This window comes from Dipodomys spectabilis, unplaced genomic scaffold (assembly GCF_019054845.1).
Source record: "Dipodomys spectabilis isolate Male_0828 unplaced genomic scaffold, ASM1905484v1 ptg000187l, whole genome shotgun sequence".
Lineage (NCBI taxonomy): Eukaryota > Metazoa > Chordata > Mammalia > Rodentia > Heteromyidae > Dipodomys > Dipodomys spectabilis.
In genome coordinates, this window is record NW_024870864.1 from 3,243,599 (window position 1) to 3,303,239 (window position 59,641).

Below are 59,641 nucleotides of genomic sequence, written 5' to 3' on the forward strand. Positions count from 1 at the left end.
TATCCTCATGCTGCTGATCACAAATATGGTATATAACATGTGAACACTGTTATATATTACAGACTGTGGTAGACAATTTGCTCCAGGGAAGTTAGAATGAACTTGTGACTTTGAAATTATGTAATCATTTAATCACAATCAAAAAAAAAAAAAAAAAAAAGAACCTCGGGGAAGGGAGGGAGGGAGGGGATGGTAGGGGGAAAACAATGGAGGGGGTAATAATGTTCAAGAGGAAGTGTATTCATTACCTCACTCATGTAACTGTGACCCTCTGTATAGTAGCTTTACAATAAAAAAAAAAAAAAAAAAAAAAAAAAAAAAGAAAAGCATGGCTAGGAAAGGTCCTCTACAGGACCACAAACTGACACAGTGTGGGAGGAAAGTAGGAAAAGGGAGGAGTCAAAACTTTAAAATGTAGGTGGTGGGGAGTCAGTGATAACGGAACCCTGCAGGGAAGAGCTAGTCTACAATGACCCCTAATGTAGGGTCTTAAATGAACTGATACTATACTCTGATTACAAGGCTTCACAAAAGCCTGGCACAGACATATCTCCTCAATTTCTCCCCTCCTACCCGAACTCAGATCTAGGCCCTTCCTTGGCCCCCAACCCAATTGCCTTTAACACTGGGCTCTGGCCATCATCTTCCCATAGCTGGCTGCCTGTCATCTAGGACATATCTAAATATCCAGGCCCTCCCTGTACTGGCCCACCCAACCTTTCATTTATGTCACACTGGGCAGCAGCAGAGCACTAGCCTTTCCCTGCTGACTTGTCCTATCCAGCACCTCTGCCCCAGGCAGCAACTTGAGCCCTGACCTCTGCCTAAAACCTTTCCACCCTGGCTCAGCCCTGGACCCTTTCAAGTATATGCCTCATTTATTGGCTTAGATGCCTGTGCTTCTGGCCCACTCAGCTCTGTATTGGGTTTGGAGTGTTTTCCTCTTGATACTTGTTGGGCAAGAACAGATTCTTGCTTACCATTGGCCCCCAAACACATGGTATCTTCCCAGTCACACTGTTGGTACTCACAATTAAAGGAGGAGCAGAACCTCTTACAATTCACTTGTCTACCTTCAGAATCCTTCTTGCTTGTTCTCATCCTCTTCCTGTGGAGCAGACTCACTCACTGCCCACTAGCTGGCCCCCCTTGCTTGTCCTGATTTCTGAGCTGATGAACCTGCATCAACACTGGCACTAGTGGTGCCTCAGCCATCTGAGCAAGTGCTCAAACAGGGAAAGATAAGATGCACACAGCTCTGTCCAGGAGGAAGGTAGCCTTATTTTCAGTTTTCCCTTGGTGGGTGCCAACAAGGAGATAAGGAGTGGGGAGTTATGCTCCAGGGTGAGCCCTCTCCTGGGGCCTCCCATGCCACATTGCCCTGCCAACCACGGAAGGCCTCATACTCCCGAGTTACAGCCAGTGCCTCGCTGTGTTCCCTCCCATCCCTTCAAAGACCCCAGGGACAGGTGAGCAAACAGCACATAGAGCCATAAGAAAACAGTCACACATTGGCCTTGTCCATAATTATTACTATAATTAATGATTTACAAAAAAAGGTTCTCTTCAGGCAACTGTGTTAAATTATTGTACATTTCTGGGGGAGGGTGGTAGGGCCCTGGCCACAGTGAAGACCCTTTTCTTGAGAGAGGCAAGAAGGAAATGCTTCCCCCCTTGGGTCTGACTCCTGATTAAGTGGCTGTCCTTCAACAAATGAAGATGATTAACCCTTTCCCACCCAGGGCACTAGGGTAAAGAAGAGGAGCAGCAAGTCAATGAAATGCTTCGAAGGGGCGAATGTGACAAACCACGAGCTGTGGCTGGCTGTGGCTGTCCATGGCTCTGATGCTCTGACCCTGGATCACAGCTCCTTGCTGGGGATGTAGGACTGCCCAGTATTCAGCCCTACACAAAGGCGTTTGCCCATCAAGACAAGGGGGGAAAGAGTATGCAAAAGGGTCTGAGTGGCCCTTGAGTCAGGAAGAGGTGGCATGAGACACACTGATGTGTGTCACTGCGCCTGTGGGAGAGCTCCTCCTTCAGCCTGCTCCCCAGACATTCCAGACACTGGCCCCGAGTGGGAACTTGTCAGACAAAATGGGGCATCTAGGTGTCTGGTCTTGGAGCTTGGGGAAGTAGCTCTGAGAGTCAGAGCAAGAAGGACAGGCCTAACAGACCCTGCTGAGGGGAATACCTGATACTGGGCTTCTCAATCCCTATGCTCCAGCTCTAGACTGCCATCCATGCAGTTAAATGTTACTGTGTATGTGTGCGTGCACGCATGTGGGGGGAGGGCTGCAGGAGAGCACTTCTGTACCACCTGCCCACGGGGCTCAGGGCATGCAGAAGCCTAAGCCTAGAATGTGAGCCCAGATCTAAAGGGCAAAGGCTCACATTCCCCTTTCTTCCTGTCCCCTCCAACATGTTCCACCCTCTTTGGGCGTTAGAAGGTTTTGCGATGAATAGCACGGGAACCATCCTCTTCATACTCCTTTTTGGATACCCACATCTTCTTAAAAGTATCCAGCGAGGCCAAGATGGAACCACTGCAAGGATGGAGGCACGGAATCTTTGTGGATCTGTGGGCAGAGCCAACTGCCCTCCCTAGGTACTTGGAGTTACTACCCCCTTACCTGGGAGAGAAATCTACCCACCTCCACCTAGCCTGGGCCAACCCTGGGAGAAGTGTCCAGGGCAAAATGATCTCTTCCCAGAGCCCTCCCCTTGTGCCCCATCTCACCCGATCCACGTAGAGTACAACCGTTCCTGAGGAGCTGAGATCTAAAAGGAGCAAATGGTCATGTAAATGCCCCATCTTCACACAGCAGCTGCCCTCCTACCCAGGGTCAAGGGCAGGCAACAAGGGATGAAGGGGAGGAGAAAAAGCAACTGGACAAGGAGGGGAGGGCTGGGTGGATACAGAAAGTGAGAGGGGTTATGGAGGTGGCTCACCATCCTCCTCAGCACCTCTTGCCTAGGGGCATCTCTAAAACCTTACCTTTATTTTAACGTCCTTAGGGGCAAGCTTCTTTACTTCACTTAATAACCGGTCACCGAAGCCTGTGAATCAGGATGGTAAAATCTGTGGCCTACATCTGGTTTCCTTGCCACTACCTTCCCATACCAAACTCCCAGTGACCCCATTTACTACCATGCATCTTTCTTTTTTCTTTTTGGTCCAGTTGTGGGGCCTGAACTCTAGTCCTGGGCGCTGTCCCTCAGCTCTTCAGCTCAAGGCTAGCACTCTACCACTTGAGCCACAGCGCCACTTCCGGCTTTTTTCATTTTGCTTACGTGGTGCTGAGGAATCGAACCCAGGGCCTCAGGCATGCAAGGCAAGCACTCTACCACTGAGCCACCTTCCCAGCCCATACCACTCATCTTTCAAAAGGGTAAGGGAGAGAGATTCAGCATCCTGGCTATGAGTGGGAAGGTGTGGCTTCTTCAGAGAGGTGATATGAGATGAGATCCCAAAGAACAGGGCTCTGCCATTCCAAAACCCTTCCTAATTCAACACTACCGTAAATATATTACTTAAATTAAGTACAATGATTGTAGGGAAGCGTTCTACCACTCAAACCACACTCTAGTCCCTTTGTGTATAATTTGGTTCTCTTTTTGTGTGCCTGTACTAGGACTTGAACTCAGGGCCTAGCTCCCTTGGATTTCTCAAGGCTGGTACTCTACTACATGAGCCACACCTCCACTTCTGCTTACTGCTGCTTAATTGGAGATAAAGGTCTCATGGATATTTGTGTGTGTGTGTGTGTGTGTGCAGGCTGGTCCTGATTTTTTTTTTTTTTCCAGTCATGGGGCCTGAACTCTAGGCCTGGGCACTGTCCCTCAGCTCTTCAGCTCAAGGCTAGCACTCTACCACTGGAGCCAAGCACCACTTCCAGCTTTTTCTGCTTATGTGGTGCTGAGGAATCGAACCCAGGGCCTCATGCATGCAAGGCAAGCACTTTGCCACTGAGCCACCTTCCCAGCCCCTGGTCCTGATTTTTGAAGTCAGAGCTTGGGCACTGTCTCTGAGCTTTTTTGCTCAAGGCTAGTGCTCTACCACTTGAGCTACAGCTCTACTTCTGGCATTTTGGTGGCTAATCAGAGAAAGGAGTCTCACAGACTTTCCTGCCCAGGCTGGCTCTGAACTGTGATCCTCAGGTCTCAGCCTCCTGAGTAGCTAGGATTATGGGTATGAGCCACCAGTTCCTAGCCCATCTCACAGATTTTTCTCCCTGGGCTAGTTTTGAATTTGGGTCTTCATATCTCATCCTCCTGAATAGCTAGAATTAAGGGAATGAGGCAATCTCTTCTTAACTTGGACTGGTAAGAAAGGAGATGGTGGGAAAGGGGCAAGGAAGGAAGGAAGGAGGGAGGGAAGGAAGAAAGGGAGGAGAGGATGGAGAGGGAAGGGAGGACAGCACAGAAATGGCCATGTTCCTTGGCTAAGGCATGGGCACAGTCTCTGAGGGCTTAGCTGCTCTGGGCCTTGCCCTGGTCCTGCCACCACCCCTACCTTTGAAAAGTGTTGAGCCACCCGAGAGCACAATGTTGGCAAACAGTGTCCGGCGAAGGTCCATGTCCGACTTGTGGATGGCAAAGGCCAGCACTTCATGGAGCCCCTCACTCTCATCACCTATCAGATCTGGCTGGAATAGCAGCTCAGGGGCCCGGAAACGTGCAGGGCCCACCTGTGGAGGACAAGATTGAGGCAGACATGTTCCTCAGAGGAGCCAGGCCTCCCCTTCTTCCAGGCCCAGAATCAGTTGCCACTTACATCCAGTGTGCTGCCATCTGGCAAGGTATACTGCACCTTCTCCGTCTCCAAAGCCTCATCCTTCTGTGGGTTGATGGACAGGTAGCAGGCTCGCTGTGGGGGGCAGGGACACAACCTTCAGAAAGCTGCAGCAGGGACACCTGCAGTCAGGGCTTGACCTTACGCCTTAACTCCATGTCCCTTCCCTACCCCAGGCCATGCCCACACACTCTGCCCCTTGTCACCTCTTTGATGGTCCGGACAACTTCAAACTCAGCAGAGGTGTGAAAGTCGGCCCCTTCCTTGCGTAGCAGTAGCCGAAGATAGCGGGAGACATCACGGCCAGCAATATCCACCCGCATGATGGAGTGTGGCATGGCAAAGCCCTCGTAGATGGGGACAGCATGAGTGACCCCATCCCCCGAGTCTAACACCACTCCTGTCGTGCGTCCTGTGGCGTACCTGTCACCGAGTCAGCATCCCTTCATCTCATCCACCAAGGCCTGGGGACCACCTCACCCTGATGGGAACCCTGGGATAATTACATTATCTACTCTGAGGAAGGGTGTGAGACACTTCTGAGAGGAAATGTCACTGTGAGAACTGAGGGGCTGTTTCTCTAGGGAAATCAAAAGGACAGTCCCAGGGAAGATAGGGAGTCAAGGGCCACTCACAGGCTGAGCACGGCCTGCATGGAGATAAATAGAGCTGGCACGTTGAAGGTCTCAAAGAATACCTCTGCAGCTTTCTCCCGGTTCTTACTGGGGTTGAGTGGGGCCTCTGTTAGAAGAACAGGATGCTACAAGAGACGGGAGAATCATAGGTGTGCATAAAGATGACAAACAAGATCCTAAAGCAATCATTCCCAAGCCACAGCCTGCTATCCTTCCTAAGGGCTATGTTTGGGCTATGGAAAATGAAACTTGGCTGTCCCTGACTGGGTAGGTACACACAGACTCACAAGTGAGAAGGCAGGAGGCCCTATCCATATGCAGACAGGGACTGGGAACCCTGATCACGTTGGAAGCACAGCTGGGAAAATGGGGGCTTGGAGGGAGAGGCTGGCTACCACACCTCCTCAGAGAAGGTCTGCAGCTGATCCTTGGAATAGACATACTGCCAGATCCGCTCCATGTCATTCCAGTCCCGCACCACGCCATGCTCCATGGGGTATCGGATGGCCAGCAGCCCCCGGTGCTCCTGGGGGAAGAGTATGAAGGGCCATATGTAGCTCTAGGTCCCTCGCTGAACAGCTTCTTCCCCCATCCTTAGCCCTCAATAGACCTATCTTTGCCAGAACCTGGGTGTTTCCCTGCTAGGTGCTAGGTCTAGAACTCTGTACATGCTCATCTGATCAACAGCATCTTGGGCTGTGAGTTTAGTTAGCTTCAGCTGGTTGGGGAACAGAGAAAATGGCAATGTGCCCCACCCTACGGTCCCTTATCTTCCTCCTGCCTCAATGCTCAGGCTTCCCCACTCGCTGGCAACACACCTCTTGTTCACACAAAGCTTCATCAGCATGCCCCTCCTGTGGCCACTTGTACCCACCACTGCTCTAGAACACAGCTGAGGCTTTGGCCTCTTTCCTCAGCTGTCCAGTCCATACCTGTTCCCTGCTTGTGCCTCAACCTGACCTGACCCCTCTCACCCCTGTGCACTCTTCCTCATCATGCACCACTTAGCTTCTCTTACCCACAATCATGGCTGCTACTGATCTCTTCTCCTAGTTCCCCACATATGCCCTCTGGCTCAGGGTTTCCCTTCCCAGACATAGAAGCAAGGCTTCCCTACCCAGAGTTCCACATTGTGTTCCTTAAGCTGGGCTGCTTTTCTCCCCCATCATCTCTGACATACATTCTCTAGGAGGATCTCTCCAGATTAAGAGTGCAAGAGGTGGCCCCCACAGTCCCAGTCAGAGCAGCTATAAAATCCAGGTGATTCTTTTTAACAATTTTTTTGGGAATAGAGCCTCACTATGCCTAGAACTTGTCATCTTTCTGCCTCTACCTATTGCGTGCTGGAATGGATTATAGGTGTATACTACCATACTCAGCTGTGATTCTCTTAAATTTGTTTTTTTCCTCTGTAGTTTCTAAATAGCTTCTAAAAGGCAGGTCATGAGAAGGTCTAACTATGTTCCTCAGGAGTGTTACCCAATACTTCACAGACCAGATGCCCCATACTTAGCACTTCACTGCTGGCATATGGAGAAGGAGATAGGGGCACACAGAACAGGTTCCCTGAGCAGCAGTCAGCACTCCTGTGACTGAGGATCCCAAGTCCAGAAAAGGCAAGACTCATTGTGTTACCTCTGCTTTTGGTCCGATGAAGATGTCCCCCTCTAGGGCTCCAGCCATCACCCTCATGTGCTTAGGCCGCCCAACACTGCAAGGACACAGAGGATCAATGAAGTGAGCAAGGTTGGCTGGTACAACTCCAAAGTTCCAGAGGACAGAGGTTCAAGATGGGTCTGTGTGACATAGGCTTACAGCACAGGTCTTGGTAGGACAGGAAGCTCAGGGTCTGATGGCATGAGTTCCCTCCCAGAGAGGGGAGTGTGTGACCCTGGCAGAGGGTCAGCCATCTGAAGCTACAATGACTCAGCCCTTGTTCTTGACTTGAGTAGGCAGGGCTGCTGCCACAGTCTGTACACTAAGGGAGGACAGCCCTAGGAAGCTAGGTGGTAGCTCCCCTGTACAGCACTCTCACTCAGTCCAGTCCATGATGCCCTGTTCCATTACAGGAATTCTGGAACAGATTCTTGAAAACCATGAGATCTCATGAGTTACCATTCCAAAGTATGACTTGTTTCCCATACACCAACAGGAGCCTTCTACCACATCCTTCTATCTGCAGAGTTCTCAAAGGAAAGCTGATATCCTCCAGGGTGTCCATCTGGCTCTGTCACCAGAGGTGACAGGTCTGGGATTAACACTCTGGAGCCAGCTACTCTGGGGCCCAAGGATCCTGTCTGGAGGCCATTAATTCTAAAGTCTCCAGGATATAAGGGAAGAAGCGCCTGAGGGAATTTTCTTAATGAGCCAAAGGGGCCCAAGAACTCTAGACTCCCTGTAGGATGGCACCCCATGCTACCCTGCCACCACCAACACCACACAGGGAAAGACCCTCCTCAACTGACACAAAGTATTTTCTAAACAAGTCCTCAGGAAAACATTTCCAGGGGTTTTGTGGGTGCTTAGAGCATGTGCTTAGCATTAAGGAGGCTCCAGTTTCAATCTCTAGCACCAAAAAAAGGTACAAAAAACAAGAAGCATTCCCACAAAGGAAGGTAGATCCGTGTACTTGATCCTCCACCTTTTCTGCAAGAGTTTAACTCTTCCCCCTGAGAGAACTCCCTTTTGTTCTGGCTGCCATCACCACGCCTCATCCCAAGGGCAATGCTGGATGCCTCTTCTCTTCCCCAGTTTAGGGAAAGACAAAAGTGAGACTCTCCGAAGAAGGGGAAACCCACAGGGCTTGTCCTTTTACAGCTCTCTGGAGAATGTCAATCCCATAAACATGATGCTGGAATTATCCTCAAAGAGGGATGGGACACCCGGCCAATGTTCTCCCAGGAAGCAAACAAAGAGGGGGCTGCTGCAACACTTACTAGTTTGGAAAACAGTATTTAGGAATCTGGTCTCCTGCAAAGCCAGCCTTGATCACCCCTGAACCCTACAAGGAAAAGCAATGTTAAGTTTCTGACATTCATCTCCAGATGAAGAGTACCCTGCAGTGGAGGACTGGGTGCTGCAGAAATATAGGCTGAGGGGCCAGGGTGGGGAAGCCAGAGACCCTGCCCAGAGGACAAAATCATTTACATCAGTGGCTCAAAACTGGGGGTATCCTGATTTTGCATCTCCTGCCCTAGAAACATCTAGTAGTGCTTAGCAACTGAAGTGGAAGATGAGAACAGGATGATAGTGGGTTTGTAAACATCCTACAGTGTGCATAAGCTATCTCTAAGACCCAGAAGGTAAGTAGTACAGAAACAGAATTCTTATGAATAGAAGATAGAATATATCTTGTGGTTCCTGGCTGGAAGAATCAGAGGCACAAGCCACTCCCAAGACAGCTTGAAATAATCCCTCAGAGTAGTTTGATTTTTAAGAGCCTGCTCCTCCCCATTTCCCAGAAGTGGTGAACCACACACTGGGACTGCCAGGGAAGATCACAGTACACAGACAAGGGCACTTTTCTTCAAGTGACTTCCCCAATGACTATGAGGAGAATTTGGTCCCGGGACTGCTCCAGCCTTGAAGCTGAACCTAAAACCCCAAAAAGAAAGTGACATCCAGAAATCTCCCACGGATGTAGGAATTGGCTTCTCAACCTATCTTCCCACCAGTCTCCATCACAGCCCTCCAGGTCTGCAGTGTAGAAATAAACATCTCCAAATTCTAGAGCAGAGTCTGGAAACCCAGAGGGCTTCCAGAGGGCTAAGGCAGCTGCCCTCTGGACTTACAAGCTTGGTTGATTAGTTTATGTGAATTATCTGCCCACCAAGTAGGAAAGCCTGCTGGTCTGACAGCACATCCCCAAGTCCAGGTCCAACCTTCTTGTCAAACATTAGGAGAGCTCACATAAGTACTCAAAAGAGGCAGCCATTTAAAGGATCCCACCAAGGTCACATGGGAAGGACTCAGCATTAGTGAGTCACTGTCAAAAACTCCAAGGCCTGCATGTCAAAGGCTTCAGCTAGGTGCACATCCTGGGACCAACGCCTGGAGCATGGTGCTTATCCTCCCAAATTAGAACTCTGAGGCCAGAAAAGCTCCTGGGACAGCTGAAGCCAGCGAAGCCCCAGTGCTGAACGTGTGGGTCACATGAAGCCAGACATCTTTCTTCTCAGGCTTGTAAACAATTATCCCCAAACTACTTCTTGTTCATGGGAGGAGTGGTGGCTCTAAACTCTGCACTGCCTGGCTGACGGTGGAATTTCTTCTCACACAGAGGGCATTTAAGGAGATGGGGTTAAAACCGAGAAGCCAACCAGGTAGCGATGGGTATGCGGCAGGTAGAGAATAACTGGTATATTTTTTGCCCCTGGGTGCAGCTTCTTGGTAACAGTTGCAAAGACTAACTACCAAGGCAAAACGCCTCCAAAAGATGAGGCCAGCAGCGTGCAAGGGCAAATGCCAGCCCACCCTCGCCAGGTGGTCAGAGCCACAGCCTCAAAGGATAAGCAATGGGATTGAGGTTGAGATCTGGGTGACTTTACTCTCAATCCAGAAAGGTTAAAAGCATCCCTAGGCCTATGGGCCGGCCACCGGGCTGTGTCCAGATCTGACTTTCCTCCGCTCGGGGTGGGGCTGGAGCTGGGGCTGGGAGGCGCCGGCAGGAGGCCAGTCCCAGGGCCACTGCAAAAGGACCACTTAGCCTCCCCCCCGCCCCCCATCTGGTCCTTCTGCTCTGGCCTTGGAAGCTGGCAGGCCTGCGGGGGCGGCGACCCTGCAGTGAGCGAAGGACGAGCCCCAGTCCGGCTGGGGTCCCTCCCCACGCCGCCGCGCGCGTCCCCGGGGACAGGGCGCCCGTCCTCCCCCTGCCTGCTGGGCCTCACGTTGTCGATGACCACGGGCTGATTGGCGATGATGTCGTAGGACTCCATGGCCCGGCCGGGCCGGCCCTGCCCACGAGGCGGGCAGCAGGAGGCACCGGCGGGCGGGCGGGCGGACTGGGACCCCGGCGACTCCCGACCCAGCGCCGCACCCCTTCCCCCAGAGTGCACGGCCTACGCAAGCCCCAAGGGGCTTTCGGGGGCCCCGCGGCCAATCACCACTCTCGCTGGTCCCAACTGACAGCGGGCACCAGACCCCGCTGCAAAGGAAGGGGCGGGGCCTTCAAGGACTGGCCAGCCAATGGAAGCAACCCTGGAGAAGGGACAGTGCGTTGCCAAGGTAGGCTGCGCAGAGACGTAGAATGATGTCATAGCTCAGCTCTTAAAGGGGACTGGGGCTGGAGAAGGCGGGGCTGGGCAGGTCCTAGCTTAGTTGGGCTGTGCATAAGTTCACCTGTCCCTAAAGATGTCTTTTCTATTACCCAGAGACCACACTTCTTTGTGAACACTCTAGCACTGGATATTTTACCAAATGCAGTGTGTGTGTGTGTGTGTGTGTGTGTGTGTGTGTGTGTGTGTGTGTGTGTGTGTGTGTGTGTGTGTTGGTTCTGGGGCTTGAACTGAGGATCTGACACTGGCCCTGACCTTTTTTGCTCAAGGATACACTCTACGACTTGGGCTGGTGATTGAGAACAAGGGTTTCATGGACTTTCCTGCTTGGGCTGGTTTTGTCCCTGTATCCTCAGATCTTAGCCTCCTGAGTATCTATGATTATAGGCATGAGCCAATGTCACCAGGCACCAAATGCATTTTTTTTCTCAGTCAAGGGGCTTGAACTCAGGATCTGGGCGCTGTCCCTGAGCATTTTCTGCTCAAAGCTAACACTCTACCGCTTTGAGCCATAGCACTACTTCCAGTTTTTCTGGTGATCAGAGATAAGAATCTCATGGACTTTCCTGCCAAGATGGCTTTGAACCATGATCCTCAGATCTCAGCTTCCTGAGTTGCTAGGATTATAGGTGTAAGCCACCAGCTACCAACTCCCAACTCTTTCTTTTCTTTTCTTTTTTTAATGCCAGTCCTGGGGTTTGAACTCAGGGCCTGGATGCTATCCCTGAGCTTTTGTGCCCGAGACTAGTGCTCTACTACTTGAGCCACAGCTCTACTTTTTTTTCCGGGAAGGGGGTGTTAATTGGAGATAAATGTCTCACAGGCTTTCCTGTCTTGCTTGGCTCTGAACTTCAATTCTTAGATATCAGTTTCCTGAGTAGCTAGGATTACAGTCATGACTACTGGCTCCCCACTATACATGTTTAACATTTTAAAAGAACACTAAACTGTTTTCCAAAGTGTTATATCATTTTCATTCTAACCAGCAATGTATATGAGAGAGTTCAAATTGTTCCACATGCTAACATTTGCTATTGTTACACTTTAAAAAAAAATTTCTGCCCAAGCTGGCCCAGGATTTCAACCTTCTGAATCTCAGCCTTCTGAGTTATTAGCATTATAAGTGTAAGCCATTGTACCTGGATTTTATATTGTTTTTAACCTCCCTCCTTCCCTCCCTCCCTCCCTCCCTCCCTCCCTCCCTTCCTTCCTTCCTTCCTTCCTTCCTTCCTTCCTTCCTTCCTTCCTTCCTTCCTTCCTTCCTTCCTTCCTTCCTTCCTTCCTTCCTTCCTTCCTCTTTCTTTCTGCCAGTACTGGGGCTTGAACTGAGGGCCTTGTGCTCTTGCCTTTTTCTGTCAAGGCTGGTGCTCTACCACTTAAGCCATACCTTTTTGCTGATTAATTGGGGATAAGAGTCATGGATTTTCCTATGTGGGCTGATGAAACTTGATCCTTAGATCTCAGCCTCTTGAATATATAGAATTACGGGCATGAGCCCCCAGCACCTGGTTTGCAGTGGGTTTTTTTGTTTGTTTTCTGTTTATTCTTTTTGAAAGATTATGAGCTACAAACTCAATTTCTTTAGTAGATAAGGAACTATTCTCTCTCTTCTCTTCCCTCTCCTTTCCCTCTACCTCCTCCCCTGAGTTCACCCAGGGTAGGGATGGTGAAAAGTCCTGTTCAAGCTCTTTCCCTGGACAATGCCTTCAGGAGCCAGAGCTACATGGTGACATCAAGCTGTGATTGTCATGTAGCCTTCAGAATAGCTGGAACTGGTGAGAGTGGTATCACTTCCTGGTTGGCGTTCTTTTCCCCAAGACAGTGGAGGCCTGAGGGAAGACTATAAAAACTATGAAACAAAGGCTCATAATTAGCATTAATGATGCTTTAGTACTATTTATCACTGCTCTTAACCATGCTCAACTTCTGCCCAGTGGCCCAGGGAGACGTGAGTCCTCACCATCTGTTACAGCAGGACAGGCAGGAAGGAGGAAGGCACCAAAGATCCAAGGGAAGTGAGCAGAGAGGCCACCAAATACTACTCTGTTCCTGCCTATAGAACAGACCTGGGCCTCTTTTCCTTCTCCCTCTCTGCTGAATGTGACCTCACAGACATGGGTTCCATAGTATCCTGGAGTTCAGAAGGACCTTCAGAAGCTTGGCTTCTCCCTCTTGCTATACAGGTTGTGACAAAGATGAGTGGAGCTGTGTTCCTCTCCTTTGTTTTCTTCCTGGACTATTGGTTGGGGGCACAGCCCCATCCTCTCCCCACGAATGAAGGTACCATCACAAGTACACTGCCGTGGCAGCTGGAGGAGTGTGAGACTCGTGGGGAACCCCAATGGGGCTGGGTTGGTGGTCCTTCCCACAGGGTGCTGGGTGATAAACACAGGTGTCCTGTCCTATCTTCTCTGCCTTCCTAAATTGACCACTAGCAGGTATTGTTGGAAAGAAGGAATTAACTTGGAAGTTTTCTTAACATTGAAGCTTTCTCAAAATCCAGACCGCCGCAGAAAGACAGCATATATGCATATTGAAACTTCATTACAAAAAGTTTGGAAAGTCAGATGCTGGTGGCTCATGCCTATATCCTGGTTACTCAAGTGGCTGAGATCTAAGAATGGTGGTTCAAAACCAGCCCAGGCAGGCAAATCCTTCAGACTTAATCTCCAGTTAACCAGCAAGAAAACCCCTCCAAACAAAGAAACAAAAACCCAGAAGCAGAGGTGTGGCTCAAGTGGTTAAAAAAAAAGAAGAGAGAGAGCTGGGAAGGTGCCTCAGTGGTAGAGCACTTGCCTTGCATGCATGAGGCCCTGGATTCGATTCCTCAGCACCACATAAGCAAAAAGAAAAAATCCGGAAGTGGTGCTGTGGCTCAAGTGGTAGAGCGCTAGCCTTGAGTTGAAGAGCTGAGGGACAGCGCCCAGGCCCAGAGTTCAAGCCCCACAACCGGACCCTGCCCCCCCCCAAAAAGCCAAAAGAGCCATATCACCAGACCCTGAGTTCTAGCCTTAAACTGTTAAAAAAAATTAAAAATACAAAATTCAACATATGCAAAAGCAAAAAAGATTCATCTAAAGAATTTCCATGTGCCAATCACCCCCCCGCCTCTCTCTCTCTCTCTCTCACACACACACACACACACACACACACACACACACACACACTTAAGTAACAGCTTGCTTTATGGAGATAGAAAATCTACTCATTAATTAACTGGGTGCTGGTGGCTCATGCCTGTAATCCTAGCTAATCAGGAGGATAAGGTCTGAGAATGGTGGTTCAAAACTGGCCCAGGCAGTTTTTTTTTTTTTTTTTTTTTTTTTATTTTTGCTTTTGTGGTGCTGAGGAATCGAACCCAGGGCCTCTGGCATGCAAGGCAAGCGCTCTACCACTGAGCCAACTTCCCAGCCCTGGCCCAGGCAGTTTTGATTAAAAGTCTGAAGGACTTTTAATCTTTAGCAAAAAACAAAAACAAAACCACAAAAGCCAGAAGCAGAAGTATGGCTCAAGTGGAAGAGCCTTGATCAAAAATGTGAAGAGAATGAGACCGTGATACCCTGAGATCCTGAGTTTAAGCTCTAGACTGTCAAAAAATTTATAAATACAAAATTGAACATATGTAAAAGTAAAAAGATTGGTCCAAAGAACTTCCATGTGCCAATCATCCCAATCTTACACACACACACACACACACACACACACACACACAATTTTAAATAAAAGGCTTTAACAAGAGAATATCTACCACCCATTAGCCTGGCACCAGTGGCTCATGCCTGTAATCCTAGCTACTCAGGAGTCTGAGATCTGGGGATCACGGTTCAAAGCCAGCCCAGGCAGGAAAGTCTGTGAGACACTTATCTCCATTTTCTATTCAGAAAATGATGGAAGGGGCACTGTGGCTCAAGTGATAGAACACTAACCTTGAGCACAAAGAAGCTCAGGAACAGCGCCTAGGCCCTGAGTTCAAGCCCCAGGACTGGTAAAAAGAAAAAGAAAAAAGAAAAAGAAAAAGAAAAAAAAATCTACCTATTTATGAGGTTCACCTAAGTCCCTAAGTTTTTTTTTTTTTTTAAATGGGAAGCCCATAAAAAGAAAAACAGCCAACAAACAAACAAAAAAATTCACCTTTCTTAAAAAATTGGAACAGGGGGGCTGGGAAGGTGGCTTAGTGGTAGAGCTCTTGCCTTGCATGCATGAGGCCCTGGGTTTGATTCCTCAGCACCACATAAGCAAAAATAAAAAAGCCGGAAGTGGTGCTGTGGCTCAAGTGGTAGAGCACTAGCCTTGAGCTGAAGAGCTGAGGGGCAGCGCCCAGGCCCAGAGTTCAGGCCCCATGACCGGACCCCTTACCCCGCAAAAAAAATTGGAACAGGGTTGATATGTAGTACAGACTGATCTTCAATTTGCCATCCTCCTTCCTCAACCTCCTAAGTGCTGATGTTACACATGAGCTACTCCCAGCAAACTGCACCCTTCTAAAAATATATAATTCTGAAGTTCTTAGTATATTCACTAAGTTGTGAATCACCACTACTTTAATTTTAGAACATTTTTGTCATTTTAAACAATAACCTCATACTGGTGATTATTTTCCAATTCCCCTTTTCCCAAGCCCTTAGAAGCCCCCAAGCTAATTGCCTGTTCTGTGGATTGCCTAGACCAGATATTCATGTAAGCGGAACCATGTAAAATGTGGTCTGTGAGTAGTATCTTCAATTAATATGCTTTCCAGTAGCCTATATCATTATAGTCTTCTTTTTTGTCAGTTGAAGCGCTTGAACTCAGGGCCTGGGTTCTGTTCTTGAGCTCCTTAGCTCAAGGCTAGTGCTCTACCAGCTCCACTTCTGGTTTTTGAGTGGTTTAATTGGAGATGAGTGTCACTTTTCTGCCTGGGCTGGCTTTGAACTGTGATCCTCAGATCTCAGCCTCCTGTGTAGCTAGGATTGCAGGTGTGAGCCATTGGCATCCAGCACTAAATTCCTTTTTATGTCTGAGTAATATTCCATTGTCTGGTTATGTTACATTTTGTTCATCTGGTTATTCACTGATAGACATTTTAGTATTCTGAACACTGCTGTTATGAACATTGCTTTTTTTTTAAGGTTTTCTTCTTCTATATTTTAGATGCTGCTATAGTTAGAATCACTATTGCTATTCATGAAACTGGCTGATTGACCACATTCTATGAAATTCTCTCAATGGGGAGTTATTAGGTCTATTTTGGGTTTTGACCTCAGGGCCTTATATTCTCATTTGACTTTTTTGCTCAAGACTAAAGCCCTACCACTTGAGTTACAGCTCTACTTCTGGCTTAAAGAAAAGATGAGTTTAATTAGATATAAGGGTTAATTAGAGTTAAATAATAATAACTAATTAGAGGTAAAAGTTTCATGCTTTTCTGCCTTAGCTGGCTTTGAACTGTGATCTTCAGATCCTGAGTTGTTAGGCACGAACCACAAGTGCCTGGCTAGGTTATTGGGCCAATAAAGAAAATAAAAGCTGTAGACACAAATCTTGTGATCGATGAAGCTCCAGCATAGTTTACCAACAATTAAACAGTATCACTTGACATGGAGTTAGGCTGTATAGTAAAAACATTGAAAGAGGGCCAGTAAGTGTTACAAAGCTCACAGGGTACAGCATCTTAAATGGTGAGTCAGTCACTTAGAGTGATAGAAGAGAATAAAATGGCTATTCTTGTCAGGATACCTGAAATTCCAAGGTGCTCTTTGCTGTTTCCTCATGAGTGTATGGTGTTACTTACAGTTGCCTTATATGCCTTGAGATGTATATGCCTTAAGATTCACAAATGAACTGGGTGCTGGTGGCCCATAACTATAATCCCAGCTACTCAGGAGGCTGAGGTCTTAAGATCATGACTTGAAGCCAGCCCAGGCAGGAAGGCCCATGAGACTCTTATATCCAATTAAGTACTAAAGCAGTTGGAAGTAGGGCTGGGAAGGTGGCTCAGTGGTAGAGCACTTGCCTTGCATGCATGAGGCCCTGGGTTTGATTCCTCAGCACCACATAAGCAGGAAAAGCCGGAAGTGGTGCGGTGGCTCATGTGGTAGAGCGCTAGCCTTGAGCTGAAGAGCTGAGGGACAGCACCCAGGCCCAGAGTTCAGGCCCCACGACCGACCAAAAAAAAAAAAAAGAAGTTGGAAGTAGAGCTGTAGCCCAAGTGTCAGAGCACTAGCCTTGAGATTGCTGTGTGCAGTACACACCCAGCTCCTCAGTGTCTTCTTGGGCATTCCCGACACTGAGAATATGTGGGTGCTGTAACCCTGCGAGTGGTTTGAAAGTAGACAGGTTTCTCCTTCCCAAAAGGATAAAAAGCTGGTCATGACCTTGAATTGAGAAAACATGAAGCTGGGCACCAGTGGCTCACATCTGTAATTTTAACTACTCGGAGGATGAGATCTGAGTGGAGTTTCAAAGCTAGCCTGGGCAGAACAGTCCTCAAGATTCCATCTCCATTTCACTAACAAAATGGAGGCATGACTCAAGAGGTAGAGTGTCATCTAAAAATCTGTAGCTAGGATCATAGGCTTGAGCCATCACACCCAGCAGCAAGTAAGCATGCAGAGAGAGAGAGAGAGAGAGAGAGAGAGAGAGAGGGAGGGAGGGAGGGAGGGAGAAGGAATGTGTGAGGTCCAGAGTTCATTTCCAGAACTGCTTTGTAAAAACCAACCAATAAAACAAATAAAAGTAACCAAGAAGAGGTGGAGATGTGGCTCAAGTGTCAGAGCACCAACCTTGCATGAAAAACCTAAGCAAAAGCATGAGGCCTTCAGTTTAAATCTGAGAATCAGTGCATACATGTGTGTGTGTGTGTGTGCGCGCGCGTGCGTGCAAGCGCGCACGCGTAACACGTCCCAAGAAAAGGAAAAAAAGAAAGAAAAGAAAACATGAGCCATCATACCCTCAGCCAAACAAAGTCCAAAGTCTGGGGATGTAGCCCTTGGATTGAAGTAGAGCACATAATTAAACATCCATGGCATCCTGGATTCATTGCCTAGCACCAAACAAGTAAATAAGTAAATGTCTGTGATCATAGCTCAAAATCTCCACAGGTTGCTGCAAGCCACTTCCATTAACAACTTTACTTCTTCATTTATTAAAGACATCAGGTATTTCTTGTGTTTAGCCAAAAAGGCTGAGACAACCTTGGCCCATCTGAGCATCGTCCAAACACAGACCCACAGTGTGTGTGAGGGTAGAGTGTGTGATAGCATTTTCCTTCTTCAAATGAGAAGGCAACATATTTTCAAAGTGATCAAAGTTATGCCTTACTGGCATCATTCTTTTTCTTTTTTTAGTATTGGGGTTTGAACTCAGGGCTTTGTACTTGCTAGTCAGACACTCTGAACCTGAGCCATGCCCCTTAACCCTTTTTTGTTGTTTTAATTATTGTTCATACAGGCTTGTATGTTTGCCTGGACCAGCCTAGACCAAGATTCTTCCATCTATGGTCTCCTGGGTAACTGGGACTGCAGGTGCATATTACTTTATATGAGATGGAGTCTAGCTAACTTTTTGCCCAGGCTGGCTTCTAACCTTGAACTTCCTGATCTCTACCTCTTGCATAGCTAGGATTACAGGCTTGAGCCACTGCACCTAATAACATCATTCATTTATTCATTCTTTCTTTTTTTGTATTGGTCCTAGTGGGGCTTGAACTCTGGGTCTTACACTTTTGCTCTGTTTTTTTTTTTTTTTTTTTTGCTCATGGCTGGTGCTCTCCACTTGAGCCACACCTCTACCTCTGGCTTTTTGGTGGTTGATTGTAGATAAGAGTCTCATGGACTTTCTTGCCTGGGCTGGCTTCAAACCATGATCCTCAAATCTCAGCCTCCTGAATAGCTAAAATTATGGGAGTGAGCTGTCAGCATCTGGCTGAAAAGTCTCCCCCTCTCCCGCTTTTTGCCAGTACTGGTGCTTGACTCTGGGCCTGGGCACTATCCCTGAGCTGCTTTTGCTCAAGGTTAGTGCTCTACCACTTGAGCCATACAGAGCACCACTTCCAGCCTTGTCTATGATTAATTGACAATAAGAGTCTCACAGACTTCCTGACCAGGCTTGCTTCAAATCAAGATCCTAAGATCTCACCCTCCTGAGTAGCTAGGATTACAGGTGTGAACCACTGGCACCCGGTGAAAAATTTTCTTTTAAAACCCCAAAATGTTCCAGGTACAGCACAAACAGGTAATCCTAGCTACTCAGGAGCTAAAGTTCCCCATGAGCTGGCTATCTGTATGATAGCCTCCTTTCAAAATACAACACAAGGGCAGGGGGTCTTTTCGTGCCATGGTGGGTGATTAGCATGTTCCAGGCCCTTAGTCCAATCCTCAGCACCCCTAAAAATATACCAAGAGACTATTGAGTTACAGAGAACATAGCAGACTTCTTTAATATGTGGTTTCACTGTCTGCGATTTTTATTACCCTATGGTCAGCAGTAGTCTGAAAATATTAAATGTAGAATTCCAGAAATAAACAATTTGTGACTTTTAAATTTACATATTGTTGTGCACGGCTGGATGAAATTCGGTGACATCTTGCTCCGTTCTGCCTCGGATGTGATCATCCTTCTGTCTAGTATACTCACATTATATATGTCACCTGCCAGTAAGTCACACACAGTAGCCATTTTGGGTGTCAGGTCATTAGTCATGGTATCTTAGGGCATATGTAGCCCTTATTCTTCTAAGAATAGTACCAAAGCACCAGTGAGCTGGCAATTCAAGTATGCCAAAGCAAGACAGGAAGTACTTCCTTTAAGTGAAAAGCTGAAAGTTCCTGTCAATAAGGAAAGAATCATATGATAAGGTTGTATGGTCTATGGTTAAAAAGAAATTCAATTTTTTAACATAAATGTGTATACATATTTATATATTTAATGTTTTGGACAGATCTGGAGTTTTAACTCAAGCATGATGCTTACCACTTGAGCCATGCCGCTAGTCTACATTATTATTACTTGATACTGGGATTGAACCCTGAGCTTTGAGTATGTCAAGCATGTACTCTACAACACTCAGCTCCAGAGGGATTTTGGGTGTGTGTACATGCATGCACATGTGCAGGCAAGCATGTGTATGCAAGCCTGTACACAGGCCTGGGTGCTGTCCCTTAGCTTTTTAGCTTGATTGGCAATCTATCACTTAAGCCACAGCTCCACTTTGGGCTTTTTATTGCTGTTAATTGGAGACAAGAATCTGGTGGCTCATGCCTGTAATCCTAGCTACTCAGGAGGCTGAGATCTGAGGATCACAGTTCAAAGCCAGAATGAACAGGAAAGGCCATGAGACTCTTATCTCCAAAGAACAACTCAGAAAACCAGAAGTGGCGCTGTGGCTCAAGCAGTAGAGCGTTCACCTTGAGCTGAAGAGCTGAAGGACAGTGCCCAGGCCCAGAGTTCAAGCCCCATGACCAACAAAAAGAAAAAAAAGAATAAAGCCTGGGATGGCTTTAAACAATGATCCTTAGATCTCAGTTTTCTGAATAGCTAGGATCACAGGTGTGAGCCATGGTGCCTGGTCCCAGAGTGATTTTTTTTTTCTGCATAATTGTGAAGAAGTGAAAAGAAACTAGTGCTGGGCCTTTAATTTTTTTTCCTTTTTTCTAGTACTGAGATTGTAATTCAAGGCCTTGAACTCCCTCAGCTTGCTTACTTGGGTGGCACTCTACTACTTGCACAATGGCTACAGACTGGCTTTTTGATGGTTACTTTGGAAATGGAATCTAGCAGACTTTTCTTCCCAGGCTGGCCTTGAACCTCAGCTCTTTAGTCTTAGCCTTCTGAGTAGCATTACAGGGATGAGCGTGGGTGCCTGTGATAAAGCAAAATTGTAACACCTGGATCAGGTTCTTTGCCTCTGTGGTCTCAAAGAATGAGTCTACAGACACAGAGGGAGAAGTAAAATGGCAAAGACTTATTGAAGGAAACGGTAAGTTGAACTCCTGCTAGACATGAGGGGTCCCTAGGGAGGGCACCACCTGGGGTGCATTGTATAGAGGCTAATAAGGTATCTCCAGGAGAGGGCTTTATAACTTTGGACAGCCTGTGGTCCATATGAGTTCTCTGATCCAATCAGAGGCTCCACATAGCCTGCAGGAGCTCTCCATAGGACTTTTAGCCCCACTGGCTCGAGCCCTGTTCCAGCACACACCTCCTCTGGGGTCTCTGGGGTCTCCTCAGTCTGTTGTTCTTGGGCAAGTCTTCCAGGGGTGATGGGCTATGACTTGATGCCCAGGGGCCTGCTTGGGCAATTGCTCAAAGCCATGGTAATATAATGTTTAGGGGGTCTGCATATGAGACTGCTCAAGACCATGGCAAGGGATACAAAACCTCTATGGAAGGGTCCTTTGGCCTCATTACCTCATCAAGCTCTTTTTCTGCTCTCACTAGTTTCGCAACTCTACAGCAAAATCTAAAGCTTAGGCCCTTGATAACTGATAGGTACTTAGTTAAGATGGAAAAAAAGCCATTATATTTATGCACATATAAGGTAAACAAGCTGAATATGGTGGTACACACTTGTAATCCTAGCATTTGGGAGGCTGAGGCAAGAGGATTGAGTTTGAAGTCAACTTGAGCTACATGCAACATCCTGTTTCATAAAACCAAACCAAGCTGGTGCTGGTGGGTCATGCCTATATAATCCTAGCTACTCAGGAGGCTGAGGTCTGTGGATTGCTTGTCCCAGGCAGGAAAGTCTGTAAGACTCTTATCTCCAATTAACCATGAAAAAAGTCAGATGTGGAGCTGTGGTAGAGAGCTAGCTTTGAGCAAAAAAAAGCCCAGGGACAGTGTGCAGGCCCTGAGTTCAAGTCCCAAGACTGTCACTAAAACCACCCCCAAACTCAAAGCCCAAAACACATCCAAATGAAACCAAGACATTAACATACTCAGTATTCTCCAGAGTTTCAGGCACTGGGGGAAGGGTGGTTTTATAATATAACCCTCACAGATAAGTGGGTTGACCCTACATACACTTCCAATAAAAGAATCACCACCAAGGTTTATTTTCTCCACAGGTTCAGATCATAAGCATTCATCAAGTTCAAATAATCTAGATGACGATTTGGAGAAAATATTTGGTAAGTTACTTTCTTCTGTGAAATCTTATTTGAAAAGTCAACTCCTTGTGGTTTGTTTCCTGCTGCTTTGAGGGGAAGGCAAGCACTTTGCCTTGTGGCTAATATTCGTTTCTGCAAGTATCAAAGCCCTGAGAAAATAAGCAACACATGAAAGACAAATATTGGGAGAATACCCTGCTTCACAAAAGGGGCCGGGGTAGGATTACCATCTGCATTGTGTCAGAACCCACTTCAGACCAGCTGCAAAACACCTGCCTGAACAATTCTGCTCATCAGAGATGGAGATGCCCCAAGGTTGAGCTTTCAAGAATGCCAGTCCAAACTAAGGAAGACAGCGACCTGAATAATTGCTAAAGGAGCCATTTCACTCTGCCCACAGTAATCAGGTTCAGGGGTACAAGATGCAAACTTTGCATCAGTTACTTATTTACTTATTTTTAAGCAATTTGGGTTTGAACTTAGAACTTCATGAATTATAGGCAAACATTCTATCAACTGAGCTATATCCTAGCTCTGCATCCAGTAATGTGTGTGTGTGTGTGTGTGTGTGTGTGTGTGTGTGTGTGAGAGAGAGAGAGAGAGAGAGAGAGAGAGAGAGAGAGAGAGACTGTGTGTGTGTGTGTGACTGTGTGACTGTGTGCTGGTCCTGGGTCTTAAAGTCAGGGCCTGGGCACTGTCTTTTAGCTTTTTCACACAATGCTGGTGCTTTACCAATAGCTTTGTTTGAAAAATATGTATAATACTATATATTATGTATTTTGTTTGGTGCCTGTCTTGTGGCTTGAACTCAGGGCTTCTTGCTATCCTTAAGCTTTTGCGCTCAAGGCTAGTGCTCTACCACTTGCGCCACAGCTTTACTTCAGCTTTTTGTAGATAGGAGTCTCAGGGACTTTCTTACCCAGGCTGTCTTTGAACTGTGAATCTCAGATCTCTGCCTTCTGAGTAGCTGGGATTATAGGTGTTAGTCACTTGTGCCCAGCTATATCAATTAATTTTTAAAGTCTTCTGGGTCTCAAGTCTCAAGGCCCAGCCTTGAGACTTTAAGATTTGAGAAAAAATGAAGGGCCAGGATGTAAAGCAGAGATCTTAGGCTGAAAACAAGTTAGAACTGTAGCTGTGTACTGAGGAAGCTGTTCAAATTCCAGTAAAATTACTCTGGTGCTTGTGATACAGGTCTAGAGTAGATATTGTGTCCACTTTTTGTCTGAGAGTTTCCTAGTGGCCAGACATAGTGGTTGACACCTGCAATCTCAGGTACCTGAGAGGAAGAGATTGGGGGGTTCTCAGTTTGAGGTTACCCTGGGCAAAAGATTATCAAGGCCCTATCTTAGCCATCTTAAATACAACAGGTGGTGTGTACCTGTGATCTTAGCTATTAAGGAGACATTGGTAGGAGGCAAGCTCTGGGTACAAATTTGAGACCCTACCTAAAAAATAATGAATGAAAAACTAGGAGAGAGCAATAAATGAACTCTTTACTTGACTTATGTAATTGTAACTCTGCTGTACATCACCTTTATAATAGCAATAAAAATAAAAAATAATAAAAGCGAGAGGCTGAGGGTGTAACCTAAATGGTAGAGCATCTGCCTAGCAGGAATGAGGCCTTGAGTTTACACTGCAGTACTACAAGAAAGGAAGAAAGGAAAGAAGAAAGGAAGGAAGACAGGCAGAAAGAAAGAAAGGAAGAAAGAAAGAAAGAAAGAAAAGAAGGAAGAAAGAAAGGAAGGAAGGAAGGAAGGAAGAAAGAAAAGGAGAAAAAGAAGGAAGGAAGAAAAGGAAAGGAAAGAAAACAAAAGAGAAGAAGGGGGAATGGAGAGAAAGAAAGAAGAGAAAGAGGGAAGAAGGGAAGGAGAAACAAACAAGACAAGATCTCTGCTAACAGCATAGTGCCTGACTTGCCTGCTTTTATTACCCAACACCTGAAAGACCCCTGTTCTAGGAGCTGTCTGTGGCAGGAGCTCTGGGTTTGGTCCTCCATGTGCTATCAAATTGGCCTCTGTCCACCTGCACTGACATCCTGATAGATGACTGACTGGCAGATGACATGGCTGAATGAATGCATAGACACAGCCAGCTCCTGTAGCCCACCAGAGCTGCCCTCCAGTGTTACCATCTAGGAATCTGAGGATGGTCTTCTCCAGTGTGTGCACCCAGACCCATGTGAGCAAGGGGAGTGAGGACCTTGGAGGCAAGCATGTGTCTTGGAGTTGAGAGGATGCTATCCTTCTTAAGTCGTGCCTGTGCCATGCCACTCTTGGCCTTGGCACTTGTGAGCCCCTTATGACTTACCAGCTTCTCTCTTGCAGCAGTATTTCCAGGGACACATAGGTCAAGGCTTTTATCCAGGGGATATGGTGAGGAGGACCTGGTCACTGTGGTAGTTCATTCTTAGCATCTGCTGCAAGCTTTTTCTACTCAAAACATGGATCCCCTTGGAAATGAGTGAGTGGGATTTGCGATGATTGTTTTCTGTGTGGGTAGCAGGTTATATTGGCTTGGTTTATGTAAGTAGATCACCTGACAGTTTATTTCTCAGAAGGTATCCCTGTCATTAAGTGAATGTATCTCCATTGTTGAGCTACAGGGGAGTATATTCCAAAATTTAAGAAATTAGTGAATGTTTTTATAACAAAGTACATTCTGATCTTACAGAACCAGTTGACGCTCTCTGAGGACAGTGTTTGAGTTTGTTGGGGTCTAGGCAGTCCTGCAATGGTCAGCGCAATGGTCAGGGTCAGGTCCGGGCTTGCTCTGGGTCCTTCTCTTAATGGCTTGGGATGGGTACCACATACTGTTGCCAGTCAGCTACTGGTTCTCTATGGCTGCTTCAAGGATTTTCCTGATGTACAAGCATCGCTGATTTAGTATTCTTGAAAGGCTAGTTCTGTTAGGCCCTGGGAACCTATGTCCACAATGCTTGCTACTCAGGAGGTTGCGATCTGAGGATCAAGGTTAGAAGCCAGCTGGGGAGGAAAGTCTGTGAAATTCTTATGTGCAACTAAACACCAAAAAACTGGAAGTGGAGCTATGGCTCGAGTGGTAGAGCACCAGCCTTGAGTGAAAAAGCTAAGGGGCAGCATTCAGACCCTGACTCCAAGTCCAGGACCAGGAGAGCAGGGGGGAGGAGTGAGGGTGAGGAGAGAGAGGATGGAGCAGGGAAGTAGTTTCAGGTATGTTTCTGTCACTAGCTGACCTGCCAAAGCTGCTTGGGAGGCTGAGTTCCAAGTGTCAGTCAGGGAATTGATAGAGACATGCAGCATCTGTGGGCAGAGAGGACTTGGAATAGTAGATTCTATGATCAACTGGATCCACATCTTCCTTGAAGTCTATTCAGATAAAGGCCTATGTTCTGGCTGGCTGAGTGCAGCTGTTTCTCTTTTTTTTTCCCCTCTGCCTGGCCTTGTCTTTGCTGTTCTTTGTGGCTGTGTCAGTGTGTCTGGTCACACACTGACAGGGTGTCTGCTTGGCACATGTGTCTGGATGATCTGGGATGCATATCAGCTACCAGGTCTCCTTCCTCAGAGCCCCCCAGTACCTCATCCAGCTTCCATGCAGAGAATGGGCTGAGAAAAGAGTGTGCTGTGCAAATGATACCCAGTGTCACTCCACTCGATCTACTAGGGCATTATGATCTTTAGGAACTGGAGCTTGGTTCTCTATAGAGTGGCCAAGATAATCTCAATGAAGGGAATCCCCATGTTCCCTTAGTCACCATGCCGGGCAACAATGCACTTGTATGCAGTTACTGGAAAATCTGACTTGCAGTGGCTTAAACAATGAGCACTTTGTTTTTATTCCTCAGCAAACACGCCACGGAAGGCAACTGAACCTTTGGTCAATTTGGGACGGTTTCTCTGAAATCATCAAGGCCTTTCCAGATGCTTGTATCTATTAGTCACAAGATGGCTTCTCTAGCTCCAGAAATTATAACTGCTCTCAATGCAAAAAGAGAAGAAATAGGGAAACACAGTACTCTATTTTTCTGTCCAGAGGAACAACACTCTTCCTGGGTCTCAGGGGTCTACTGAGGACTTCTGTGTTTGTGTGGCCCTCCCCTAATTGCCAGAGAGAGAGTGGGAAAGGAAGTATCTTCATGTGGACTTGGCTTTCAAGGCCACATGGGTGAGAGAAACTTGGGATAGAACTGCTCAGAGGCTGTGGTGGATGCTCTATTTTTCTGTTCTATGTTAGTGACATCTTTGCCTTGTATGTCTATCTTCTTTCATATACACATATCCACTGGTGCAGGGTTCCAGTAAGTAGAGAACTAGCAAGGTTAACTAGCTAATCTGGGGATTATTGTTATAAGAAAGATGGTGATGAGACATTTTGCCTTCAGCATGAGAGTCACACTGGCACTGTATTAAATGTTTTATAGATATCATTATACTTAATTTCCACAAAAGTCCTCTGAGCTAAATAATAGCCTCCTCATCCTAATAGTGAGGAAGCCAAAGATCAAAGAGGTGAAGTCACTTGTTAAAGATCATGTTCCTGCAAGCAACAAAGTCAAAATTTGGGTCTAGGCCATTCTACCGAAAAAAACAGGCCTCTCCTAAGAGAAGCAATAAGATCTTATAGGAACAAATAATATGCATCTTGTAGAAACAAGAAAAAGGAGCTAGGCTCTGGTGGCTGATGCCTATAATCCTATGTACCCAAGAGGCTGAGATCTGGGGATTGACATTAGAACCCAGAACAGGAAAGCCTGTGAGATTCTTATCTTCCAGTTAACCAACAAAAAACCAGAAGTGGAGGTATGGCTCAAGTAGTAGAGTGCCAGCCTTCTGTGAAAAATCTAAGGCGCAGCACTGAGGCCCTAAGTTCAAGCACTGGTACTAGCACCACACACACACACACACACACACACACACACACACACACACCACACAAATAAAAATAACAATGAAAAAAAGGTTTGTTCATATATAAGGACAGCTTGAGACAGTCTCAGAGGTGAGTCAGAATGCCATCAGGAAGAAGCAGAAAAAATATGGCACTAGATAACATGAAATTTGGCATTGATTTTCTCGCAGTACATCTCTGCTGGATAAAGTTACCTGCATAGACTGTCTAATGCAATCACAATTTGCAGCAATGGATTAGGCATTTAGAAGTTTCCTTTGTGAAGACAAGGCATCTTAGAGCACAGCATTTCATTCTCATGGAGTTACCACACTTATTAACATATTCACAGAGTGCTTTAGGTTCTTAGAGGGTAAAGTATACCAGTCCTGTGTTTGCTAGTATTGACATGCCTTTGTTTGCTTCACTTGAGATGAGATTCTACTGCAGGTGTTTCCCAGTGATCCATATGACACATCAAAGTATGAAGCCAAAACAGCAGGCAGACTGATTACAAGGAGAGACACGAATGAAGGCAAGTAGGTGTTGTTAGTCCTGGAAGGGTCCCTATTTCATAGGCCCATGCATTGTATTGTGTGATGGTTATCATTTTAGCATTCTGAAATTCAGCTAGGGGTGGAGCAATACCAGAATGACATGAGGAGCAAGGAACCATCTGAAATCCTTTTAATAAATTTCCATTAACTCTGGAGTCATGTGACTATCCCTGTATTTTGGGGTGATCCCTGATGTGTAGGGTCAGGTAGGTCCTGCCATTTTGGATGCTGATTAGAGAACCAGGCACCTGATTTGGAAGTGGCTCGTCATTTCTTATAACAAACTTTATGCTGAGGAATAACTTTTCCTCTCCTCAGTTCTTTATAGTCCACTGCCTGTGAGGGTAGCAGTCCCTGGCCTGGGAAAGCAGAATCTCCCCACATTCCTCCTCATCACCCTCACCCTCACTTCAGCCTTTGTAAACTATTTGGCCAAGGCAACAGAGCTGATTTCTCCTTCAACACTCATATTCAAATACCAAAGCCAGAGGAAGCAAACTCACTAACTAAAACAACCTTACCTCCCATTTCTATTAGCCCCAAATGATATAAATAGCAGAGAAGCTGTTTAAATTATAAAGAAAATTGGAACATAGGGTATTACTTATCAGGATAAACCAGATGTGCTGTATTACAATTACAAGACCATCGGCAGAGCCATTTTATAACTAACCAGCTTGTCAATGCATTTCAGAAGCTATTTGTTGAAGACAAAGAAATGTATTTGGCTGCATAATCTTGCTAGCTTGCTCTGTGCTGTGTGTTATTATGTTCCTTTGGATAACACAATATGGAACTCATTTTTTAGCTAAGTGCTCCCAGAATTAAGAGGATCTATTCCAAATGATTTGCCAGTGTCTCGTTAATAGAAAACGGTGCCTTTGTCGTTTATTTGATCAAAGCACTTGCATTTGATGTCATTTGACATACTCTGTACAGACCCTTCTACCAGTTTTCTTGTAGAGTTAACAGTGCCATGTGCACAAATTATTCAGTGGCTATGCATGTGGCGGTAGGAAACCACATGAACATGAGCTTTGTGTTGGAAATGAGATGCTTACAGATCCTTCTTGGATGCTCTGGGACAATCAGACTAGGTGGCTTCAGGCCAACTGCATGATGCTCCACTTAACATTCCTTACAGAAGAATAGGCCTTAAAAAGAACACAAGATGCAGATTCTTCACAAGATTTCATTCCAACTAAGGTTTATTTCCTTCCCATAGGTCACTTCCAGACGAACAGCTTAAACAATTCTGACTTTGCATCAAGTGCAGTTAAGCGAGAGGAACATTTGGCTAAAATATTTGGTAAGTCACCTCCTACCGTGAAACCTGAAGAGTCACCTGCTTGTCCTTCATTGTCTCCCAAGTCATCTGTTCCTGTTGCGTTGAGGGGGAAGATAAACGCCTTGCTTTGGGGGCTAAAATCAGATCCTGTAAGTTCTGGGAAATTAGGTGAAATGTAGGAAGATAAACATATTGAGGAGCATGGCCCTGCTCCTCAAAGGGAGTAGCAGTAGCAGAAGCAGCGAGCAGCAATAGAAGCAGCAGCATGCTGGGCCATCATCTAGGAATTCCCTGGGGGACAATTAAAATGAGATGTCCCATCCTGCCCACAGCAATCAGATCCTGTGGTGCGTGGGGGAGACTTTTGCACCAATAATTTTTAAAGCTCTCTGGGGATTCTTAGCTGTGCTTCATTGATCGAATCCCAAACTCTCATTTAGTACTTGAGAAAAGCAAAGGTCCAGATGGAAGATGGTGGGGTAGGGACACTCCAGGTCTCTGTCTCTTTACCAAAACAACAGTTGAACTGGCATCCACTATGGTAAACCATCATTCTGGAACATTGAAGAACTGGTGAAATACTGGCAGTGCCCAAGGAGAGCTGAATGAAAAGCTTAGTGTATTCCTGGTGATTTTCAGCATTTTATGTAGAAGTTACTATTTTCTACCCTCAAACCCTGAAGCAGGCAACTTTGTTGGATAGAAGTCCATACCTCCTTTCCTTTGTTGAGGGAATTAAAAAAGATTCCCTACTTCCTTTTTGGAAATAGAAGTAACAATTGAACTACTTTTGTACGTATGTGTGTGTCTTGGTACTGGGGCTTGAACTCAAAGCCTTGTGTTCTCTCTTGATTTTTTTCCACTCAAGGCTGGCACTCTACTACTTGAGCCATGCCCCTACTCCTGGTCTTGGTGATTTTTCTGTCCTGGTAGGCTTTCAAACCTCAATTCTTAGATCTTAGGCTCCTGAGTAGCTAGGATTACAGGTGTGAGTCACAAGCATCTGACATCTAAAAAAGCTATTTTTGTTGTTGTTGGTTGTGGGGCCTGAACTCTGGGCGTGGGCTCTTCAGTTCAAGGTTAGCACTCTACCACTTGAGCCACAGCTCCACTTCTGGCTTTTTCTGCTTATGTGATGCTGAGGAATCGAACCCATGCATGCAAGGCAAGCACTCTACCACTGAGCCACCTTCCCAGCCCCTAACAAACTATGTTTAAGAACAAAGAAAAGACTGTGTGGCCATATCTAAGCAGCACTCGCTGTGGCTGGGGCAGTGGCCAGGTAAACTACAGATGGCTGATTTTTAAAAATAAGATTGCCTGTCTACAACAAAAGCAATTTTAACCAATTTCATGCTCACATTGTGCACAAAACTTTGAATTGATGCCTCTCTGTCTACCTGTCCACTTGGGAATACCCAACCAAGTAAATCATTGTGACAAAAACACTCTCCTGCACTACTTACATCAGCAATGGGACAAAAAGAATGCAGCCAAGAAGAGACTAGGAACAAATGGATGGGGAGGGGGGAGAGTTCAGTGCAACAGCCCAGACGTGAATGAGGAGGACACACCTCTCTCCACAGGTGCCTCCTGTGCCAGCTTCTCCATCACACACCCGCCTACCTTCCCTGTGTAAGCACCCCTCTTACCCCCATTGGCTCCTACACCCTGTAGTCCACTCTATGTCTAACCTCACAGGAGCTAATGTATTTATTTTCCTTGAGTTTTTATTTATACTGTAATATGTATCAAGTGTTGGTTAAAGAGGATGTCAGACCCCAAGAGTGTGATGCAGTAGATGCTTTGTGTGTGTGTGTGTGTGTGTGTGTGTGTGTGTGTGTGTGTGTGTGTGTGTGCCAGTTTTGGAGCTTGAACTCAGGGCTTGGGTATTGTCCTTTAGATTTTTCACTTGGTGCTGGTGCTCTACCACTTGAGCCACAGCTCTAGTTCTGGCCGTTTTGCTGTTTAATTGGAGATAAGAGTTTCATGGACTTCCCTGCCTGGGCTGGCTTTGAACTATGCTTCTCAGATCTTAGCTTCCTGAGTAGCTTGGACTATAGTCATGCACCACTGGTACCCGGCCCTTCCTCATTCACTTTAAGAAGCCAGTATTTTCCTGATACTAAGCAGACAACTAAGAAAACAACAAATGCATAACCTTTGTAAATAGATATCCAACCATGTACAACAAAATATTAGCACACTAGACCTTTTGGGATTTATTCTTGGAATAAACATACAAAAGTCTGTACGTGCAGTATACTATATTTAAAGAATGAAGAAAAACCTTATATGATTATCTTAACTGATGCAAAAGAAAGTCTGTGATTAAATTAATTTTTTTTTTTGCCAGTTCTGGGGCTTAAACTTTGGGCCTAGGCTCTGTCCCTGAGTTTTTTTTTTTGCTCAAGACTAGTGTTCTACCACTTGAGTCACAGCACCACTTCCAGCTTTTTCTGAATAGTTTATTGGAGATAAGAGTCTTATTGACTTTCTTGCCCAGTCTGGCTTCAAACTGCAATCCTCAGATTTCAGCCTTCTGAGTAGTTAGAATTACAGGTGTGAGCCACCAGTGCCTGGCCTTACATTTCTTCATACCCTTCATGTTTTTTTGTTGTTTGTTTTTTGCCAGTCCTGGGGCTTGAATTCAGGGTTTGGGCACTGCTTCTTTTGCTCAAGGCTAGCACTCTACCACTTGAGCCACAGTGTCACATCTAGTTACTTACTTATTCATGGACTGCTAGATACCTAGCAAAATATACCAGTCTTGTGTTGCTGGCATTAACATGTCTTTGTTTGTTTCATTGAGATGAGATTCTACTGCAGGTGTTTCCCAAAGATCCACACCACATGGTACACAATGAAGCCAGAACAACAGGCAGACTGATTACAAAGACAGACATGAATGAAGGCAAGTACATATTGTTGACAGAGGAAATGCCCATATTTCTTAGGCTGCATATTAAGCTTACAATGCTATCATTTTAGCATTCTGGAAGCCAGCTGGTGGTGGAGCAATACCAGATGGACATGTGGAGGAAAGAATTGTCTAACATCCTTTTTATAACCTTCCATTAGCTATAGGGTTAGATGATTGTAGGGTCAGGTGTATTTGGGGGTGTTTTCCTGTGTGTAGAGTTAGGTGACATGGGCCATCTCAGCCCAGGTGAGCTGGGCTGATCAGGGGACAGGCACTTGATTTGCAAGTGGAGCTCATATTCCTGGGTCACATGAACCCTGAAGTAGCAGAATAATTTTTTTCCCATGCAATATGTTTTATATTTCCATGGGCATGAAGTAGTTTGAGAGACCCATGAATCATTTATACCTTCATCCTTGAAAAGACAATAAGAACAACATGACTTGCCCTGGGAACACCCACAGAAATGACAACAATGGAGAAAAAAGCAACTTCATACCATCAAAAAAGAGGAACATTAGCTGAGCACAGGTGGCTCAAGCCTGCAATTTTAGCTACCCAGGAGGCTATGATATGAGGATTGTAGTTTGAACCTGGCCTGGGGAAGGAAAGTTTGTGAGACTCTTTTCTCCAATTAAAAAAAAAATGAAAGTGGAACTGTGGCTCAAGTGGTAGAGGGCTAATCTTGAGCCCCTAAAAGCTCAGGGATAGTACCCAGGCCCTGAATTCAAGCCCCAGGACTAACACGAAACAAAACAAAAATACTCCAAAATAAGAAACAATATTGAGAGAATTAAGATATCCAGATGGTAACAGGTGGTTATGATGGAATTATGTAATAGCAAGCTACTAAGAGTGAGAAACAGTCCTTGGTGGCAGCCCATTGGTATGTTGCACACAGATATGCATTCCCATGTCTTGATACATCTGCCCAACCTCTGCTGCAATCAGCAGTCAGGTGCAATCTCGTCATTATGTTCAAAACTCATATTTCCACATTTAAGTGGGATTCTATGTTAGCATTTAAACTTAGCTACAAGCTCATGCCTGTAATCCTAGCTACTCAGGAGCCTGTGGTCTGAGGATTATAGTTTGGAGCCAGTCCAAGCAGAAAAGTCCGTTGAGACTCTTATCTCCAATGAACCACCAAAAAGATGAAAGTGGTAGCATTTAAGAAAAAAAGCTCAGCCCTGATCAGGTTCAAGCCCTAGGAACAGAAAAAAAAAAAAAAATTAAAAAAATGAAAGAAAGAGAATGAAAAAGAAACGGAATATAAAAATGTAGGGGTCAAGATGCTTGTATCTATGTACTGACAAAAATCTTTCTCTTTTTCATGCACTTTATCAAAGAAATCAGTGTTGCCCAGAAGTCTCCAGAACCAGAATCTTTTCTTGACCCAATGGACAAAACGCAAAATGGTAAACATAAGCGGATAAACTTAGGATTGGGGTCAATTCATAATAGCTACTATTTTCCTCTTTCAAGTTCAGAACTAAGTTTGCAGCTATGCCCATGGCGCCTCTGGCTGGTGGAGTCGCTCTCCTGTAGAGGATGCTTGGCCTGGCACTGCGGTGCTTCACCTCACATTAGGGAGCATGTCAAATCCCTGGTCAGGTTGAGGGAACTGTGATACCCTGTGAAAATCGGCTTCTGTAAAGTGAGCAGACCTATGTCTGGCCTTGGCAGGCAGGTTCATGACAGGGAAAGAACTGGCCCAGCAAGGGAACGCTGTTCCATGCAGTTACCAGATCCCTTTTCCCCTGAGTGTGGGGGGTTGGGCTTGTGAGGGGCTGAACACATTCCTGAGGCGCCACCCAGAGGGATGCTGGTGGAATTGCAGCCTTCTGAGTTAGGGAAGGCTCATCTTACTTGACCTGATTTTGGTGAATGACAGAATGAGAAACTATCCCAGGAAGTATTTCTTCTTTTGTAAATTGTCATTGTTTGAGGGGGAAAAGACAGGTTCTTCCTAGGTACAAGTGTAGGCACAGGCACTGGGGTTCTCTGATCTGATTGTGCATCAGCTAGCATTAGTTCTGTAAGTGGAGCCTAGGAAGGAAGCTGCTGTGGATTTTTTTGTTGTTGTTGTTTTGTTTTTGTCAGTTGTGGGGCTTGAACTCTGGGCCTGGGCGCTGTCCCTCAGCTCTTCAGCTCAAGGCGAGCGCTCTACCACTTGAGCCATAGCACCACTTCTGGTTTTCTGGTGGTTAATTGGAGATTAGACTCCCACAACCTTTCCTGCCTAGGCTGGCTTTGAAATACGATCCTCAGATCTCAGCCTCCTTAGTAACTAGGATTACAGGCATAAGCCACCGGCCCGGCTAAGGCACAGTCCCTGGGTGAGTCCTGAAGTCAGCCAGTGACTAGTTTCTGGCATTTGGAAACATTGACTTGGATGATTTTCAGGGATGAATTTATAACAGGATCCTTAAAATGACAATTGTGGGAACTGGAGGCGTAGCTCAAGTGGTAAAGCGCCAGCTGTTAGTGAAAAAACTGAGCAAACCTTGAGTTCAGATCCCAGTACCTGCCCCCACCCCAATCCATAGTTACATAAAATGACTATTGTGTGCTCTGCCTAGTGTTTTGTAATAGGAAGGCAACTGATTTCTGTACCTTAATTTTGTATCCTCATCTTACTTGCTTCTAAGCTTGTGCTTATGTCATCTATAAGCAGTGATTTTTTTTTCTTTTCATTATTATGCCTCTCACTGACTAACTCATGTCTAACTACATTGCTAATATCTCCAGGATGAACTTGAGTAGTAGTGGAGATAGTTGCATGCTGTCTGTATGTCCCCCGTTTTGCTTTTTTATTTATCCATTGATGTATCAGTTTTGTTGCCTTTTCATTTTGTCATGGTGAATATGTTGATATATAAATACTGCTTTTTGTTCTGTGTGTGTGTGTGTGTGTGTGTGTGTGTGTGTGTGTGTGTGTATGTATGTGTGTGAGAGCAAGGTGGGGGGGTATGTATGTAAGTAGGACTTGAACTCTGGGCTTGGGTGCTGTCTTTTAGCTTTTCACTCAAGGCATCAAGGCAGCACTTTACCACTTGAGCCACAGCTCCACTTCAGGCTTTTGTTGGTTAATTGAAGATAAGAGTCTCATGAACTTTTCTGTTTGAGCTGGCTTTGAATGGATATTCTCAGCTATCCTGAGAAGTACCTACCTAGCTGCTTTCAGTTCTTTTGTGCACATATATATTGGATATATTTGTATATATACATATATATATATTCTATTTTTAAGTTTTTCGACAGCTGCCATATGTTTCTATATTGGTTCAACACTTTACAGTTTCACCAGTAATAGAACAATTTTCCAATTTCTTCACACTCGTGCCAACATGTGTTATTTTCTGTTGCTATTTATTTATTATATTTTTGTTGGTTGTGGGCATTGAACTCAGGGCCTAAGCACTGTCCCTTAGCCCTTTAGCTCAAGGCTAGCACTCTACCAGCTCCACTCCCCATTTTCTGGTGGTTAATTGGAGATAAGAGTCTCATGGACTTTCCTTCCTAGGCTGGCTTTGAACCATGATTCTCAGATCTCAGCCTCCTGAGTAGCTAGGATTACAGGCATGAACCATCAGTGCCTGGCTTAGTTTTTTAAAATAGTGGTCATATTCATGTGTATGAGGTGTTATCTGATTGTAGTTTGCTTTGCTGTTTTTTTTTTTTTTTTGGTCAGTCATGGGGCTTGAACTCAGGGCCTGGGTGCTGTTCCTGAGCTCTTTTATGTTCTAGGCCAGAACTCCACAACTTGAGCCACAGTGCCACTTCTGGTTTTCTAGTGTTTAATTGGAGATAAGAGTCTCACAAATTTTCCTGCCTGGGCTAGCTCAGAACCATGATCCTCAGATCTCAGCCTCCTGAGTAGTTAGGATTATATGCATGAGCCATTGGCATCCTGATCCATTTTCTTTTTCTTTCTTTCTTTTTTTTTTTTTGGTTGATTGTGGGGCTTGAACTCTGGGCCTGGGTGCTGTCCCTCAGCTCTTCAACTCAAGGCCAGTACTCTACTGCTTGAGCCACAGTGCCACTTCTGGTTTTCTAGTGGTTTATTGGAGTTAAGAGTCTCACGGACTTTCCTGCCTTTTGATCCTCAGATCCAACCTCCTGAGTAGCTAGGATTACAGGCGTGAACCACCGGCGCCCGGCTTAATACATTTTCTTAATAATTAGTGATCTGGAGTTTTTTTTTTGTCGGGCATGGGGCTTGAACTCTGGGCCTGGGCACTGTCCCTCACTCTTCAGCTCAAGACTAGCACTCTACCACTTGAGCCACAGCGCCACTTCCTCTACCTTTTTGGATATAGTATATACTTTATAGAATTTCAGGTAAGTTGCATATATTCCTGGATGTATCCAGAGATCCCAGATTAATGTTCTATTCTTCCAAATTTTGCAGGAGACATCAACGAGAAAAAAGATGCTTTGGCGGAACATCAGAACTATAGTGAGTGACTCTGAGAACAAAAATCTTTTTATTTCTATTCCAATCCTTTTTTTTTTTGTCTGTCTTGGGGCTTGAACTCTGGACCTGGGCACTGTCCCTCAGTTCTTCAGCTCAGGCTAGCGCTCTACCACTTGAGTCACAGCACTACTTCCGGCTTTTTCGCTTATATGGTGCTGAGGAATTGAACCCAAGGCCTCATGCATGCAAGGCAAGCACTCTACTACTTAGCCACCTTCCCAGACCCTGGAGTATTTTTTTAACTGTATTTTTTCCCCCTGTTTTAATGGAAGGCCCATTTTATTTTATTTATTGTGAAAATATTGTAGAGAGGGGTTACAATTACATGGGCAAGATAATGAGTACATTTCTTATCAAGCATTGTAGCCTCCTAACTGTATTTTTTGTACTTATTGGACATTTCTGTATTTCCTTTTGAAAGAAAAAAGTCTCTTCAAGTCTTTTGATCATTGTTGTATTTTTATTTTTATTTTTTTTGTCTGTCGTGGGGCCTGAACTCTGGGCCTGGGCGCTGTCCCTCAGCTCTTCAGCTCAAGGCTAGCACTCTACCACTTGAGCCACAGCACCACTTCTGGCTTTTTCTGCTTATGTGGTACTGAGGAATCGAACCCAGGGCCTCATGCATGCAAGGCAAGCACTCTACCACTGAGCCACTTTCACAGCTCCTGTATTGATTTTTGTTGTTATTGAGTTTTAGAAATCTATTATTTTCTATGTCAAAAATTGGATTTGGAAACATTTTCTACCTCTATTTTTTAATCTGTTGATGTCGTTTTTCATTCACAAAAAAGCTTCAATTTTTCTTTTTTTTTAAAAAAAAACTGCATCTCACAGTTTAAGCTTGCCTTGAACTCTTTTTATTATATATATATATATATATATGTATATATATATATATATATATATATATATACACACACACACACACAGTATATATGTATATATTTTATTTTATTTATTTTTTGGTCCGGTCATGGGGCCTGAACTCTGGGCCTGGGTGCTGTCTCTCAGCTCTTCAGCTCAAGGTTAGTGCTCTACCACTTGAGCCACAGCACCACTTCTGGCTTTTTTCTTTTTGCTTATGTGGTGCTGAGGAATTGAACCCAGGGCCTCATGCATGCAAGGCAAGGGCTCTACCACTGAGCCACCTTCCCAGCCCCTGTCCCTGAGTTTTTGTGCTCAAGGCTAGCACTCTCCCAAGTGAGCCATAGCCCCAATTCCAATAAGAATCTCATGGACTTTCCTGCCCAGGCTGGCTTTGACCTATGATCCTCAGATCTCAGCCTCTTGAGTAGCTAGCAGGCAGGAACCACTGACTCTGGGTTATGGCCTTGAACTCTTGACCCTTCTTTGCCTCTGCTTCCTGGAATTACAGACTTGTATCTAACACCAAGAAAAAATTTACAAAAATTTACATTGTTATTAAGTTTAGTGTACCTATTTTTTATTTTTCTGTCTGTGCGTTTGCTATCATATCTAAGAAATCATTGCCAAATGGAATGTCACCAAGTCTTTGCCCTGTTTTTTTTCTCTAACAGTTTTATAGTTTTAGGTCTTATATATAGGTTCTTGGTATGTATGTATGTATGTATTTATTATAGTACTTTGGATCATACCCAGGGCCTTATACATGCTGGGTGAGCACTCTACCACTTAGCTTTGATGGCTTCTGAGATCATAGCTGTATATAGTGTTAGATCAAGGTCTACCTTCAATTCATTTGCATGTTGCTATCCCATTTCCTAGAATCCTTTGTTGTTCCATTTGGACTTATGGTAGTCTAAATGGTTCCTGCAGGTGTCAAGTGTTGTGTGCCCAGGAGTGTTTATATAGTACCAGCATACCTCATCCCCTAAAGAATGTCCCTTAGACCCTGCATAATACAATCTCATTGCTAATTGTATAAGTATAATTAATAATATAGTTGGAGTGACAGTGCTTGCTATTTAGTTTGAATTTTTGTTTCTTTAAACTATCTATTTGATTACTTTTGAATAAATTTACTTCCCAACTTCTATTATGCCTCCAGGGAAACCAAGACAAAACTTTCTTTTAACTCTAGTACTTATTTACAATCTCCCTCTTTTTTTCCCCCCAGTGGTTTGAACTAAGGGTTTGTGCATGCTACACTTAGCTACATCCTACCTCTTCCTTTTATAAAAATGAACAGAATTTTCTAATTAAAGCCTTTTTTTTCTCATTTCCTGAGCTGTCTGCTTCCCCTTTCATATTTACTAGTATCATTGTAGTCTACACATTGAAATGTCCAGGGGGCAAATCATAACACAATCTGATACAGTCACAGTTTGGTTCCCAGGGATGGGTAGTGACATAAAAAGGTTTTAATAAAACATTAGAAGTGAGTAAGTATGTGAATGAATGGTATGCTTCTCTATAACATTGATGATCACTATTATGGTAATAACACTGACATACAGAGCACTTATTGTTTTCCAGATGTTGGAGTTTTCAACTACATTATCTCATTTAATTCACACAGAAGTCCTATGTAGTTTTTCTTCTGTGTCTCTATTTTCTATGTGGAAACAGGTTAAGAAACCTGATGCAGCTCAGATGGCTAATAGGAGTCAGTGCTCATCTTTAAATGCAGATGCCTTGAGAGACACCACTTACATCAATGTAAAGGACACCTGGAGGAACTTGAAGGCAGACAGTTTTGCAGACATCACACATAGCAATAATCCTCAGATGCACCCCCTTAGATTTTCTAAGTAACCCAGTAACTTGGGGTCCCCAGGGTGGGACAATTTGGCTTCAGCTGTTCTAAGTTCTGCTGAGTGGATTCCACCTGGGTCAATGAAACTTTCCACTGGAGCTGGGTATCAGTGGCTCATGACTATAATTAGACCTCAGGAGGATGAGATCTGAGGATTGAGGGTGAGAGCCAGTCTGGGCAGACAAATCTGACAGATGTGTTTGTAAATAACCATCCAAAAACTCTCCAGAAGTGGAGGTGTGGCTCAAGTGATAGAGTGCCAGCCACGAAGGGAGACAGGAAGCCAAGTGGGAACTCAAGGCCCTGAGTTCAAGCCCCTGAACCAGCAAAATAACATTACCACTGGAGCAATGGAAGGTAGTGTTTCCCTGTAAGTATTCACACTGTATGAAAGAATTTTCAAATGCAGAACCTACTGATAGCCCTTTTTGTACCCTATTGGGTTCATCTGCCCTAGAACAAGCATACAACCACCTCCTAGACCTTGTGCCAGGTCTCAACCTGTCATGTTGATAGATTTTTCTAGAATGTTTGCTTAATATCAAAAGCTATCCTTTAACAATGAGCTTGCTTTATTTATTTATTTATTTATATTGTGAAAATACTGTACAGAGGAGTTACAATTACATGGGCAAGGTAATGAGTACATTTCTTATCAAGCATTGTTGCCTCCTCCTTTGTTTTTCCCCTACTATCCCACAACTACTGCACCCACCCCCACCCTTCTGCCCCCAGCAACGAGCTTTATACAGTTTTCTCCCTAACTTAATTGAGTGCAGGATCATTTTGTAAGTATAAACGGGGCTTGCTACCTTCTATTTCCCCAGATATCAAGGTCTCAGCTGTGTAGCAGTCAATCTAAACTTCATTTAAGGTCAATTTTTTGCTTTTTTTGTGTGTGTGGGTTATGGGACTTGAACTCTGGGCCTGAGCTCTGTCCTTCAGCTCCTCAGCTCAAGGCTAGCACTCTACCACCTGAGCTACTGTGTTTCTTCTGGTTTTCTGGTGGTTTTGGGGAGATGAGTTTCATGGCCTTTCCTGCCTGGGCTGGCTTTGAACCAAGATCCTCAGATCTCAGCCTCCTGAGTAGCTAGGATTTACAGGCACCCGGCTGCTTTTTTTTTTTTTTTAAAGAAAGGATAGTTGGGAGGGAAAAACTGGGAGAAAGTAGGGAAGGGGTGACATTGTCCAAGAAGAAATGTACTCTTTACCTGACTTAAATAACTGTAAGCCGATTTATAATAGCAATAAAATATATTTTTAAAGAGAAAGGATAGTACTATAAGTTGGCCATGACATTCGTATGGACAATAACTAATGTTCAAAAATGGAAAACATGTATTGGGAAACTTCCTTTGGGATTAAAATATTAGAATAATGTGAACTTAATGTGTAGGTTAAAAAAGAGTCACATATCTGATTTTGTAGGCTCAATCTAATATTTTTGAAATCATCTAGTTACATATTTAACTATAGACATCTTGTAGAATGTAAATCGCTCAGAAATATTGTGACTTCTGTTATATCTACAACTCTTTCAGAGAGCTTGAAGTAGCAAATTAAGTCCTTTCGTTCATGTAGACAGAACTGAAGTTTCATTGTTCAAGTATGTTCTATAGATTTCAATTCCTGTAGCGGTTTTAAAATATGACCCAAAATTCTTTGTTGCCTCTCCTTTGACAAGATGGGTATGGGCTGGACTTGGCAACTTGTTTTAATGAGCGGTGGTAAACTAATCTGTAAAGGGATGGTGGGCTACTCATAGATTAGATCATAAATGACATTGCTGTCTCTTGGATTGCTCACTCTGGTGAAAATCAGCTTCATGTTGAGAGAGCACTCCAGCAATCTAAAAGAACATGGGCCCTTGCGTAGAATCCTGCCCTCCTGCCTGTAGCCAGCAAGCAGGTCAACTGTCCTATTAGTGAGCCATTTTGGAAGCTGATTTCTCACAGCTGGTTGACCTCCAGCTTTGGCCCATAAGAATGTTTACTTGGGTGGTTCTGCTTCAAACTCTCTTATGAGTTGCATCAAGAGTCTTCAGGATTTATTCTCTTACTTTTAAGATCTCACTGCATATTTCTCCTACTTGGTCATAGGCACTGTGCTGGAAGCTAAAAGGGAAATGACCATTTATTTATTTAGACAGAGTTGGAGATTAAATCCAGGGCTTCATGTCTACTACTGACCTACACCTCCAGCCCAAGATTTGTATGTGTGTGTCTGTATGTGTGTGTGTGTGTGTGTGTGTTTGTGTGCGTGTATGTGTGCCTGTACAGGGACTCACATTCAAGACCTTGCATTTTTACTTGGCTTTATTTTTTTTGCTGGTCCTGGGGCTTGAGTTTAGAGATTAGGTGCTGTCCCTGAGCTTCTTTTTGTTTAACGCTAGTGCTCTACCTCTTGAGCCACATTGCCAATCCTGGCTTCTTCTGAGAAGTTTATTAGAGATAAGAGTCTCATGGACTTTTCTGTCCAAGATGGCTTTGAACCATGATCCTCAGATCTCAGCTTCCTGAGTAGCTAAGCTTACAAGCATGAGTCACTGGTGCCCGGCTAATTGGTGGCAGATTTTCTATCTCCATAAGTCCTGTTATTTAAAATATGGTGTGTGTGTGTGTGTGTGTGTGTATGTGTGTGTATGTGTGTGTGTGTGTGTAAGATTGGGATGATTGGCACATGGAAGTTGTTTTTTTTTTTTTTGTCAGTCGTGAGGCTTGAACTCTGGGCTTGGGTGCTGTCCCTACACTCTTCAGCTCAAGGTGAGCGCTCTACCACTTGAGCTACAGCGCCACTTCCAGTTTTCTGGTGGTTTATTGGAGATAAGAGTCTCACGGACTTTCCTGCCCAGGCTGGCTTTGAACCGAGATCCTCAGATCTCAGCCTCCTGAGTAGCTAGGATTACAGGCATGAGCCATCGGCGCCTGGCTGGATGTTCTTTAGACCAATCTTTTTACTTTTACATATGTTCAATTTTGTATTTATAATTTTTTTTTGACAGTCTAGGGCTTAAACTCAGGATCTCAGGGTCTTATGGTCTCATTCTCTTAGCTTTTTTGATCATGACTCCTACTTGAGCCATACTTCTGCTTCTGGGTTTTTTGTTTTTGTTTTGCTGGTTTATTGTAGATTAAAAGTCTGAAGGAAGTGGTGTGGTAGCTCAATTGGTAGAGTGCTAGCCTTGAGCACAAAGAGGCTCATGGACAGCGCCCAGGCCATGAGTTAAAGCCCACAGCTGACCAAAGAAAATAAAAAACAGAAACAAAAAATCCTGCATTTCTCAGGCTGGAAATGTGGCTTAGTGTTAGAGTGCTTGCCTAGCATGCATGAAGCCCTGGGTTTGATTCCTCAGTACCACATAAACAGAAAGGCAAGTGCTAGCCTCGCTCGAGCACAAGAAGCCCAGGCCCTGAGTTCAAGCCCCAGGACTGGAAAAAAAAAAAGTGATCCCCAAACCCTCAGCTGTTCATGTTGACTCTAGAAGAAAAAATTTATAAAAATGAAATTAATCACAGGCCAATGGTTGGTTGTAGATGAGCATGGATGTGTTAGCTTTCTGTCACTATAATGAAATATCTGAGTTAATCAACATGAAGAGAAATGACTGACTTTTGGGCCACAGTTTTGGAGGTTCTAGTTCATGATTGATTGGCCCTGTTTTTTTGAGCCTGTGGTGCATCATGGTGATAATTTTGCTCACCTCTTGTCTGAGAAGTAAAAGAGAGAAGAGGAGGTTGGTGTTTCATAGTCCTCTTCAAGGGCACGCCCCCAATGATCTAAAGACCTCCCATTAGCCCTTGCTTCTTTTTTTTTTTAATTTTAATTTTAATTTTTTGTGAACGTACTGTACAGAGGGGTTACAATTACATGGGCAAGATAATGAGTACATTTCTTATCAAGCATTGCAGCCTCCTCCTTTGTTTACCCTTCACATCCCTTCCCAGCCTCCTCCCACCCCTTCCCCCAATCCCCCCTCCCCCACCCGCACCAAAGTTGTAAAGTTCGTTTTTGACGTGACAACTTGTACTTCTCATAGTTGCATCGGGTCCACCTGTATCCTTAAACGACTTGTTTTTCCCCATCTCCTCCACAAATTATACCGACATCAAAGCCCTTGCTTCTTAAAGCTTTCAACACTCTTTTATCGAACCACTGTGGAGGCCAGGCCTTTAACACAGGAACCTTTGGGAATTTTAGGATGCAAACAATGGCAACATATCTTTTTGCTTTTTGTAGATTACATTTCAGAAGAAATAAGGGATAAGGAATTCTCTCTCTTCAACAGACATGCAGAAGATGAATTAACTACTCAAGCTGAAGAAATAATTCAAGAAACAGTTAGTCCAGGTAATAATACCTATAGCATGAACTAATAATCCAGTACAGATGATTGCAGACTATCTTGTACCTTTCATAGTATTTTACCCCAGGAGACATCAGCAAATCTTCAGTTTACATACAAAAACATATTGGCTGCAGTTAAAACGATTAAGTAAGGTGTATGTGGCTCACTCCTTCCTGTAATCCTAGCTACTCGAAGACTGAGATTTGAGAATAGTGGTTTGAAGCCAGGACAGCAGGAAAACCTGCTTGACTTTCTTTTGGTCATTCATGGGGCTTGAACTCAGGGCCTGGGTGGTGTCCCTGAGCTCTTTTGCTCAAGGCTAGCACTCTACCACTTAGAGCCATAACTCAAAGTTATTGAGTGGTTAGTTGGAGATAAGAGTCTCATGGGGACTTTTTCAAATCACAATGCTTAGATCTCAGTCTCCTGAGTAGGTAGGGTTACAGGGATGAGCCACTGGTACCCAGCTTGTTTGACTCTTATTTCCACTTAACCAGCAAAAAGACAGAAGTGGAGCTGTGGCTCAATAATAGAGCATCAGCCTTGAGTAGAAAAGCTAAGGAGCAATGTCTAGGCTCTGAGTTCAAGCCCCAGTGCTGGCACACATATACACACCAAATATGAATTAAATAAACTCTAAGGTTTGACCATTTTTTTTAAAAAGATGCTACTTTATATTGTTTCCACACAGACAAGGCTGTTTTCAAAACCCAGAGATGTGTTTTACTAATCTCTTAGACATCTTTCAACTCAATCAGGTTGATAAAATTAACCTGTACATATACTCCAGCAAGGAATGAAGCTGGTAGGGCAGAGAGGAGGGGCACCAGAGAAGAGTTGTTTTTGTTTTATTTATTGTTTGAGGGTGCTGGGGATAGAACTCAGATCTTTGTGCATGATCTCACCTCTACAAATTGTGATTTATTAAATCTCCTTTTCCTTCTCCTTTTTTTTTTTTGCCAGTCCTGAGGCTTGAACTCAGGGCCTCGGCAATGTCCCTGAGCCACTCTATGTTCAAGGCGCTCTACCACTAAGCCACATTCCCAGCCTCTTCCCCTTTTATGTTTTTTTTTTTGGTCGGTCATGTGGCCTGAACTCTGGGCCTGGACGCTGTCCCTCAGCTCTTCAGCTCAAGGCTAGCACTCTACCACTTGAGCCACAGCGCCACTTCTGGCTTTTTCTGCTTATGTGGTGCTGAGGAATCGAACCCAGGGCCTCATGCATGCAAGGCAAGCACTCTACCACTGAGCCACCTTTCCAGCCCCGGCCCCCTTTATGTTTTTGTTGGTCGTGGGGCTTGATCTCTGAGCCTGGGTGCTATCCCTTAGCTCTTCAGCTCGAGGCTAGCACTCTACCACTTAAGCCACAGCGCCACTTCCAGTTTTCTGGTAGTTTATTGGAGATAAGAGTCTCACAGACTTTCCTGCCCAGGCTGGCTTTGAACCGTGATCTTCAGATCTCAGCCTCCTGAGTAGCTAGGATTATAGGCGTGAGCCACCAGTGCCCGGCTCCTTCCTTCCCCCCCACTTTTTTTTGTATTGGTATTGGAGCTTGAACTCAGGTCTTGGATGCTATCCCTTTGTTCTCTGTGGTAGAGTGCCAGTACTACTTCCAGCTTTTTGATGGTTAATTGAAGATAAGAGTCTCACAGATTGTCCAGGCTGCTGCAAACTGTGATTCTCAGATCTCAGTTTCCTGAGTAGTTAGAATTACAGGGGCAAGCCACCAGCACGTGGTCTGAGCCTTCTTTTTGGCTGCTTTGTTGTTGGCCAGCCCAAACTTTTGGCATCTCACTTTACCTCTGGACAGCATACATATGGGTCTATCGCCCTAAGCAATGCCAGTCCTTCCTGCAGTTAGCAGTTAATAGGCTAGCTAGCCACCAGGTTGTCTTTGCATTTGCTCCTGGTCATGGGTGACTGGGCAGGGATGTACATGGGGTCAGCCCTTAGTCTACTCTGCCCTGTGCCTTCTTATTTAGATATCCAATATAGGAGTCAGCCGTGTGGGCAACTGATGCGCTTCCTACAGAGGAATATCATTACAGCCGCCATTGCAGTGGCCTGCATCCTAGCCATCATCGTGCTGTTGCTGCTCATGCTCTCTGCATACCTCAGAAGGAAACGCCCATTGTGAGTGGCTCTCTATACCCACTTCTCTTCCAAGAACACATGAGTATTTGGATCAAAGCTGCCCCCAGTGTTTCCTGTGGAGTGCAGATCTAGGAGGAGAGCAGGAATCACCACCTCCTTTTGTGCTTGTCACCTGACATACTCCAACCTGCCAGGGCAATTGATTTTGGGCATTGCCTGGTGATTCTGATGCTCACCCAGGTTGGGGGAAATCTGGCTTGGTCTAAGGTGGTTTCCTTAGGCCATTAATGATTTGATCACATGCTCCCCATATTGAGCGTTACTCAGGAGGAGGTGATAGAACCTCTGGCTGGAAAATTGGAATATGGGTATAGAAAAGAAAGGCTGAATGCAGCAATAGGCAAGTAAGGAAAGATGAAAGCAGGGCTGACTGAAATTCAGTTGTTCACCCTGAGGTCAATTGTGCTAGTTGTTACAATATAGAAGGGAGGTGGCTCAACAGCCACTTCCTGGAACTTCCCAGGGACTGTAAAATCCCCTTGATCTTATGCTTGGCATAGTAGGGCTTTAAGAGACAAGACTGCAATTGTGGCCACTTTGCTTCCCATGTCAAATATTCTGATTATCCTCCTGGACAACTAGGCTCCAGTGCTGAGATAAGAACCTTTAGCAGGCACTGGGAAACAGATAGTTTATAACATTAGGTTTAATTGCTTTCAAAATTATGAGACTCGTTTTGCATCCCCAGAGGGAAGAACAGTCTTTCAGGCCTCTCAGGTTCTGCCCAACTCTGTGTTGGGCAGGGAAAAGGGGACAGAGGTATGTGAGGAGGGATGGTGTCCATTTCCCACTTATATGTCTCCTTCTGGTTCTGAAGCTACAATATTTACATTTCTCCATAGGAATGCATTGCTGAGCTAGGCTCAAGTGGCTCATGCCTGCAATCCTAGCTACTCAGGAGGCTGAGATCTGAGGATTGCAGTTCAAAGCCAGCCCAGGCAGAAAAGTCAATGAGACTCTTATCTCCAATTAACCACCAAAAAGCCAGAAGTGGAGCTATAGATCAAGTGGAAGAGTAACAGCTTTGAGCAATAAAGCTCAGGAACAGTGCCCCAGTTCTGAGTTTAAGCCCCAGGACTGGCAAAAAAAAAATGGCATTGCTCTGGACACCAGCAGTTTATGCCTAGAACTCTAATGACTCACGAGGCTGAGGTTTGAGAATAGGCTTCAAAGTCATCTTGGGCAGGAAAATTTATGAGACTCAGCTCTAATTGACTAGCAAAAAGAAACTGTGGCTCAAGTGGAAGAGTGTTAGTCTTGAGCAGAAAAAGCTAAGGGATAGCACCTAGGTGCTGAGTCCAAGCCCTAGTATTAGCACAGACAGACAGAGAGACAGATAGACAGAGAGACAGACAGACAGACAGACAGACAGACAGACAGACAGACAGACACACACACACACACACACACACACGTGCGTGCACACAGAAAAAAGAATGGTATTGCTTTTCCTAAATGCCAAGGCTCGTGCCACTGGTCACTCCTTCAGGCCCTACATCCAAGTTCTGATTCAAGAATGGAGACAAAGAGGGAGAGTAGCTTGGATATGATAGAAATTAGAGACAGAGGATTTAAGTTCTCTTGAAAATAAGCTTGGCCTGTTTCACAACTCTGCTGGGCCCATTGTTTTCCCTTTACGTTCCTTCATGTACCAAAAGAAGGGTGGTGGTCGGCTGAGCACCGGTGGCTCATGCCTATAATCCTAGCTACTCAGGAGGCTGAGATCTGAGGATCACGGTTCAAAGCCAGCCCAGGCAGGAAAGTCCGTGAGACTCTTATCTGTATGTCAACTCTTCCTGATGTAAGAGGACAGCTCTGATCCTTTGGAAATATCAGCCTCTATCACTGCCCAACACATGTGTACTAGGAATTCCTGTATATAGAATGAACAGTGTCTTTTTTCTTGCTCTGTTTTAGGTGTCCTCCAGCAAACATGACATACAATATTTTTATAATGAATGGAAAGAGTTGGTGGCAAAAGTCTCAGGACAAGACTCTCAGAAAATTTAGGGGAAGAGTGAATAAGCTGAAGAACTGTTCCTGTGTCTAAGCCAGGTGAGGGATCAACCAGTCCTGGACTCACAGCTGAGATGGGAGCATATACTCAACCCAGACACTATGGAGAGGCCAATTCAATTTGTGGCTAAGAAGTGTATGCTACAAAAACATGTACCTTCTTTTCCCAATCTTGAATGGCCCAAGAAAGAACACTTTGCCAATGGATGCTTATGGTGGTATGGTATAGGGAACTTAGCACATTTACCCAAAGACAAACCTAACAAATAGGTTTATGCATTTAATAAAAGCACTGACTCATTTCTTAAGCCATTCACTGCACAGACGTTGATTGAACAATTGATATACAGACTATCAAAATATGAGGGAACGGGGCTGGGAAGGTGGCTCAGTGGTAGAGCGCTTGCCTTGCATGCATGAGGCCCTGGGTTCGATTCCTCAGCACCACATAAGAAAAAAGAAAAAAGCTGGAAGTGGCACTGTGGCTCAAGTGGTAGAGTGCTAGCCTTGAGCTGAAGAGCTGAGGGACAGCGCCCAGGCCCAGAGTTCAGGCCCCACGACTGGACCCCCCCCCTGCCCCAAAATATGAGGGAACTAAAGATGAGTCAGACATGGTCTCTGCCCCATGGAAGACTACAGTATTGTGCTGGGATGTGATTCAATTGGTAAGTACTTGCCTAGTGAGGACTGAAGTCTTGAGCTCAAACCCTAGTACCACCAAAAGAGAAAAAAATCACAGTGTGAGGGTGGTGTGAGAGCATGACCTTACCAAATATCTTCTGTCCTTTTGAAGTCAAAATATATGAAAAATTTATTTGGAAACTAGGAAGAATTTTGAGAGCTCACCAATGGAGGGTATTTTCTGCTTAAAGGATCGGGAGGGTTTTATTTATTTATTTTTGTCCATACTAGAGTTTGAATACAGGACGTTGCCACCATCCCTGAGTTTACATTGGTTTTTTGTTTCTTTTTCTTTTTCTGCTCATCTGGTGCTCTATAACTTGAGCCACACCTCTCCTTCTAGCTTTTTAGTGGTGAATTAGAGATAAGAGGCTCATAGACTTTCCTGTCCAGGATGGCTTGGAATCACGATTCTCAGATCTCAGCCTAGAATTATAGGTATGAGTCACCAGCACCCAGCTTTGGATCAGGAGAGTTTTAACAAGAAAAGTAACTGGGGTAATTGGAAATATAAGGAAGGGGACTTATTTATAAAGTTGTGAGCAGAGTGGAAAAGCACCCTGGAGCAAGCCAGAGTGAGAAGCTGTTACCCTTAAGGGTGAAGCAAAGACCACGGAGGGCTAGGGATTAACTCAGTAGTAGAGCACCTGCTTAGCATTGATGAGGCCCTGGCTTCAATCTCCAATGCTGAGAAAAGAAAGGAGAAGAAATGGGAATCTCTAACATGCTATACACTTTGTGAGAGGAATGTAAGTGGATTGTAACAACCCAACATGAACAGACTAGGGGACTCCACACTCCAAACTCAGGGTCTTTCTGCCCTGCAATCTCCTCCAAGCTTCCCAACAGGAAGCTAGAAGGTAAGGGCATAAACTGGAATTCATCGGCAATTAGACAAGAGCAGGTTGGGAGGAGGGCAAACTGAAAATTCCTAACACAGTCATCACTTTGGTGTTATCTGTCCTTTTTAATGAATGAAAACTCCAAATTTCACGCCTCATCTCCCACAAGTGACAAAAAGAAAGTCCCAGGAGCCACATGCCATTGAAGAGTGAGGTCAGCACAACCTGAAACTTAAAGCACTCACCACTGCATGGCTTTTCGTATAAGGAACTGGGAGAGGGAAGTGAGCATGACAGCTGCAATGGTCTCTGATTTAGTGTTTCCTCTGCCTGCCCCATGTTGCTCTGTCTTCCAGCACTTTGGCTACACAGGTTCATTTCCTGGGGGGAATTTTCCAGGCTTCCATGTCTTTTTTTGTGGGGGGAAGGGAGCAGTCACTGCAGTTTTCTGATGACAATGGATCCTTAGATATGATGCTCTTGTCCTCTCCTGAATCTCTGGTATATTGATGAGGTCTTTCTGAATCTTCATAGACAAACACAGCTTCCCTGAGGGGAGCAGGATCATTCGCTCCAGGGGATGCTGTAACCTCTTCCTTGGTCTGATATTTCACTACTTCAACATTACCACACTGAAGCTCTCCTTTCAAAATATGAACCTTTGTGGGGAGACACTCAAGTAATATCTAAATCAAAGCAGTAAGCTCAGTGGTATTGGTTACCAGGTATTGGATAGATAGGATAAGATCCTCTTATCTACTCCTGTGGCTTCAGTGTCCATAGCAAATCCAAGGTAAGTATTTTTGTGGAACAAATATTCTCACATTTTACACACACTGAGAACTCTTATGTTTTCCTTCCCAGTCCTTCTTTTTTTTTTTTTTTTGGGTCCAGTCGTGGGGCCTGAACTCTGGGCCTGGGCGCTGTCCCTCAGCTCTTCAGCTCAAGGCTAGAGCTCTACCACTTGAGCCACAGCACCACTTCCGGCTTTTTTCTTATGTGGTGCTGAGGAATCGAACCCAGGGCCTTGAGCATGCAAGGCAAGTACTCTACCACTGAGCCACCTTCCCAGCCCCTTCCCAGTCCTTCTTGATACCAGCCTTCCAATTCTGTTCTTTCCAAGTCCCTATCTGCTAGCCAGCCCAACAGTTACCATCCACAAATTAATGTAAAGCAGTGACACTCAATCTGGGGTCGTTGACAAATGTCCAGAGACATTCTTGGTTATCTCAATTTTGGTGGGGGAAAGATTTCTAGCTTTAGATGCTGTTATACATCTTATGATGCATAGGATAAGACTCTTCCCCAGAAAGGAATTAGGAATTATCCAGCTGAAAGAGTCAGTAGTCCTGAATCTGAGCCTTGGTGGAATGCCTGGACAGCTTCACTGTGATGCCCTTATCACCGTCACCCAAGGCTCCTTCTGATTGAGCCTGCCATATAACTTCTGTCCACTTCTAGCTGGGGCCTGTAGAATCACTTGTAACCCAGACCTGAATATTTTCCTCTTCTGCTAACTGACCAGAAGAACAATGTCAATTCAGTGAAACCATAGGAGCAGGCACTAGGGATCTAAGCCACCTGCTGACATTGGATGGTTTGGCCTTTGGGACTCGTAAGCTTGTGCATATAGTCATGTGCAGGGACCAGTCTGAGAAATGCATCATTCGCTGACTTCATTGTTGATGAACATTAAGGAGAGTACTTACACAAGTTGCATCTGACTTCACTAGTTGATGTAATCTTTGGAAACCACCATTGTATATTTCAGTCCATTGCGTCATGATGCTGTGTGTGTGTGTGACTGTGTATCACTTCTAGTTACTGTGAAATATAATTTAGTGGACCAGATAATAGTCAGTTTGGGTTGTTTGGGCAGTTTGGGCACCCTAGTCACTTGTCCTATGGTCTGGTGTTCAATATCTCCCAAAACTCAATCATAAGCCAGGAGCTGCTTTGCAAATAGAGAAACGATGCCTTCAGAACCCAGGCGCCGACTCTGGGTCCATGCAGATGTTCTCTTAACAGAGTTTGCTGGAGGCTTCCTACGGCTTCTCTCTCCTATCTGGCCAGCCACACTGAAGTGTGGAACATGTGGACAAAGTGTATGGCTAGAGGAGAGATGGAGAAATGGGAGCATTTCAGAGTGGCTGAGGCTCAAGGCAAGAGGCCTTTCTCTGATGCTTTGATCTTGAGGGCACGTAGGATTGGTCTAGGTCTAAGCCCCCTGTCAGGAATAGGGAATCACTTGGGGGTGGGATGGCAGTGTGAGGCAGACCCAAGCTGGGCAGTGGGCCCTGATGGTTGCTGTCAGCACATTTATAGTGCCATGGGAACAGCTGATGGAACTGTAGATGTGTGTGTGTGTGTGTGTGTGTGTGTGTGTGTGTGTATTGGTACTGGGCCTTGAACTCCATACCTGGACACTCTTTCTTAGCTTTTTGCTCAAGACTAGCACTCTACCACTTGAGTCATGCCTCCACTTTCAGCTTTATGGTGGTTGGAGATAAGTCTCATGGACTCTCCTCCCCAGGCTGGCTTCTAATCTTAGCCTCTTGAGTCGTGAGGACTACAGGTGTAAGCCACTAGCATTTGGCACTGTGAATTTGTTATGCATATATGGGGCTTTGGAGTGTAGCAGGGAAACAGTGGTCAGGAGGCTCAGAAGTAGTCCAGCCAGGGCTTGGAGGACTCATGGATCATTCCAGTCCCTATGGAAAAGGAATGAAGACAAGATGACCCCAGAAACCTCTGTGCAGTTGTTTGCCAAGTTTCCCAATCCCCAGAAAATCCATTTCTACCAAGTCTAGCCTTTGTGTTCAAAACTTTATCGTTCATGAACTTGGACTGTGCTTCTGTTGTGGCCACATGTGGCCTGATGTGTCAGACAGAGGCCGGCCTTCCCAGCTCCCATTCAGAGGCTTGGAGAGGTAAGAATCCTAGCCTGGATTCTGATCTTGTTCTCAAGCATCCTCTGCCCACTTACGGTATTTGTGCATCTCTTCTGCTGGCCCTAGAATGGTTCAGGCCACTTCCTGTCTCTCCCATGTTCCCTGCTTGGTAGTTTCTTATGGAGAGTTCTGAATCCCAAAGCCCTCACCCTGGTGGCTGTGTCTTCCTCCCAACATGTATTCACACCAACCTAAACTCACCTCAGATGCTTAAAACACACAGAAAACCTGGCCATACCACCCCATCTTCCCCCAAGCACAAATAGGCAGAGATACACACACACTGCCCCCAAATGCCCAGATACTCATTCACACACACACAAAGATGTGTTTTGTTGTCACACACAGGAACACCTACTGTCACAATACGCATACCTGGACAGTCTGAGTCATCATGGTCCCCAGCCCAACCATGAGACAGTCACACAAGATGAAATCCCAGTGTCACTACCCTATGCCCCATGGAAGGAGACTCAAAAGGGCTCTCCCTAAAGAGCCACTGTGGTTACAAAAAACCAGACTATGCTTAGCTAGAAGCCCTGGCTATCATGTCCAGTCTGCCCAGGCCAGCGGGAGCGAGGGAGGGAGGAAGAAAAGGAGGGAGGGAGGGAGAGAGTCAGAGCCACTTGGGAATGGAGTGAGGGAGACTGAGAGGTGAAGGAATGAGGTAAGGGGAAAGGGGAGGATAGGGGAGGAAACAGAGGGAAGAAGGTGGAAGAGAGATGACAGGAGAAAATACAAAGTTGGGGCATGGGATATGTATGGGGCAGGGGAAGATGGGTGTGAAAGGTAAAGAAATAAGATGAGGGGCTGGGAAGGTGGCTCAGTGGTGGAGCGCTTGCTTTGCATGCCTGAGGCCCTGGGTTCAATTCCCCAGCACCACATAAGCAAAAAGAAAAAAGCTGGAAGTGGCGCTATGGCTCAAGTGGTAGAGCACTAGCCTTGAGCTGAAGAGCTGAGGGACAGCACCCAAGCCCAGAGTTCAGGCTCCACGACCAGACCCCCCCCCCCCCAAAAAAAAAAAGAAATAAGAAGAGAGGAAAATGGAGGAGGAGGGAATAGGTGGGGTTGGTGAGGTGTTGGTGGTGCAGTTGGATTGGGCGTGAAGCATATAGGGGTTAAGGGATGAGGTCAGAGTGATTGCCGCTAACCATGAGTGATTGGAACCTAAAATGGAGGGTGAGATTACAAAGAGAAATATAATTAAGGCTTGCTGACTCTCAGGTGGCCTCAGCCCTGGATACCAGACCAAGGGATCTGAATTTCTCACAGGGGTCTCAATAAGTACTCAAACCCCTAAGGTTATGTTGCTGTTCTCACCTTGGAGACAACTTGCTTTTAGGCTATTGAAAGTGTATTTGGAACAGGTGCTTAAACTATTTTGCTGCTACAAATTAAAGCTGGAGAAAAGCCTGGCCTCTCTGCCTTGATTGTGGGTTTGTCATTGTTCTGAGTCTTTCTCTCACTTTGCAATCTCCTTGAGTTCCAGGAAAGACAGGACTGGTGGATAACATCTTTATGACACCTGACTAAAACTTCCCCTTAGGAACTGCAGAGCCTTTCAGGACAGATCACCTCCAATGGGATAATTACCCATAATGATCAGGCTGCACTTTGAAGCCACAGATCATCTCATAGAAACCAGATTGCTCCCCTCAGGTGATGACTGTGATGACAACTTTCCCAGAACCTAGAAAAAACAGAACTGAGATGATGACCAGCCAGGTCACACCTGTAACCAGGCCTCCTAAACAAAGCACATATGGAACATTCTATGTCCCCTGTGCCTAATTCTTCCTCTGCTTAAACCTAATGCTTATGTCTGTATCCTGAACATGGCTGAAGATAAAGTTAAGTGCCATCTCCCTGTGGCAATGTGCCACATCATCACCTTTCTCTCTGCCATATTTCTTTCCTAATAAGCTTTCTGATCACTTTCACTGTATTTGCATCTTGCCTGAATTATTCTCTGGCTGATAACTGATCAGATACAAGGATGGAGGTTGATGAGCTGTAGAGTTTCCCTGCAACAGGAGAAGAATGGGAAGTACACAGTGTGGTTAATTGGAGTTATGAGTCTCACAGACTTTGCTTCCTGGTCTGGTTTCAAACCACAGTCCTCAGATCTCAGCCTCCTCAATAGGTAGAATTACAGGTGTGAGCCACCAGCAGCTGGGTTTTGGAGTAAGCCTTTAGTGGAGGCCCTGTGTGCTAGGCACAGTGCCCTAGTGGGCAAGTATGCCCTAACATGTTACAATCCTGGAGCCCATTGCTGGGGCTGCCCTTGGCATCCGTGTTCTGATCCCTTCCTTGTGATGTAAGCATAATCCTTCCATGTCACACACAAAGAAACAAGCTACAGAGGGAAGGGTGAATATTCTAAGAAAGCAAGGCCCCTCCTCCAGTCTCTGAGAGCTTGACCAGGGCAGGTGACAACTGGAATGGGACAACCCCACTGGATGTCATCTCACGTTTGAGCTCCACTGAGCTGGGCCCAGTTGGTCTCTGGAACTGGTCTTGCCTTGGCCTGCTCTGAGCCTCAGCTTCCTCATCTTAACAGAGGAGCAATAATTTACTCCTTTTACAGGGTGGTTCAGTGATTCTGTGAGCAGCACACATTTATTGAGTGTTTGCTGCATGCCAGGCACTGTACTGTGTTGAGTGTTGGAGACACTGGAGGAAGTATGGAACAGCTTCTTGTTAGCAGGTTATTGGGGTCTGAGCTTGGAACGTGAGGTGTATAGGTGCATACAGCAGGCATATCATACGTACTGGATTCTCCTGTAAGCTCTTAATAGGCTGTGTACACACTATCATTGTACTCTCATTCCAACCTCTTAGACCCCATTCCTAAGAGGCAGATCACCCTCTCGTTGGCTCCTACCCCTATGTTGGATTCCATTTGGTGACCTTAAGCCTCTGCTTTTGTTCCTGCCCTTACCAGTGGTGGTCTACTCAGAGCTGTCTTGTCAGTTTGACATCTACATTGTGGGAGGTCCAGCCCTTGCTTGGTGAGGGTGGCCTGTTGGAAAGCACTGGGGATTTGAATCACACCGTGGGGAAGCTCTGTGTTCCCTCTGTGCTCCTCCACTCACAGATGCAATTTTTTTCTTTTTGTCTGTTGTTGGGCTTGAACTCTGGGCCTGGGCGCTGTCCCTCAGCTCTTCAGCTCAGGGCGAGCACTCTACCACTTGAGCCACAGCGCCACTTGCAGGTGCAAAAATTTAAGCCTCAGTTTCCATGTCTATAAAACAGTGCTAGCCTATTGAGTGGGGCTGTTGTGGACATTAAACACACCTTTGCTGGGACTAGCACCCAGTAGTGCTCAATACAAAATAAATTAATTTTAGCTGCTAAGATTATTCTGCAAGATGTTGGCTCTTTGTCTAGTATCCTGTATCCTTATTCCTGACCTGGCCCTAGGCTCCTCTCACAGCCATCTAGCCATTGGCTTCAGGGATTAGTTGAGGGATGGACATGTGACCTACTCAGCCAATAAGCTGTGTTGGGGCTTTCTTTTTTCTTTTCTCTTAAGGTTTAATGTACATTTATTCTTAACACATGGAACATACAGTATAAAGATTTCATACTGAATAAATGATATCCATTAAGCCAAAAAAGGAAAAAAAAGGAGGAATTTACATCAAGTTTGAGCTACATTATGGAAATACAAATATGCAGATTTTATCACTGAAAAAAATCTCAATTGTTTCCTCATCAGGACTTTCAACTGACCCTAGAATGTTTTCACACCTCAATTAGAAAGAAAAACGAAACAAACCAAAAACCTAGAAAAAAACAACTATCAGTTGGTTGACTGCTGAGACATCAAGGACTTTTTACAGAAACCTGTACAACATCGCACCCAGAAGGGCAATGTCTGGCAAGAGATTAAATAGCTGTGTGTCACTTTGTGCAGGTCACCAACTTGAGAACTCATCGTACTATGTTGGGGCTTTTTTATGGGAATACTGAGAAAGGTTCTTACAACTTGCATGGGATTTGAAGCTGAGTCCCTGTCTTGGAGCCTGAGGAGAAAACCTGATGGAGAAAGAAGTCACTGTTTGAGCTCAGAGTAGCTGTTCCTGAAGCTCATATCTAGAATTTTTATCCATTCTTGTAATATTCATTGAACACTATCATATGCCAGGTGCCATTTCAATTGCTAGGGACAGAGCTGGGAAGAAGACAGTTCCCGCTTCCCAGACAACACAGTCCTCCTACTTTAGGCCTTTGTAGTTGCTCTTCACTATCTGGACTGTTCCTCCCACCCAAACCTACTTGTTTCTCTTCTGTACCTCCTTCAATTTTTTTGGGGGCGTGGGGGGACTGGTACTGAGGCTTGAACTCAGGGCCTGGGCATTGTTCCTTAGCTTTTTTTTTTTTTCACTCAAGGCTGATGATTACCACTTAAGCCATAGTTGCACATCTGGCTCTTTGGTGGTTAATTGGAGAGAAGAGTGTCAGGGACTTTCCTGCCCAGGCTGGCTTATAACCATAATCCTCAGATCTCAGCCTCCTGAGTAGCTAGAATGACTGGCATGGGCTAATGGTACTCTGCTCTCCTTCATGTCTTGACTCACAAGGAAGTCCTTCCTGTTCCAAATGACATGTCCACAGAACTCACCTTTCACTTCCTGTTTATTTTTCTTCTCTTACAAATACCTGCTATGTTGTATGGTGAACTCTGTGCCCACACTACACTGTCAGTGCAGCAGAGGATTTTTATATGTGGTGCTCACGGCAGTCCCTAGTATCTACTATAGGGCCAGTGCTAATTAGTAGAGATCTCTGAGGTGATAGCAGTGAAATGGTGGTTTGAAGGTTGCAGAAAGAGCCAGGTATTGGAGCCTCCTCCCCAGTCTACCTGCTTTAAATCAGCTTGGGTAACCAGGGCTTGAACTCAGGGCCTCATGTTCTTACTTAGCTTTTTTTTTTTTTTTGCTCATAGCTGGCATTGTATCATTTGAATTATGCCTCCAGTTTGCATTTTTCTGGTTAATTAGAGATAGGGTCTCAAGGACTTTTATGCCTAGGCTGGCTTTGAACCGCAAGCCTCAGATCTGAACTTTCTGAGGAGCTAGGATTACAGGGATAAGCCACTGGTGCTCAGTTTCCACCTTGGGTTAAATTTTGTTTTAGGCAGTACTGGGGTTTGAACTCAGGTTTGCACCTGCTAGGCAGGCATTCCATGTCCTTTTTTGCTTATTAAAGCAATTAGGGTCTTGATTTTTTGGGGTGGAGGGGGGCCTGAGTTGGCTTGGACTGAGATCCTCCTATTTATACTTCCCATGTGGCTGGGATGACAGCTGTGTCCTCTCACACAGCTTTATATTAGTTGAGAGGAAGTTTCTAGAGCCTTTCTTTCCTGAGCTGGCCTTCTAAACTCAGCCTCCTGAGTAGCTGTGATTAACAGGTATGAGCCACCGTGCCTGGCCAGCTTGGCTTGATTTCTTTTTTTTTTTCTTTTTTCTTTTTTTATTTGAAGGCGGGTAAAAGTCACTTTCAATTTTAAGAATTAAGAACTTGCTGAGTTGTACTGCAGTACTCTAGAGCTGCCCCTGGAGAGCACTAGGAACTCCGTGGTTGCCTGTGGAGGTGCAGTTCTAGCACACTGCAGAACTTAAGAAAATAGAGGGATGATGATGGCGTCAACCTCATGAGGTAATACTGTTGTCATTCCCCCATTTCCCAAATGAGGAAGCAAAGGCACAAAGAGTCCAAGCAACTTACACAAGGTGCCTCATATGGCAAAACCAGAACACAGCAGGAAAGCCCACCTAGAGGGAAGGCAGTAAAGTTTCTCAGTGTAGGAGGTTATCCAGTAGGGCCCTTGGTGGAGGCTTTCATCTCCACTGCTGGCGTCATTCATCTGAGGTGGGACACTCCTTTGGAAGGCCAGAGCCTCCTCCCCTAGTCTACTTGCCAACCTACTTACTAGATGTGTCAACTCCTTCCCTCCCCTTTCTCCCTCTCCCCCTCCAGGTTTTTGTTGTTGTTGTTGTTGGTTGTAGGGCTTGGACTCAGGACCCAGGCACTGCCCCTGGGCTTTTTCACTCAAGGCTAGTGCTCTACCACTTTGAGCCATAGTGCCACTTCTGGTTTTCTGGTGATTAGTTGGAGACAAGAGTATTGCAAACTTTCTTACCCAGGCTGGCTTCAAACTGTGATCCTCAGATCTTAGCTTCCTGAGTAGTTAGGATTATAGATGTGAGCCACTGCTGCTTGGCCAGACCCACCATTATGGTAGGAGCTAAGCTTGGCCTACTCAACTTCAGAAGACCTGGACACAGAGACCCACATTTGCCCAGTCTGAGGATTGAGAAAGCTTCCTAGAGGAAGCTACATTTAACTGGAGACCTAGGAAAGGACCAGCAGTCTAGCAGTTGAAGAGAGTTCAGTTAAGTTCGTAGTGTGTACAAAGACCTGGAGGTGTGAAGGTGTGCCAGCAATTTCTTCCAAGGTTCTTTTATTTACGGTATTTACCTGAACTCATCAGTGCAAGTGCACATCAACTCTCCCAGCCGTTTCCATCCGTTGGCCCCTTCCTCCGAACATTTAAAGATGCATCTACCTCCTCCCACGAGGGTGGAACAGATGACCTTATCTCATCTCAGTATCTGCCTGTGATCTCAATAAGGATACATTCTTCGGCTTCTTTTACACATTTCCAGTTTCAGGATGTGTCCTCTGAGACAGGAAGGGGCCAGTGGTTGATGAGGCTGGGAATCCCCTGCTCAGGGGACCTTAGACACTGAGAGGCCCTGCCCACCCAGCTATATCCCATCCCACATGTCCCAAATGCTGCCACCCCTTCTTGCCTGTATGCAGCCTGCTCAGCAACAACATCCTGGGAATCCACCCTCATCTCCAAGTTATTCTGCAACCAACATTTTCTCCCAAGTCCACCAGTGCATGGGCTATGAGGACAATCCTGTGTGGCAACTTGGCATCTGCTATTTGCTGCTTACCCTCTCTGGAAGAACTGGGTTATTAATTAAGTGATTGCAACATTGTTTGGCACTTACTACTACTACGGCAACGATGACGATGACTACTACTACTACTACTACTACTACTACTACTACTATTAATACTGTTGTGGTAGTTGATGTAATATTTATTTATTTTTGTGCTGATCCTAGGGCTTGAATTCAGGGCCTGGGCACTATCCCTGAGCTTCTGTGCTCAAGGCTAGAGCTCTACCACTTAAGCCATAGCTCCACTTTCAGCTTTTTTGGGGTGTGGTTAATTGTAGATAGGAATCTCATGGACTTTCCTGCCTGGGCTGACTTTGAACCTTGATCCTCAGATCTCAGCTTCCTGAGTAGCTAGGATTATAGGCATGTGCCACTGGCGCCTGCCTATATGATTTCAGTCTACCAGATATTATTCTCTCATCCCCAATAAAGTGTACCTTATATTCAGAGAGGTCTTTATGTACCCCATGTTGTACAATGCCTATAGAGAAAGGATAGCTAGAGACAAAAATAGTCTCCCAAGATTGGAGCAGAAGAACAGAGCCCTAGTCTAGAGCCCCATTCTGAATGGGGAGGGGGACTTAAGCAGCAATATCTAGCAGAGACCTGGGGAGGAAGTCCCTGGGGAAGGAGCTGTCCCTGGAAGGCAATTGGGCAGTCAGGTCCACTTTCCCTGTAGACCGCAGGACTCAGGGCAGACAGGTTCTTAGAGGGCCTCCACAGTGGCCTGTTTGTGAGGTTTTACAGGTGGGCAAGCTGCTAAGACTTCCCAAAGTGTCCAAGAGACAAGGAAACAGTGGGGAAGAAAGGCCCCTGGAGGCCTTTGGCACTAAAGGCCTGGATATGAGGTGGGTGGGCAAATACAAGGGAAGGGAGAGGAGGAGGAGGAAGAGGCTGTGGCCAGAGCAGGAAGTGGTGAGAGGCCAGGAGTGGGGTCAATCTGGGTGGGACAGGGCTGGGAGATGTGGTCTCCCTGTCTTTGCATCTGGACTCTGACTCCTTGTAGAGCCCTTCCCTTATTCCTAGTCT

At 45.3% G+C, this 59,641-nt stretch overlaps 2 protein-coding genes across 2 annotated transcripts; one reads left to right on the forward strand and one right to left on the reverse strand.

Moving 5' to 3' along the window:
• Positions 1 to 1,511: 1,511 nt before the first annotated feature.
• Positions 1,512 to 10,506, reverse strand: Actr1b (actin related protein 1B). The gene is made up of 11 exons (XM_042695492.1): positions 10,317 to 10,506; positions 8,367 to 8,431; positions 7,066 to 7,141; positions 5,831 to 5,956; positions 5,431 to 5,555; positions 5,002 to 5,218; positions 4,778 to 4,870; positions 4,517 to 4,691; positions 2,999 to 3,060; positions 2,741 to 2,781; positions 1,512 to 2,546 (listed from the first exon to the last, which is right to left on the reverse strand). Exons 1-11 carry the CDS (start codon positions 10,362 to 10,364, stop codon positions 2,444 to 2,446), a joined length of 1,131 nt encoding a protein of 376 aa, XP_042551426.1. The 5' UTR covers positions 10,365 to 10,506; the 3' UTR covers positions 1,512 to 2,443.
• On the forward strand, positions 10,363 to 47,200 carry CUNH2orf92 (chromosome unknown C2orf92 homolog). Its single transcript, XM_042695360.1, has 9 exons — positions 10,363 to 10,379; positions 10,478 to 10,653; positions 21,749 to 21,811; positions 27,093 to 27,194; positions 28,442 to 28,525; positions 31,317 to 31,418; positions 35,842 to 35,889; positions 44,971 to 45,121; positions 47,060 to 47,200. Exons 1-9 carry the CDS (start codon positions 10,363 to 10,365, stop codon positions 47,190 to 47,192), a joined length of 876 nt encoding a protein of 291 aa, XP_042551294.1. The 3' UTR covers positions 47,193 to 47,200.
• The last annotated feature ends 12,441 nt before the right edge of the window (positions 47,201 to 59,641 follow it).

What these genes read in the sequence shown, in the direction of transcription:
- Actr1b (XM_042695492.1), bottom strand. Translation starts at nt 10,364, where the DNA reads ATGGAGTCCTACGACATCATCGCCAATCAGCCCGTGGTCATCGACAAC. An exon ending in ATGCAGGCCGTGCTCAGCCT is followed by an intron (nt 5,219 to 5,430) that starts GTGAGTGGCCCT and finishes ACTCGGTGACAG; the next exon opens with GTACGCCACAGGACGCACGA. An exon ending in TTGTCCGGACCATCAAAGAG is followed by an intron (nt 4,871 to 5,001) that starts GTGACAAGGGGC and finishes TGCCCCCCACAG; the next exon opens with CGAGCCTGCTACCTGTCCAT.
- CUNH2orf92 (XM_042695360.1), top strand. An exon ending in CGATTTGGAGAAAATATTTG is followed by an intron (nt 21,812 to 27,092) that starts GTAAGTTACTTT and finishes GCTTCACTTGAG; the next exon opens with ATGAGATTCTACTGCAGGTG. An exon ending in AAGGAGAGACACGAATGAAG is followed by an intron (nt 27,195 to 28,441) that starts GCAAGTAGGTGT and finishes TCCTTCCCATAG; the next exon opens with GTCACTTCCAGACGAACAGC.